General features: G+C 44.3%; 4 protein-coding genes and 1 pseudogene across 13 annotated transcripts in view; all 5 read right to left on the minus strand.

The window, feature by feature from the left end:
• LOC129826177 (ubinuclein-2-like) overlaps window positions 1-1,040 on the minus strand; it is an 11,275-nt gene extending 10,235 nt beyond the window's left edge. For 4 of the 7 annotated variants that reach the window (XM_055886631.1, XM_055886621.1, XM_055886611.1 and 1 more), the window contains exons 1-2: window positions 384-1,040; window positions 1-8 (exon numbers count right to left, since the gene is read on the minus strand). The exon at window positions 1-8 is cut by the window's left edge and continues 124 nt beyond it. In XM_055886631.1, coding sequence (XP_055742606.1) covers window positions 1-8; window positions 384-695 — 320 coding nt within the window. In that variant the 5' untranslated portion in view covers window positions 696-1,040. The other 3 variants (XM_055886649.1, XM_055886602.1, XM_055886640.1) reach the window with 2 other exon arrangements.
• A 335-nt stretch (window positions 1,041-1,375) lies between these two features.
• On the minus strand, window positions 1,376-7,614 carry LOC129867406 (intraflagellar transport protein 56-like; annotated as a pseudogene).
• A 2,063-nt stretch (window positions 7,615-9,677) lies between these two features.
• LOC129826211 (40S ribosomal protein SA-like) lies at window positions 9,678-15,372 on the minus strand. Its single transcript, XM_055886674.1, has 8 exons — window positions 15,283-15,372; window positions 14,758-14,908; window positions 14,080-14,198; window positions 11,351-11,596; window positions 10,951-11,079; window positions 10,645-10,804; window positions 10,402-10,440; window positions 9,678-10,253 (listed from the first exon to the last, which is right to left on the minus strand). The coding sequence occupies exons 2-8, from the start codon at window positions 14,888-14,890 to the stop codon at window positions 10,159-10,161; spliced, it is 921 nt and encodes a 306-aa protein (XP_055742649.1). The 5' UTR covers window positions 14,891-14,908; window positions 15,283-15,372; the 3' UTR covers window positions 9,678-10,158.
• A 2,097-nt stretch (window positions 15,373-17,469) lies between these two features.
• On the minus strand, window positions 17,470-25,421 carry LOC129826218 (mitochondrial glycine transporter B-like). Of its 3 annotated transcripts, none has more exons than XM_055886699.1 (8): window positions 25,314-25,421; window positions 23,598-23,754; window positions 21,597-21,721; window positions 21,130-21,214; window positions 20,837-21,016; window positions 20,530-20,698; window positions 20,132-20,298; window positions 17,470-19,903 (listed from the first exon to the last, which is right to left on the minus strand). In XM_055886699.1, exons 2-8 carry the CDS (start codon window positions 23,733-23,735, stop codon window positions 19,781-19,783), a joined length of 987 nt encoding a protein of 328 aa, XP_055742674.1. In that variant the 5' UTR covers window positions 23,736-23,754; window positions 25,314-25,421; the 3' UTR covers window positions 17,470-19,780. The 3 variants fall into 3 exon arrangements, with proteins under 3 accessions (XP_055742674.1, XP_055742663.1, XP_055742684.1); XM_055886688.1 differs by lacking the exon at window positions 25,314-25,421 and adding an exon at window positions 23,915-24,075; XM_055886709.1 differs by lacking the exons at window positions 23,598-23,754; window positions 25,314-25,421 and adding an exon at window positions 22,350-23,590.
• Window positions 25,422-25,844: 423 nt separating this feature from the next.
• LOC129826223 (myosin-9-like) lies at window positions 25,845-60,275 on the minus strand. 2 transcript variants are annotated; one of them, XM_055886723.1, is made up of 41 exons: window positions 60,022-60,275; window positions 48,445-48,779; window positions 46,911-47,067; window positions 46,090-46,117; window positions 45,839-45,932; window positions 45,032-45,052; window positions 43,093-43,185; window positions 42,923-42,986; window positions 42,377-42,475; window positions 42,154-42,297; window positions 41,975-42,070; window positions 38,286-38,557; window positions 37,845-38,018; window positions 37,407-37,580; window positions 37,177-37,291; window positions 35,813-36,000; window positions 35,520-35,641; window positions 35,293-35,362; window positions 35,023-35,183; window positions 34,790-34,898; window positions 34,537-34,668; window positions 34,197-34,403; window positions 33,964-34,101; window positions 33,759-33,882; window positions 33,516-33,687; window positions 33,186-33,398; window positions 32,709-32,853; window positions 32,340-32,546; window positions 32,128-32,232; window positions 31,853-32,005; window positions 31,468-31,716; window positions 30,315-30,527; window positions 29,970-30,182; window positions 29,691-29,852; window positions 29,427-29,555; window positions 29,045-29,133; window positions 28,801-28,924; window positions 28,481-28,689; window positions 28,177-28,285; window positions 27,760-27,932; window positions 25,845-27,483 (listed from the first exon to the last, which is right to left on the minus strand). In XM_055886723.1, the coding sequence occupies exons 2-41, from the start codon at window positions 48,772-48,774 to the stop codon at window positions 27,375-27,377; spliced, it is 5,886 nt and encodes a 1,961-aa protein (XP_055742698.1). In that variant the 5' UTR covers window positions 48,775-48,779; window positions 60,022-60,275; the 3' UTR covers window positions 25,845-27,374. The 2 variants fall into 2 exon arrangements, with proteins under 2 accessions (XP_055742698.1, XP_055742707.1); XM_055886732.1 differs by lacking the exon at window positions 45,032-45,052.
• Window positions 60,276-63,700: the final 3,425 nt, after the last annotated feature.

Raw genomic sequence — 63,700 nt, forward strand, 5'->3', positions numbered from 1 at the left:
TTCTTCACCTTCAAGAGACAATCAGGCATGTCAGGAAATAAGAGTTGGTAAAATGGGTTCAACAGTGGATTCTTAGTAGCTTAAAATGTCATCTTAAAAGTTGTACCTCCAGCAAGATGGGAACTAGATGTGTCATTACCATATTATATGATTTATATAACGGTAACATAAACATTCATATTCAAAATTAGATGAATATTATAGCCTACATTAAGTTGGCATGCTTACATCATATCTAAGAATACTGTAGCTACCGTTGGCCAACATCGCTCTTGTTGACAACAGCACTATAGCCTCGAGAGCTTACACTTCAAGCTGCCTACGCGTTCACCGGCCCAGCCTGCTGTTATCACTTGTAGCCTTGACTGATTTCACGTCTTTACCTGAGTAGATTGAACAAGTTCACTGTAGTTGAATTCAGCAGATCCCCGTTCGCTGGGTTCGGGCAAGGAGAGGTTCAAGCGCACTGTTACACGTTTTGTTTCCGCTGAATCCCCGTCACCGGCTTTCACGATACCGAATGGACTAGCACCAGTACCACCTCCTGGCCTGGTTGCTGCACTTCCACCCCCTCCATCTTCCCCCAAACTGATTTCGGCCTCATCTTCCCGGCGGCGTTTCTTTGAATCCGAAGGCGGTGCATTGTTGTTAAAGGAAGAGATTGTGACAAACGGTACTTTTCTCGGTTCGGCCATTTGATGCTGACCGTCACAGAGCCCCTCGGTACAAACACACAAGGGAGGACGAGACTTCACTGAACTAACGTTACTGTAGCTTGCTATCTAAAATTGGAAATGTTCGACAACTAACGTTAGCTAGCTAGATGGTAAACTATGTCAGGTAATAAAATGCCTTAAACCACACAGTTTTATCTTCTGAACTTCCCAGGTTAGCTCCGGGGTCTTTAAATCACGAGGAAGAGTAGTTTTAGTTGTTTACATTAAATTGTTCGGTAGCTACCGCAAATAGGCATCTGAAGTAGCCATCTTGACCATTATTATCATTATTCAGTGAGAGTAGTAACTGGGCGTGCGTACGAAGTGAAAGCGGAAACAGAACAGTCAGGGAGCAGTCTTTGACCAATCATAGGGCGAGAACGCCCTTCAAGAACCGCCCACTTTGCATACTAGCGCGAATATGGAGAATCGATTGTTCCCTGACTCTGGCACGCGGGATGTTTTGACGAGGTTCCTTTTGAACACTTTTCCCTGGACTGAACGCACTAACAAACACACGACTACCCTTCATTAGAAAATATGCATTGAAACCAACAAATTCTCATGTTTTATATTTCTGTATGCATGATAAGCACGGGTCTTTATGTGCTCTAAAACGTTATGTCAAGGCCAGAGATAGTAAAAGCACAGATGTGGTATAAGATTTAAATATTTATTCACATAGGCAAATATGTACAGAATAAATGTGCAAAAAAAAACGACACCAATACATTGTACTAACAAAATAACAAACAGGAAAGAGATGAATGTATAATGAACAAACTTGCACTTTTGGTGAATTTTTGCATTTGACTGTCAGTTTGCCCAAATGACCCTTTTCTTCATATAGGCTATGCATTCTTAAGTACGGAATGATAACATCACAGAGAAACCCTGTTGTCCTTGGCCCATTTCTTCAGAATGTATTCCACCTGAGGATTCCCAGTGTGCTTCAGCAAGGGCAGCACTTCCCTCAAAGCCTCCCTGTAAAATACACACAATTGAGCACATTATGGTAACATAAACATTCACATTGTTAGACTTCAGCAATGCAAAATACAGCCCATCATGTCAAAAAATGTGTAGGTCACTGAGCTGAGGACAGATTATTTTAACGCTATACAAAGTGGTGACATTCATGATCCTATATCAATCCAATAGATTGCTACGGTAGACATGGTACCTACCTGGGTTCTCTGCTGGCCAAAATTAGCTGAAAGATACCCACACAGGCTCCCCTTTGCCCTTCATATACTTATCAATAGAACATCCCTGGTCATGCCGACTGCCTCTGATCTGGCGGACTCAATTGGAGTGTTGGAGTGTCTGTAAATAAATAAAAAACTAGAAAAAGTGTCCATCTGCTTTGCTTAATATTAGGAATTTGAAATTCTTTATACTTCTACTTTTACTACGTAAGTATTTTTTACCAATTACATTTACTTTTGATACTTAAGTATATTTCAAACATTAATATTCTATGTGGACACAAATATGTGTCAGGGTATTATGCTGTGCTTACCTTGACAGAGTTGAGGTAGATGAGCATATCCTCAAACTGCCTGAGCAGAAAGAAACAAGAAGCCATGCACTGTCTGCCAGGGATGGTGTCTAAGACACAGGGAAAGGAATTGTTAAAGAAAGCACCAGTGTAAAAACACATTTACCATTCAATTAGTGCAGTACAAAAATGTAATTCTAGTCACTATTTTAAATATCTGGAGGAGCACTCACCACATTCGCTAGCTGAGCCACCAACCAGCTGGAGGAGGATAGGGAAAGAGGGGGAGATGGCGAGAGAGAGCTTACTGTACGCTGATGTACATTAAGACTAACACTGCCCTGAACCTGAGAAAGAGAGTGAGAGAGAAAGGGGGAGGTTAATACACAAACGCCTACCACAAATGACTACCCTGCAAACGTAGAACTACACCGCAAACTACACTATCCTTGTAGAAGGAGGAAGAGGAAAAGGGAGAGCAGGGAAGAGAGGGTAAGATTACTGGACCCTAAAATAGCTGAGAGGCAGGAGACGAATGATAGGCGGGTTGAAAAAATAAAAAGGGAGGGAGGGAAATCTGGAAATGGTGAATGGAAATAGAGGAATGAAACTGTGGTGTGGTGGGTTCTAAGTCTTTGATGAGCTGGTAGGACTCCTGGACATCACCTGAGAGAGATAGAAAAATACAATTACTATCCATATATTAACAGTAAAAAAAACACACTTTGTTATCAATCAGTTATCATTAGATTGGCTAGATAGTAATAAAAGTGGCGGCCCACCTTCTCTGAGGTAGTAGATGACCAGATTGAGACGAGCCTCAGTAATGACATCAATTAGTGCAGGCAGCACTTGCAAGGCCCCCTCCCCGCTACGAAACACCACCTGAACACCAGAGAACAGCCAGCACCTCCTGGTACACATCGTAGTAGTCCAGCTTGTAGTAGCACACAGAGCCACATACACATTCAGAGCCAGGAAGTCTCTGCAGCAGACACAGTATGAACAGAGCATGAGCTCCGCCGACTCACAGTAGGTACAATGAATCTCTCTTTCCCACCCTCTCACCTGCACAAGCAGTCACTATCCTCCTTTCCAGTCTCCGTTATCTTCTCTCTGCCTCAACACAGGGAAACTATCACTCTCCCTCCCTCCACTCACTCTCCAACCCCCCCTCTCCTCATCTCATAGTCTGTGCCGCTACTCCCATATGTGTCAGGATTACATTTGGAGTGTTGCCCGGTTTCTCTGTCACTCTGTGGTGCCTGTCACCTGTTCTGCAGCAGGATGCGTTTGTAGATGTCGATGGCCTCCTGGTAGTGGGAGCGCATGTAGTGGATGGAGGCCAGGCTGAGCTGGTCCTCTGTCACATCCTCCAACTCCTGGTGGAAACCCATCAGCTGCTTCTCATCATTTAACTGAAAAAAATAGACCAAAAATAAGGGTATAAAATAGCAAATTCTGATATAAGTTGTTTGGTACCATAGCACTGAATGAATGAGTTAGCGATAAGGGCGAAAGCTGACCTTGTGAGCCAAGTGGAACAGTAGTCAATTCTGCAGCTGGCATTTAGCGGCTGAAAGAGGTAGAGGAAGCACGTAAGGTCAGGGAGAAAAGGTCTTTAATTTTCCATATCACCTTTTGTAATAAAGCAACAAAATGTGAGAATGGGGAACACGGTGGATGAGGTACCCTTGCGTGAAGCCTCCTCTGCTTATTTGTAAAGCCCCAGGAAGAAGAGAGTACTGGCCAGGTAGACCCACACATCCGGGCCGCAGTCTGGTTTGTCTGTCAGGGCCTTGTATTCCTGAGGAAGGAATAGACACATAGGTATTAGTTCATGTCTCACACAATCAAAAACAGGAAAATACTTTCACACATCCAAACCAATGTTACTGAATTCAATAAAGGTTTTCAAACCTCCATAGCTCTCTTATAGTCACCAAGGTGGAAAGCACAGTAGGCCAACCACAGGTCTGCATCCTCTCCTCGCTCGCCAACATTGCACTGAAACTGAGCAAATTCAACCATATTGATAGGATGAGCATCTTATTTCGCAGACAGTAATGTAAGCACTGCATTGTTCAAAGATATAACAGCTCTATAAACCTATATGTCACACTTCAGGAGGCATGCAGCCAGAGTGGCATTTACCTCCAACAACGTAATGGCCCCCAGATAATCTCTTTGAATTAGGTCTTTTTAGGAGGACTTTTTTTCTTTTATCTTCTTACTTACTGGGATCTCCCCACCAACAGCTGCTGGCTTTACTCTGGACAGAATCTGAGAGAATGAATATGAAAATTATAATTATATATAACTCCACAGCCGGTGCTGTCCACAACAGAGCCAGCCATAATTACTAAGGGCCCATCCAACTAGTTACTTGTCTCAAACCTGTGGCTGGGCTGCAACCTGGTCTCAAAGCATTTTGTATTATTCTCTATGTAAATCAGATTTAAAATGATCTGTTTCGTATGAAATGTATTAATTTGTGGATGTCCATCGCCCATATCGTATGATATGTTACGAATTTGCTAAACATACACTATGTAACCATACAACCTAAGTAACCATCTGTCTTGTAACCATACCAAACATGACATACTCATTTCAGTATCCCGGATTTAAGTGTACTGTTAGATATGTTACGGTCTAGTCTATGAGACCAGGCTGGCGTGCTAGGTAAAGTTAGATTTCTGCAACAACAAAAAAATATATAATAATCATCCAGCACAGCAATGTTTACAGACTTCTTTGTGTGGTAGCTAACCTAACATTAATGCTAAATTGCATAGACTACTAAGCAAAGGTTCAATAGCTAGCTAGCGAACTGGGACATTCCTAACACCCTGGCCGTCCTACAGTCTAAGCTAGATGCCCTCACTCTCACACAAATTATCAATGAACCTACCAGGTACAACCCCAAATCCATAAACACGGGCACCCTCATAGATATCATCCTAACCAACCTGCCCTCCAAATATACCTCTGCTGTCTTCAACGAGGATCTCAGCGATCACTGCCTTATTGCCTGCGTCCGTAATGGGTCCGCGGTCAAACGACCACCCCTCATCACTGTCAAACGCTCCCTAAAACACTTCAGCGAGCAGGCCTTTCTAATCGACCTGGCCCGGGTATCCTGGAAGGATATTGACCTCATTCTGTCAATAGAGGATGCCTGGTTGTTCTTTAAAAGTGCTTTCCTCACCATCTTAAATAAGCATGCCCCATTCAAATAAAATGGAACCAGGAACAGATAAAGCCCTTGATTCAACTCAGACCTAACTGCCCTTGACCAGGACAAAAACATCCTGTGGCGTACTGCATTAGCATCCAATAGCCCCCACGATATGCACATTTTCAGGGAAGTTAGGAACCAATATACACAGGCAGTTAGGAAAGCAAAGGCTAGCTTTTTCAAACAGAAATGCGCATCCTGTAGCACAAACTCCAAAACGTTCTGGGACACTAAAGTCCATGGAGAATAAGAGCACCTCCTCCCAGCTGCCCACTGCACTGAGGCTAGGAAACGCTGTCACTACCGATATATCCACGATAATTGAGAATTTCAATAAGCATTTTTCTACGGCTGGCCATGCCTTCCACCTGGCTACCCCTACCCTGGTCAACAGCCCTGCACCCCCCACAGCAACTTGCCCAAGCCTCCCCCATTTCTCCTTCACCCAAATCCAGATAGCCGATGTTCTGAAAGAGCGGCAAAATCTGGACCGCTACAAATCAGCCGGGCTAGACAATCTGGACACTCTCTTTCTAAAATTATCCGCCACAATTGTTGCAACCCCTATTACTAGCCTGTTCAACCTCTCTTTCGTATCGTCTGAGATCCCCAAAGATTGGAAAGCTACCACAGTCATCCCCCTCTTCAAAGGGAGAGACACTCTAGACCCAAACTGTTACAGACCTATATCTATCCTACCCTGCCTTTCTAAGGTCTTCGAAAGTCAAGTTAACAAACAGATCACCGACCATTTCGAATCCCACCGTACTTTCTCTGCTATGCAATCTGGTTTCCGAGCTGGTCATGGGTGCACCTCAGCCACGCTCAAGGTCCTAAACGATATCATAACCGCCATCGATAAGAGACAATACTGTGCAGCTGTATTCATCGACCTGGCCAAGGCTTTCGACTCTGTCAATCACCACATTCTTATCGGCAGACTCAACAGCCTTGGTTTCTCAAATGACTGCCTCGCCTGGTTCACCAACTACTTCTCAGATAGAGTTCAGTGTGTCAAATCGGAGGGCCTGTTGTCCGGATCTGTGGCAGTCTCTATGGGGGTGCCACAGGGTTCAATTCTCGGGCCGACTCTTTTCTCTGTATACATCAATGCTGTTGCTCTTGCTGCTGGTGATTCTCTGATCCACCTCTACGCAGACGACACCATTTGTTATACTTCTGTCCCTTCTCTGGACAGTGTTAACTAACCTCCAGACGAGCTTCACTGCCATACAACACTCCTTCTGTGGCCTCCAACTGCTCTTAAATGCAAGTAAAACTAAATGCATGCTCTTCAACCAATCGCTGCCCGCACCTGCCCGCCCGTCCAGCATCACTACTCTGGACGGTTCTGACTTAGGTATTTCCACATATTCTAGGTGTCTGGTTAGACTGTAAACTCCCCTTCCAGACTCACATTAAGTATCTCCAATCCAAAATTAAATCTAGATTCAGCTTCCTATTTCACAACAAAGCATCCTTCACTCATGCTGCCAAACATACCCTCGTAAAACTGACTATCCTACCGATCCTTGACTTTGGCGATGTCATTTACAAAATAACCTCCAATACTCTACTCAGCAAATTGGATGCAGTCTATCACAGTGCCATCCGTTTTGTCACCAAAGACCCATATACTACCCACCACTGCGACCTGTATGCTCTCGTTGGCTGGCCCTCAATTCATCGCCAAACCCACTGGCTCCAGGTCATCTATAAGTCTTCGCTAGATAAAGCCACGCCTTATCTCAGCTCACTGGTCACCATAGCAGCACCCACTCATAACACGCGCTCCAGCAGGTATATTTCACTGGTCACCCCCAAAGCCAATTCATCCTTTAGCCGCCTATCCTTCTAGTTCTCTGCTGCCAATGACTGGAACGAATTGCAAAGAAAATTCACTGAAGCCTCATATCTCCCTCTAAATTTAAGCACCAGCTGTCAGAGAAGCTCACAGATCACTGCACCTGTACATAGCCCATCTGTAAATAACCCATCCAACTACCTCATCCCCATACTGTTATTTGTTTGAACTTTGCACCCCAGTATCTCTATTTGCACATTAATCTTCTGCACATATATCACTCCAGTGTTTAATTGTAATTATTTCGCCACTATGGCCTATTTACTACCTTGCCTCCATTATCTTACCTCATTTGCACACACTGTATATAGACTTTTGTGTTATTGACTGCATGTTTGTTTATTCCATGTGTAACTGTGTTGTGTCGTACTGCTTTGCTTTATCTTGGCCAGGTCGCAGTTGTAATTGAGAACTTGTTCTCAATTGCCTACCTGGTTAAATAAAGGTGAAATATAATAAAAACAGTACGTTAATGTTAGCGAACGTTACGTTAGCGTAGCTGCATTCAGTAACGCAAACACCATGGCCAGTGGAAATTGTCTTTACAAAAGCACAGTAACAGCGCTCAGATAATCAGACAATATAGTGTGGAAAAAAAGTATTTGACACTGCCGAGTTTGCAAGTTTTCCTACTTAAAAAAATTACAGACCTCTACATGCTTTGTATCATAGGTACACTTCAACTGTGTCAGACGGAATCTAAAACAAAAATCCAGAAAATCACATTGTATGATTTAAGTAATTAATTTGCATTTTATTGCATGACAATGTTTTGGAAATTAGTTTTACTTTAGGCTTATTTAAATCATATTTCAAATTCATTTAATCTAAAGGCTGCAAGATGTGCAAAAGTTGAAAACGTAAGTATTTTTGTTTTTAGAAGATGCCACAAACCAGCAGAGGTCAGACAAAAAATTCTATACAATACCAGAAAAATCAGCAAAAAGACAGATGCTGAAAGAAAAAAGGGAAATCTGAGCTTACAAAAGCGAGAACAAAGCAGCAAGAGAAGGCAATGGAAATGGAACCAACAGAATAGCAGATGTTAAAGACAAGTTGCAATGGAGACCTACCCATCAGGCAACACACCACCTTAGTCACCAGATGACTTGCAGCCAGAGGGCAGAATACATGCCCCTAACACCCCTACATTGTCTGAAACATTATTGCAGTTAAAGCAAAAGTATTAAAACATGCGCAGTGCCTAGGACAAAGCGGCTTCAAAAATGCTCACAGGCAACATCCTGAAAAATATGGCCTAGTAAAAGCTGCAAACAGAGAATTTGGATTTTCAGCAAAAGCAATGAGGGCAAATGAACAGTCCAACAAGTCTTCAATACTCCAGGAGAAAGCAATGTAACAGGATCAGAATACCACAGAAGAGAAAAATCACTAGAATCTATGAACGTGATAACAGTAGAACATGGAAAGAGGACACACAAGGAACAAGACAAACAGAAGCACTTCTTGAATGGCACAATTCAGAACCTTAATCAGAATTTTAAGAGGAAATATTCGGAGATTAAAATGTCCTATGAATTCTGCAAAATACTTCCTTTTGGGTTGTCAAGCCAACAGTCGATAGGGACACGTCTCTGCTAAACCCACACCAACCTCCAGTTCATGGTGGAAAACTACAATATCACAGTGATCAGCTGCAGCATGAGTCTTTGTGCTGTGAGAACCTGAAGAGTGCATGTACACAGTGCTCCCTTTTCCAACCAAAAAAGCTGAAAACATCTGCCTTTGATGCTGGTGAGTAGACATGGTGTTTGAGTGGAAAAGAAAGCAAAAATAATAAGAGAAACATGGATGTCCCTGTACATCTGTCAGTAAAAGAAAAGGTGTGGCTCACTGCAGACTACTGGAGAACTTGTCCAAAGGATTGAAAAGAGAAGTTGGGGAAACATGTACAACATTTGACACCAATACTCCAGAGAATTTAAAGACCAACTGCAGAAAGAGGAGATCGTGCATATTGACTTTGCAGAGAATTACCTGTGTAAATTCAATGAAATCCAGGCATTTCACTTTGCTCACTGAGCTCTTCTATGCAAATGACCCCTCTGCAATCTGGGCCCATCTCTCAAAAACACTGGCCTACTTCGTTGAGCATGGCCCATAAGCTCCTTTGAGTCCAACTTTGTCATGTTTAACAGTTGATTAAAAAATATATTTTACATGTCATCTCCACCTCACCCATATGATGTAATTGAGTAGGATTTGTTTTAGGTCGGGAAATAAGTTCAAATGTTGGGCGGAAAAATCTTATTTGTCATTGTTTTCAGCTTCACAAAGTCAAGTTTATACATTCAGGCATGTTGAGTTATGAAAACCTTAATAACCACAAGTTTATGTACAAATGTATAAGTATTTATTTTAAATTGTATTTAATTTGCAACTATTATTGATGTTTTACGACATTATGTAAATTACATTTGTCTGAGAAAAATAAATTCCTGAATAGTACAATTACAGCCATTGGGATATTATTTCTAGACAAATCATAGACAACTGGTAAATGGCGTTTCAGAAGGTTTTAATTTCTGAAAGCTTGCAGGGCCAAAGTACCCAAAGTTGCTGAATCACCCAACAGTGTAATTAAAGAGCTTTACCCCTTTTGTCAGCATTAAGAGGGCTCAACATATGGCAACAGTCTAATTAAATGTCATTAAGTTCTTTCAATGTGAAATGTAAGTATAACAGTTGTTAATATTAATGTAGTATTGCCGTTATGGTCACTTGCCTACTACACTGTAGTGTTTAAATTGTCAGGGGTCAGTTTGTACACCAAAAAAGCAATTTAGTGTACTGTCAAACATTAGACCACCATTGCTTAGGACCAAGCAGCAGTCTCCCCACCCCATTCAGAGGCCTGGGCAATAGGGGCAGCTGACCAATCCTCAGTGGCTGGCTGGGAACTCCAGTCCTCTGCAAGAGAGAAAACGTTAAAGATGTGCAAATACATGACCAACAACCACTAATTTCGGTATATTTGAGTAGGTTAAACAATCAATCCGACTGATGACAATTATGGCGCATCAATTAGAGGGAGGCTGATGTTAAGCTCACAACTCACCAGTGAACCCCTCAGCAGCTGGCTTGGCAAGAGCAGCAGCTGAAAGACAAGCAGAAACTCAATTAGGATTACACCTAAACATGAGACCTTTCAGACAAACACATTTGATAGGTTCTGACGTACCAAGAGTCATATACATCCAAATCAATTACATTTTGAAAATGCTGCCAAGTGCATCAGTCAAGAACCTAAAACCAAGTCTCAGCATAGTGGAACCAGAAACCACATCTTCACTTTCCTTACCTGCAGAGAATGGCTGGATGGGGACTGAGGGCACAGCCACTCCCTCAGACCAGTCAGCCACTTCAGGCTGGGTAAACTCAACTGCTGGAGCAGTCCACTCTCCCTGGAACTCCTCCTTTCCAACAGCTTTCTCAGCCTCAGCCTGTTCCTCCCTCTCAATCTGCCAGGGAAAACAATGAGCGTCAGGCTAACAACGCAAACAGAACATACAAGATCCATTACTGTTGAGAAATAAGTCAGACTTGCCCTACCAGTAAATTTGGTGTATAATGGTTTAAGTATGTGTCTAAAAGGCATGCTTCTTACCTCCTCAGGGTCCCTGTAGAAATAGAGATCAGGCATGACCTCCCAGGGGTGCTCCCTGGAGATGGTGCCCCGCATCCTCAGCACCTCCCTGGACAGCATCCACCACATCAGACCCACAGAGTGGTGACCCTGGAGCACAGTTCAGACCATGACCAACTACACCAATGAGACTAGAACACCGGTCTTTTACAGAAATATGTAGCATGGCCTATACCTAATTCCCCCTCCCTCTTACACACGGATGGAGCAAGGGGAGAAAAAAAAGGCACTGCGTTTCTGTAGCACACATCCTACACCCAGCACCGCACTGACAGGACTGCGCCGGGCTCTAACGGTGTGCAAGTCAAACAACCAGGAAACTCACGTAGGTGTTAAGTGTATGAGGGCAAAGCAGTCTAACCTTGTTGTTGCAGGGGATGGCGATGTCGACATATCTGAGTGGGGAGTCAGTGTTGCACAGGGCAATGGTGGGGATGTTGACGTAAGAGGCTTCAGTCAGGGGCTGGTGATCAGCACGAGGGTCTGTTACAATTAGGAGGCGTGGCTCCCTGAAGGCAGCCTGGATCTGATTGGTGAAGGTTCCGGGGGTGAAACGACCGTGGAAGGTGGTGGCACCAGTGGCCGAGGCAAACTTCAGCACAGCTCTCTACAAAAATGTATATGAAAGGTTATTAGCGACCAAGCTGCAGAAAGCATGGTTAACACCCATCACTGCCCTTGGAATCTAAAGGCAAGTGGCACGAGACAGCATGCAGAATTGATGTGGCTCAGGTAACTATCAAATGAAAATCATTGTGCGGAAGCCCTACCAATGTTACATCGAGAGCATCCTGACTGGTTGCATCACTGCCTGGTACGGTAACTGCTCAGCCTCCGACCAAAAGGCACTACAGAGAGTAGTGCGTACGGCCCAGTACATCACTGGGGCCAAGCTTCCTGCCTTCCAGGACAACAATACCAGGTGGTGTCAGAGGAAGGCCCTAAAAAATTGTCAAAGACCCCACCCACCCCAGTCAGACTGTTCCCTCTACTACCGCATGGCAAGCGGTACCGGAGCGCAAAGTCTAGGACCAAAAGGCTTCTCAACAGCTTTTTACCCCCAAGCCATAAGATTCCTGAACAGGTAATCAAATGGCTACCTGGACTATTTGCATTGTGTGCCACCCAGCCAAACCACTCTTTTACATTGCTGCTACTCTCTTTATCATATATGCATAGTCACTAACCATACCTACATGTACATACTACCTCAGTTAGCCCAACTAACCGGTGCCCCCACACATTGGCTAATAGGACTATCTGCATTGTGTCCCGCCACCCACCAACCCCCCCTTACACTACTCTGTTAATCATAAACTCATCAAAAAAGAAAAAGGGATTTCAGGACCCTGTCTTTCAAAGAATTCATAAAATCCAAATTACTTCACAGATCTTCATTGTAAAGGGTTTATAGACTGTTTCTCATACTTGTTCAATGACCCATAAACAATTAATGAACATGCACCTGTGGAACATTCATTAAGACACCAACAGTTTACAGAAGTTATGCAATTAAGGTCACAGTTATGAAAACTTAGGATACTATAAAGAGGCCATTCTACTGACACTGAAAAACAACAAAAGAAAGCTGCCCAGGGTCCTTGCGTGAACATGCATTAAGCATGCTGCAAGGAGGCATGAGGACTGCAGATGTGGCCAGGGCAATAAATTCCAATGTCCGTACTGTGAGACACCTAAGACAGCGCTACAGGGAGACAGGACGGACAGCTGATCGTCCTCGCAGTGGCAGACCACGTGTAACACCTGCACAGGATCGGTACATCACACCTGTGGGACAGGTACAGGATGGCAACAACTGCCGGAGTTCCACCAGGAACGCACAATCCCTCCATCAGTGCTCAGACTGTCCGCAATAGGCCGAGAGGCTGGACTGAGGGCTTGTAGGGCAGGGCCTCACCAGACATAACCGGCAACAAGGTCGCCTATGGGGACAAACCCACCGTCGCTGGACCAGACAGGACTGGCAAAGAGCGCGGGATCAATTGAGGCGGAGGGTCCATCATGGTCTGGGGCAGTGTGTCACAGCATCATCAGACTGAGCTTGTCATCATTGCAGGCAATCTCAATACTGTGCGTTACAGGGAAGACATCCTCCTCCCTCATGTGGTACCCTTCCTGCAGGCTCATCCTGACATGACCCTCCAGCATGACAATGCCACCAGCCATCCTGTCTTGCAGGAAATCATGCACAGAACGAGCAGTAATGTCAGTGTTCTGCCATGGCCAGCAAAGAGCCCGGATCTCAATCCCATTGAGCACGCCTGGGACCTGTTGGATCGGAGGTTGGGGGCTAAGGCCATTCCCCCCAGAAATGTCCGGGAACTTGCAAGTGCCTTGGTGGAAGACTGGGGTAACATCTCACAGCAAGAACTGGCAAATCTGGTACAGTCCATGAGGAGATGCACTGCAGTACTTAATGCTGCTGCTGGCCACACCAGATACTGACTTACTTTTGATTTTGACCCCCCCTTTGTTCAGGGACACATTATTCCATTTCTGTTTGTCACATGTCTGTGGAACTTGTTCAGTTTATGTCTCAGTTGTTGAATCTTATGTTCATACAAATATTTACGCATGTTAAGTTTGCTGAAAATAAACGCAGTTGACAGAGGACGTTTCTATTTTTGCTGAATTTATATGCATCGTCACTTTAACTATAGCTACATGTACATACTACCTTAATTAGCGCGACAAACCAGTGCCTTTATATAGCCTCGCTACTGTTATTATTCACTGTCTTTTATTTCCTTAAATAGGTGCACAGTAGATACATTTTTACTTAAATTGCACTGTTGGTTAGGGCCTCTAAGCAAGCATTTCACTCAAAGCCTAATGAACCAGTTGTATTCAGCACACATGACAACTAACCTTTCATTTGATTTGTTAACGTAAACCGGGCCCAATCTAGCAAACTTCCAACACCTGCACACCGACATCAGTGCAAGGCTTTGTGTGCACGCATGCAGCCACATCTATACAGAAACGTCTAATTGATGGGTAAACACAAGGCAAGCATTCAGTTCCATTAATTATTCACCGTGTCCACTACGCTGCCAGTTGGAGCTGTACCTGTCCAGTGTTCCTGGAGGAGATGACGCAGACGTCAGCTGGGTTCTCGATGGCAACAATGGCACGGGCTGCCAACAGTAGCTTCTCCCAGGTCTTCCTCAGGTTGATGATGTACACACCTGAGGACAAGGGGCAGTCAGTACACCCAGATCTGTGTCCAGTTTACCCTGCCCAAATGTGCTCCATCTAGTGAGAGAAACAATCAGTGGTCAACTCTAGTTCAGTGAGTTGAAGGGGACAGAAGCTTTTGTTGTTACAGCCCAGCATTGAAACAGACATCCATTTCAACTATTACATTTACATTTAAGTCATTTAGCAGACGCTCTTATCCAGAGCGACTTACAAATTGGAAAGTTCATACATATTCATCCTGGTCCCCCCGTGGGAATTGAACCCACAACCCTGGCGTTGCAAGCGCCATGCTCTACCAACTGAGCCACACGGGACCGTGTGGCTCAGTCATCAAGACTTTGAATATCAATCAAATGTATTTATAAAGCCCATTATACATCAGCCGACATCAAAGTGCAATACAGAAACACAGCCCAAAAATCCAAATCAGGCATGCTTGTGTCAGAACAGCAGCCTACATAGACAGTATCCCTCCACAACCAGGGTGGGTTGACCACTGGCTTATACCACTACAAGTAGTTTTGTTCAGGACCACCAACCACTCACCATCACTCTTCCTCTTGTAGGTGTAGTGCTCCATCTGAAAGTCCATGTTAGTTCCTCCCAGATGGGTTCCTGCAGCCAAGAACTTAAGCACATCGTCCTCCTTCATTTGAAGAACATCTAGATTTCCAGACATCTTGACCACTTTCCCTGACTTGAGTGCCGGAAAAAAGAGGAACCAGGAGTCAAAAGAGATATATATTATATATAATAAAAGTAAACAGTTATTCCAGTCCCAGACATTGTAGTTGATAAGGCCATCAACGCGTTACGCTTATGCGCGAGTGGCCCATTGCCTAGCATAACATGGCCTGGCTAGTGTACTTTGCAGGACACAGTGCGCTAAACAGCATGTCAGGCACGTGTCTACTCGACATATTAGTGTTAGCTTTCAAGTCATATAAAGCCTTCAAATTCAAACATCTACATAGACTAATGTGAGACATCCTGCACATGGTCACTGATTACTTCGTCTATTTAAGTGACGTTTGACATTAAAAAAAGCGTGAAATGTAACTTAAAACTCACCACGAAACTATGCAAAATATGTACCCCGTGCGTCAAAGAGGAAGGCTAAGGGAAATTACGCCAAATATATACTCAAGTTTCAAAGCACATGATTGGTTGTTTCGCTGACTGAAAATATAACTGTCTAATTGGATATTTCATTCACTAGATGGCGCAAACACTCCAGCGCACTAGCAGCACAGAGTAGCAGCGTATGGGTTTGGTGAAACCGGTAACTGGAGGTCGGACGAGGAGACCATATTAAGACAATGCGATGGAAAGACCATATTAAGACAATGGGGAGACGTTGACTTCCAGGTTAGAGTGGCCTGTGTTGCAACTTTATTTGCTAGAGATACGGAGTTCCAGGTGAAGGTATCACAATATGTACATAGTGATTTTGCAATATGTTATAAAATTCATTTTTTTAAATAAGAAGAGGTAAATTGCAAAAATGCCAACTTGCCTCAGATACAAAGATAGAATGGGTGCTAGACAAGATGGCTTGGACCTCTTGGGATGGGTGCTGGAAAAGATCATTGCAATGTTTTGACCAATGTCAAGGTCATCGGGTAATTACAGGTGGAGGGTATGACATGTTATTGCGGGAAGTGGGGTTATGTGACTGAGTGAATAAAAAATTAACTTTTATGACTTATTGAATAGGCCACTTAAAAAAAGGATAATTAAGTTAATGGGGTGTTCTCACAGTCCTTTCAGTGTCTCAATCTTAATGTATTTGCGGTGCATCTATTTTTTACATTTGATTTAATATTTATATAACCAGGAAAAGCCCACTGAGACCCAGAGTCTCTTTTTCAATGTTAACCTGGCCAAGAAGGCAGCAACAATCAATACATTACATAATTAAAACATACAGCAATACAATATGATCCAGCCTAAAAAAAACATTTACACTCCTCTGTAACAAGTCTCACATATTTTAAATTCATTCAGTGGCACTAACATATCTAGATGAAGCATGGATTTTAGATTATTCCATGTGTCTGGTGCACAAGAAAAGGCAGTCTTGTCTAATACTGTGAATGTCCTGGGGACTTTAAGTAGCAACCACCTATGTATTCTCCACAGCAAGTTTACTCACATATGTCATCTACGACCTCAATAAACTCCTAATCTGTGTCAAACTCACTTCATATGTCAGTGTACCCTATCTAATTCTGAAAGCAAAGGCCACTGTGACACAGGCTATCACTGCAGTCCTTGATATAAGGTTTCTGATGAGAATAGCTGATTGGGTTGGAAATGGGTGTCATGTCATTATGATTAAAAATAACCACAAAGTTGCACAAGTTTCCAATATGTTAACAGTTTGTTTTACATAATGAGTCAGACATGTAATGCACAAACAATGAAATATGACTCATACTTAGCTAATAACATACGAAATATGGCATACTTAGCTAATAATATGGTTTAATTGTACAACAAGATTTCTAGATGAAAAAAGAATCAAATATAGACATAGCCAAGAAGAAAACTGGTTTAGATCAGTATAGCCTAATGCCTTACTTTTGCTTGGCTCTTGCCTTTCACTCTCCTTATCATTAACTATCCCTTTGATGTCACAACCCTGCCCCCTTCTCCCAGTCTTATGTCTGACAGCTCTGTGATAAGCATATTATCATCATGCACTGCTATTACTGTTGGTAGGTATAATGGCTGTGTCTAAGGTGAAATGAAAATTAAAGAAACCTCCGGTATTGCCGTACTAATGTTGAAACTGAGAATGACCCATGTACTAGAAACATCCACTGCTCCCAAGTACTGTGTGGGCTGTTCATATTACCTCTTTGAATAACGAGGTCAATGTTGGGTTGTAGGTGTACTTATTAACGCTCAGAGACCAACTGTCATGTGATTTATGGGCCATATAAGTAGGGCATTGCTGGAACATGTGTCTGGACTAAGCTGAGCTGCCTTCGTGTCCGCCTGTCTCTCTCAGTGACCACCTATCCACCGCCTCAGCCAGGATTCAGTATGTCATGTGTCATTTAATTTCCTTCTGAGGACACATGGGTTGCAGTTGTGGAAAGGTTCCCCAAGGCACTAATGTCATGTCACTTTCTGTTGTTTCACAGAGTGTGGAGAGAGAAAGGGAAGAGAAAAGGGAGAAAAAGAGGTGTAAAGGGATGCATGACAGACACAAAGCAAATACCTTATATAATGAATATTAGCAGACTCATGTTGTATTCTTATATAATTTTACTTTATTTTTTATTTAAAATGTTCTCTTCAACACACCAGCATAATTATTCACCATTACAATAAACAGTAATAAATTATATCAAATATGAAAACATGAACAATTATAATACCGTTCTAAGGGAAATCAACTGTACAGCTCAAATGGACAGCAAGCAAAGCTTATTATATGTTACAACATCTCTACCAGAATAATATCTTAGAACAGTGGCAATAGTTTGGTACACAGGGAAGGTAGGCAGACTCACTGTGGCATGAGACAGTCCAGAGTTTTAGATTACGGAAGTGGTTAAAAGTGCATTTCCAGCTAAGGATCAGTATGTTAAGCAATTAGTGTTCTTTACCTTCAATTTAAAGACAAGCAGATACAAGTTGTGGTAAAGTCTAGGGAAAACAGGTACCTAACATTGTAGAATTCTACAGTGGGATATACAGTATATCACAAAAGTGAGTACACCCCTCACATTTTTGTAAATATTTGAGTATATCTTTTCATGTGACAACACTGAAGAAATGACACTTTGCTACAATGTAAAGTAGTGAGTGTACAGCTTGTATAACAATATCAATTTGCTGTTCCCTCAAAATAACTCAACACACAGCCATTAATGTCTAAACCACTGGCAACAAAAGTAAGTACACCCCTAAGTGAAATTGTCCCAATTGGGCCCATTTAGCCATTTTCGACCAAAGAAGTTGAGTGCACGTGCTCAGCGTCATATCCAGAGGTTGTCTTTGGGAAATAGACGTATGAGTGCTGCCAGCATTGCTGCAGAGGTTAAAGGGGTGGGGGGGTCAGCCTGTCAGTGCTCAGACCATACGCCGTACACTGCATCAAATTGGTCTGCATGGCTGTCGTCCCAGAAGGAAGCCTCTTCTAAAGATGATGCACAAAAAATCCCGCAAACGGTTTGCTGAAGACAAGCAGACTAAGGACATGGATTACTGGAACCATGTCCTGTGGTCTGATGAGACCAAGATAAACTTATTTGGTTCAGATGGTGTCAAACGTGTGTGGCGGCAACCAGGTGAGGAGTACAAAGACAAGTGTGTCTTGCCTACAGTCAAGCATGGTGGTGGGAGTGTCATGATCTGGGGCTGCATGAGTGCTGCCGGCACTGGGGATCTACAGTTCATTGAGGGAACCATGAATGCCAACATGTACTGTGACATGCTGAAGCAGAGCATGATCCCCTCCCTTCGGAGACTGGGCCGCAGGGCAGTATTCCAACATGAAAACGACCCCAAACACACCTCCAAGACGACCACTGCCTTGCTAAAGAAGCTGAGGGTAAAGGTGATGGACTGGCCAAGCATGTCTCCAGACCTAAACCCTATTGAGCATCTGTGGGGCATCCTCAAAACGGAAGGTGGAGGAGTGCAAGGTCTCTAACATCCACCATCTCCGTGATGTCGTCATGGAGGAGTGGAAGAGGACTCCAGTGGCAACCTGTGAATCTCTGGTGAACTCCATGCCCAAGAGGGTTAAGTTAGTGCTGGAAAATGATGGTGGCCACACAAAATATTGACACTTTGGGCCCAATTTGGACATTTTCACTTAGGGGTGTACTCACTTTGTTGCTAGCGGTTTAGACATTAATGAGGGAACAGCAAATTTACACTGTTATACAAGCTGTACACTCACTACTTTGTAGCAAAGTGTAATTTCTTCAGTGTTGTCACATGAAAAGATATACTCAAATAATTACAAAAATGTGAGGGGTGTACTCACTTTTGTGATATACTGTATATCTAAAGCCTGGAGTAGCTTAAACAGTCAGTGTGGCTGGGAGTCCAGTGGCTAGTTAGGGACCAACAATATTTTACGACTTAAAGTGCAATATGGAATTTTGAAAGTAGCCCAGTAGAGTAAATAAATTAAAGTCTTGTTTGGTGTAGCCTCACATACAATGACGACAGACAATATCGTGCAATGCAAAACTATTGCAATCCATTCAAATATACAGACATTTTAATAAAACTACTAGTCCCCATCTTTCTGTCAAAGTATGGATACCAGTCCTTGAGGTATCATATCTTTGCAATGTGTTAATAATGTTATGGCAGAATACTGTATGTCAGTGAAGAAGTCCATTGGCACACTCTCACAACTAGGCAGTTTAAAGACACAAACACAGCAGTGCCTTCCAGGGCACTCCTCACTGTCCTGGTTTGTCCTCGGTGACTTGACTTTCACTTTCTTCCTCGGTTCACACACGTTCCTCATTTCATTCTCTCTCTTCAGGACTTGTCATCCCTTCTTCTTGTCATCCCTCTTTTTTGTCATCCCTCCTCAGGACTTGAGCCCCATGCGGGCCATCATCTGTTCATACACCGTCCATGCCATGGCAGCAATCATGGTCCTCCTCAGAGAACGTGGCACCCCACCCCGGAAGAACCCTTGAAACCCATGCTCCTGAGAGACGGAGAGAAAGAATGGCACATGTCAACTACTATAAATCAACCCTGATGTTTTATTACATAGTGTGACACTGTGTGCAGGCTAGAGGTCAGCATATAAACACATACAGACAACAGTTTAGCCTGACCCATATAAGAACAACGTCAGTATATTATAACAGTGCTATTGCCCTAAGCATAGTAACAACGCTGTATTCAATAAAACACCCAGAGAGATAGTTACATTGTAAATGTATCGCACAGCGTCTGCAGTCCTCCTGTACAGATGTGGGCTGACTTGGACGTGGGTTTTGACCACGTCAGCTGGCTGGGTGACCAGGGAAGCCAGGACTCCAGCCAGAATCCCACAGCTGAAGTTAGCCAGGGGCGCGTAGGGAGACGTGCTTATCTCTGGGAGGAAGAAACAGAGAGACACTATAAATTCCACTCCACACCAAACAATTCACATTGAGACAGATACGTCAAAGTTATCAAATGTGGCTTCTAGTGTAACCAATACTACTGCTCTATGTTTATGTCATAGGCGTCCCCATACTGACATTTCAAAGTGATCGCTCACTAGTGAAACAAATACTAGTGTTGAGCATTAGTGTGGTGTGTGTCCGGTGTCCTGATACTGACCTTGTGGCAGAGTGTTCTTGCCCTGGCTGTAGAACATGACATAGAGGCCTGAGAAGGGAGCATCTCTGAGGAGGGTGGCGGTCAGCCCTGAGAACAGAGCTCCGGGTCCCTCTGTTTGACACACACTGCGCAAAGCACCTGCCACGCTCACGTAGTTATACCTGCCACTCTGAAACAACAACAGACACTACAGTAAACACCCACACATTAAACAGTACTCATGTAGTTACTGTAATCATACAGTATACAGAAAAGTATTTATCTTTTCCTTCCTGCCCCTCCCCTCCGTCTCTCTACCTGAACATACCTCAAAGCGAGTCTTAATGACAGTGACAGGTAGCATGCAGACCCCTGCTACAGTCCTGGCCCCAGCTCCCAGCAGCACAGACTCCATGGCCCCAGGGCCCTGCTCCAGGAAGTAGTACTGCTTCAGAGAGTAGTAGGTGCTGAAGTAGATCCCTACGCCGGGGATGGTCCGCACAAACGACTGGAGAAGGAAGCAGAGCAGACATAGTGTCAGAGTCATATACTCAACACACAGATTCAACATAATGATGTGTTTCTATTTATATTATTGATCATAAAGAGAGGCCAACTTACTGGTGAGACTCCCTTCCAAAGTCCTATGAGCTTCTCTGTCCGTACAACACTTAAGAACACAGTCACCATCCCCACTCTTGCTGAACTGAAAGAGCATAAGAGAGAGAGTAAGCAGTATTAACACACTGTACTATGAAACGACCTAAAAGTTATTTTTAAGTGTCTTGCAACTACGCTTAATTTCAAAATAGCTGACATGACATTGAGTTGGTACTAGCATGCAGGCCATGTGGAACCAGCATGAGTTTTATGACTCTTTGGACTCTCAATGTTCAGATCTACAATATTGCTTAGTCAATGAGGCAAGTCAATAGAGTAATGCAATGCTAGTTGGTCTCATGCTCTAGGACAAGACTGTAATATAGAGCCAGAAAACTTACTACAAACGTAACCTCACCTGATTACTATGTGGAAGTATGTGGACTATGCTGTAGAGGTATTGACTGAGCCAGCTGAAGGCTACTCACCCAGGCTGCATGTTGCTGTGAAGGGTCTGCAGGCGGGTCTTGACCAGGTCCAGAGGCTGGAAGAGCAGGGTGGAGCATGTTCCACTGAGAGAGCCACACATAAAGGCTTTGAGAGCCGGGTGAGCCTGAAGGGAGAGACAAGCAGAGAGGGGAGGAAGGAAGAGTGATAACACCGATCACACACCAGTCATGGTAGAGTGCTCTTCAGTGAGAGCCCAAAGCGTGATGGGACTTATGATTGTTTACGATGGAAAGCACCAGGCAGAGTGGGTCCTGGGAAATAGGACAAATGCACATACACTCGCTACAGTAATTCACATTACATAAATACCCACACAAGTAGTAAAAACAAACATTCAGACTCAAGAATATGAGTCATTACAACACAAAGCAATGATTGAAAAATTGTGTGTAAATTAACATGGGACCACGAAGAGAACAGGCAAAAGGGCAAAGGACTCTCCATTGAAAAACTAAAATGCACCAACACTATTCACTATTCTCCTCCCTGCAAGTGTCACCCTACATCAGGTATGTGTTATAATGCATTATCATAATTGGCATGCTTAGTTCTCTAAACAATCTGCCAACACAAACATCAACAAAGAACTGGATGGCTGCAGAAAAAGCATCATATACACCATACCCAGTCACTCCAATTTTCACATGCTGTCATTACAGACAAAAAATAAGACGCCACACACACAATATACAAAACAACACACACATCCCTCCTACAGCCCACATCCCTACCTTCCCCGGGCTACTTTTCAGTGGCTGATCCTGTTTTTCCTGCATTTGTCCCTGTTTTCTTCCCCTCTCCGGCTAAGCTGTTATGAACTGTGGTGGGTTGTCAGGGCAAAAGCCTCCATCTTTCTCTTCACTTCTCTATAAGCTTTCCTCAGTTTCCCTTCACAAAGCAGCTTAATCCACTGGTGTATGTTTCCACTCTCTCTCACACACAACCTCTCAATGCTGCTTCTCCTACTCTACCCCTCATCTTTCTGCTTCCAGCTAATGCACATCTCTGCAAAATGTCATGCGTCATACATTGTAAATGTCAGTGTGTGTGTATGAGCGCATGCGCATGTATTTGTATGTTCTGGCTTCCATAAAACAACTTATCACAGTTTACATTCTAGAGCGTATGTTCTTAGGGTATGTGCTGCTCTAGAACTAGTGTAAAAGTGCTTTTATTTCCTTATCACTGGGCATGAATTCTAGTACATTTCAATGTCCTCAGCTCTGGTAAATGACTTGGTAGTTCCTGTACTGTGATGTAACATTGACAACCTGTACTCCTTCACTGGGAAGGACAACCTGTACTCCTTCACTGAGAAACCCACACTTTCTCAACATGTCCCTGCCCCTCCCTTAATGAGGGTGCTATGGCAACAGCCCCCAACAGGGCTTGCTGACCAATGGCAGTGTTGGCACAGGGGAGGCTTGGCAAAGCCTTGCTCACTTGTTTGGCATGTCTATGAAGATTTAAGGTGGCATACCGGAGTTTGACCTACCTTCAGGGCAGAGGACAATAGAGAACTTGAAAACATAGAATATTCTAGAACAGCCTGAGAAAGTGCATAGTATGAAAGTGTCCTTAAACTTTCATCAGGTTAGAGGAGGAGTAAGGACAACTGGGTCAATCAACAATGGCCAGGTCGCAGTTGCAAATGAGAACTTGTTCTCAACTAGCCTACCTGGTTAAATAAAGGTGAAATAAAATAAAAAAAATATGTCACAGGATGGTAATGTGATTAACATAGGGGCTGGATTGAGAAAGTAGTCCTGGGTGACCCTGATCCAAAATCACAGCCTGACATAAAATACATGTGAAATCTTAACTGAGATATTAAATATTATAACCCAAGCCCTTAGACCACCGAAACCACATTAATAAAACACTGTACATGTATACCAGTCAATGAAGTTACTCTAGAATTATTGTCCTTCAGACTTTCACCATCAAATACTAAATGATCTATAAAAAATCCCACTCACCAGAGACAGTTCCATGGTTATTTTGAAAGTTGAGAATAAATTGCAATCCAATAATGTTGTCCTTCTATGATCAAAATCCTCTTTTGTCTTTTCCTCTTTTTGAATCACTTTCTCAGTCCTTACTCTGCCACTGTCCATTCAACTTTTCCAAACGCTCCTGCACAAGAGATTACAAGTGAAGATTTCAAGGATGGGCATTTCATCTGCACAATCCATTACATAACAGACAGAATAACCTTTCAAAACTGATATAGAATGTCACAGCCTGTAACTTAAAGCACGGGTGTTTTGCAATGTTGATACAGTGTGTCCCTTACAGCAGATACTGGAGAGCTGCACTGCCTCTGATTGATCCACCGAGGGGTTGGGGCACTCACCACAGCACAGACCCAATGTAGGAATCACCTGACACACACTACGGTTCCCATTTAAGACACACAGTTACTTATTAACTAATCAAAGATCACCACCCAGCACATTAGCATTACATACACCCTGATCACACTGCACATGTTTCTCATGAGTGTGTGTGTGTGCACATCTGTGTGAGTGTGTGTATATGTCTCTGTGTGTGGTGTGAACATGTGTGTATATGTGGAGGAGGGCCCTGAAGCCTTATGCTCTCAATACTTTTTGAGGAGGCACAGGTGGCCAAATTAAGTTTGAAAGTGCTTTTTAGTCCAGGACTGTTTTTATAATGTGTCCAGACTCCAGACCTTTAAATCTTGATATACACTTTTTATGGAATATGTTCTGCATTTCAAGACATTACTTTAAATGGGTAGAGACAGACATCTCAATCGGCATACATCTATGTGACTTATTTTGTGAGAGAGTCAAGTGACTCAGCACACATATACATTGAAACAGATTAATACAATTAATGACTATTGTTAATGTAACACAGACATCGCTAAATGACTAGGTGCACACTCATTCAGCCAAAACTTAGCACGGGACTGGAATAGGAGTGATTATGATCCGGGGTTATAGAACTGTTGCAGAATCAGGACAGTACAGGAAAGACGGACAGGAATGAATTTGCACTCCCATGTCAACCTCTAATGTACATGTCGACTAACATTCAAGGTAGTTAAAAAATATTTATATTAATTTTAACAAATATGATCAACATTTATCACAGGTCTCACACTAGATCATTTTCAATCATGTTAAACAGGGGCCTACAGTGATCTTCTTTGGAACTATAAGCATCTAAGGATTCCCACGCAGGAATTTAGTCGTTTATGCCTCGTTCTCGTGCTAGTCGGAACTAGGAAACTCTGACAATTCTGACTTGGAAACATGAGCTCTGGAGTTTCCAATTTGAAAGTACCAGAATCAACGAATAGTAAGCTCTAATACAAAACCACAATAATCATGAACAGGATAGTTGTCAGAAGCGTTTCCCAGTCCAACAAAACTTTTATACCGAGAATCGTACGTCTAATATTATTTCAATTAATTAGAATGAGAACACAACCCGAAGACAAGTTAGTTATAAAACGTGCACAATGAGAATAGAAACTCACATTTATAATTGCATAGGGCAAAGCATTGAACTGGAGAATGGACAAAAGATGTAATCAACAGAAGCAGGCATCTGTAATTATTTGATTAAATAATGATTAACAAGCAAGGGCCATTCGCTGAAATATTGTAGCTTACAATAGGCCGTTGTATTAACACAATATACAAACGACATTCAGTTCTCACCCAAATCTGTCCATCCTTGTGCAATATTCTGTTTGAACCGGTTTAGACTTGATTTATTATGCCGTTTGTCCTGGGGAACCATTGCAACTGGGATTTTTTTCAAAGTCAAGACTGTCCTCTTGTGGTCATGTCTGAGATCACGTTGCTAAAAAATAAAGACTACAGGACAATATTAGATCTGATAGTCTAGTGTATTGCCAGTTTAAAGAGGCAATCAGCAGTAGACACATTAACGCGAAATCCCAGCCCGTTTCAGTAAACAGCTGAGGGATGGGGCTGGAGGAATGTAACCACTCAAATTCATAGACAAAGCTACGGATGCAAGGACTGACCATCCATGATAACTTTTTTAGTTTTAACCATGTTTCGAGGCCATTTGTTTGTTTACATTTACTTTCAACTAAGCTCATAAGGAATTTGTAAATTGTATTCTTTAAGAAATCAAATAATGTAAAATGCAGCAGGTATTTTTAGGTAGTAACTGCTGATTGCCCCTATAATATGGACATAAAAATTCTCAGGAGTCAATGGTTGCAGTTTAGAAAGCCATCTTTATTGCAATAATACCAACAATTCACAACTCAAGATTTCATTTTTCAGAGCTGCAGAGAAAATGAACGGTACAAAGTTGAGATGTATTTTTTTCTCTTTTATTTTTTGCTTCCAAGTGCAAGAGAAAGAGAGAGTGATCCTTTGTCTGTTATCCATCATTAATAATAACAAATTCCTCTCACTTCCCAGCAGTGTGAGAAAAAGAGGCAACCCTGAGCACAGCCTGCAGGGGTCAGTTCACCCAGACCTAAAGCACCTTCACTCATCTACCTCACCCCATCCCTTAAATACATGGGATTAACACCTGGCCAGGCATTTCAACAGGGAGTCATTTTACCAATCTTTCTGTCAGAGAAAGTAAATATGCCATCAGGATATCATGTGATGTGTTAGACTACGGTGCTGCAAAATTGAACAACCTCCCCCTCATCCCAACATGCTTTATTCTGTTCAACCACCCCTATACCCCGCCAAGCAGTGCTCTGAGAATACAGCGTGTCGTGAGTAATAAAGTACCCCACCACCCCGTAACCGTCGCCCTGCGCATCAATAAAAACATTGATAGTAGTAAAGTAATGCATATAGAAAAATCGATACGTGGATCCAGGAAAAACAACCTTCAACAGTAGAATTTGACTGAGGCTTTAGTGTGTGTTGGCATGAATACATAGGAGCCTGCAGTTACTCTGAATTTGTCTTTTGTTTGAGCTGCATCTGCCGTCTATCAATGTCTTCATTTAATGCACAAATGCAGTGGACTATCATTTCTAATCCAGAGTCCTAAATCTCAGCGCGAAAATAAGACAACTCAGCACAAATCAAATTCTCCAATTCTTTGTGTGCTTCGTGTGCGTCTATAGATGTATCGTTTTAAGGCCGAAAGCATATTCATGTTTTAAGTACTATCTGCAGCTAAATTAATACGGTACAATTGAGCACATAAACCTCCATTATAAACTGAGGTGAGAGCGAGCAAGAGCCATAATAGACGTGTAGTACTTTCATACTTAACCATCATAAAAACTAAAGCATAGAATACAAATCTATAGATTGCGATATTACTTTGGTCCCCTCGAGTAATCCTTCTTCATTTATTTATATTTATTTCATTTGTTCTTGCTTCAGTTAGAAAAAGATCCCCAAAACAGGACTATTTCTAATGGAATGTTTCCTTACAAAAATATCATTCATTTTTATTTTTTTCCCAGAGAATGAAGCAAGAGAAAATAAATTTGGCCCACAAGTTTGTATGAGTTATGTCAGTATGGCGATTGTCTGAAGTACTGTTATATTGGCTTATATGGAATACAAGTGTACATAGATTGTCAAGTCTCCTATTAAAGAGAGACTGAGGTCTGGCTTTGAAGTATATTTACTGCCTCTAAATCATACAGTATCATGATGTTTGTGTCCCTCTAAGTGTACTTTATGTGGTATGTGTGGCTTTGTGTGTGTTGTGTATGACTGTTGCAGTTCCATCCTATGGACAGCAGGGAACTCTGATACTTTTCATTCAGTCTTGGGCTCGGGGGTCTCGCTCTTGGGCTCGCTCTCCTCGTCGCTCTCAATGCCTGCGCGGCTGACAATGCGTCGCATGGTGAAGGGGAGGTCCCCACGCCTGGAACAGAGATGGTAGAGATCAGTGATTAGGGCAGAGAGATCGTGACAGGAGCACAGCACATACCATGGAAGAGAGTCGTGAAGGGCCCCCCCCCAAAAATAAAATGGAGGCCCTCTTGAGGATATATGATCAGTAATGTAGCAGAGGGAATGTGTTTGAAAAATACATTATAAATGCAAGTATGCTGTGTAGGGTGCTAGTACAGACGGTGTCATTTACAACCGAGTCAGTGCATCAGCATTTAGTCCGGTTGGGTGATGGAGGTGTACGTACCTGAGCTTGCTCTTGAGGGTGCTGACCTCGCGGTTCATGGAGTCGGCTGACTCGGTGGCGTCCTCCAGCTCCCTTTGCAGTTTCCTGCGGTTGGCGTTGGCTCTCTGGGCCTCCTCCTCAGACTCCTCAAGCTGCCTCTTCAGCTGCTTCATACGAGAGTTCAGCTTGTCCGACTGTGTACACACACACAAGCATTAGCATCAAGTATCAAGGTGGATGCTACATATAGGTGGTGGATAGGGTGAGTTCCAAGACAACGTAAAGTACAATGAGATCTAGTGTGAAAGCTTTATGTAAATGTAGTCCATTAAATCATTCACATACATTTAAAATAGAATCACACAGGGGGAAATAGAGACTAAGTTTACTGGTGTAAAGCTGTTGGGCTTGTGTTGAAGCTTGTTTTCGAGCCCTGACCTGGTCTTTGTACTGCTCTGTGTTGCGTCTCTCGTCGTCCACCGCGAGGACGACCTCCTTTAGCTTCTTCTCTGTGCGGCGCACTAGCTTGGACGCCTGCTGCCTCTCCCTATGGAAACATACATTTGGGTCACATGACAGGCTGAAACTTCTACTTAACTTCTCCATGGCTTGTGGGATTTTCACCATCTGATCTCACCCATGCTGCAATTTCAGTAATTTTATGCATTATGGAGAGCACAGGAGATGTGGGTTATCTGAATGAGGATGCAGGTGGTCTAAGGTCAGGCTCAGACCCACTCACCTGGTCTCGATGTCCACCTGCTCCTCCAGCTGGGCGATCTTGGCCTCCAGGGCGGCAATAGTGGCCTTGTACTTGGACTTGACGGTTCCCTCCAGCTCCTGCAGCTTCAGCTTCAGCTCCTTGTTCTGGCGCTCCTGCTGGGAGCGGGCCCCCTCCAGGCGCTGGGAAGTACTGCGCTCTGCCGTCAGCTCCACAGTCATCTGGTCAGTCTGACAGAGACAGGGGGTTAAACTGCCTGACCCACCTTATCATTAGAAGTACACTATCCCAGTCTGTACACATGGGGCATGAAAGTCAATTGCCGTCCTTGGCTGTCCTACCTGCAGCAGAGCTCTCTTCAGCCTATCGTTGACCAGCTCAGTGTTACACTGCTCCTCCTCCAGCTCCTCCTCCAGCTGTGCGATACGAGCCTCCAGTCTCCTTTTCTCCTCGGCAATCAGAGCACTGAGGGGAAGAGGAAAGGGGGGAAAGAAAGATGAGGGGGAGAGAGGAGGGATAGACATTTAGGTCATTAGAAGCAGAGATAAACAGTAGGTTATGAAAGCTTTTGAAAATGGTTCCTACTTCTTGGCGGCCTGGTTGTTGATCTCATCCTGCAGCTCGTCTCTCTCTTGCTGGGCCTGTCTCTTTACACGCTCTGCAGAAGCCAGCTCCTGGGGGGGGGGCGGGGGGGTGGAGTGTGTCAGAACCAAAGCGTGTGCATGGGAGTGGGCCAAATCCTAACTTGAGATAAGCTCTCATAACTAACTTTCCACATTAATCATGATTTCAGTGGAGGATTTGTGCAAAAGTTTGAGAAGTGCAAATACAGTTTCTCACAGTAAAATTTATAAAGAGCTACAGAAGTAGGTTTTGTATTGTTTGGGAGGGCGAGGTGTCAGGTGAGAATAAACCGAGAAACTAGTGTGAGACGCTTAGGTGAGGGGCAGCAGCAGGGCAGACTGACCTCTGTCATCTGGATCATGTCGGCCTCCATGCTCTTGAGCTTCTTCTCGTTCTCCTTGGCCTGGGCCATGATCTCGTCTCTGGACATACGAGTGTCCTCCAGCTCCCTCAGCAGCTCCTTCATCTGGGCCTGGTGGAGAGGGAGAGGTTCAAAGCATATTTCTATCAAACTATTCACCATCTGCATGCATCTTGATTAGAATAGAATGTGGTCATGGTATAAGAACAATAGTCAGAAGCTGGTGATAATTTAATTGGTTGTTACCTGGAGCTTCTTAAGCTGTTTGAGGGCCTCATCACGGTTCTTGTTGGCCATGTCGATGGCTGCCTCCAGCTCCTTCAGGTCCAGCTCCAGCTTCTTACGGCCTGCCACGGCAACAGAGCGCTGCTTCCTCTCATCCTCCAACTCCAACTCCATCTCCCGCACCTGAGGACCAGAGCGATTCAAGTTTTCAATCACTGGACTACATGTCCCATCATGCATTAGACATAATACAGTAAGGAACCACTACCGACAAAGTTACAGCTGTAGCTACTAGTATACCTGTTTGACCAGCTGTCTCTTCTTCTCCTCGCCCATCTCATCTCGTCCTGCCAGGTCTCTCTCGTATTGGGCCTTCATGGCCTGCATGTTGACCTCCAGACGCAGCTTGGCGTCCTCCGTGGCCTGCAGCTCGTCCTCCAGCTCCTCCAGCTGAGTTCTCATCTCCTCCAGCTGCTGCTCCATGCCACGCTTGGACTTCTCTAGCTCGTGTACCTGAAGGACAATAGTGGAGATTGTGATGGGAAATAGGACTTTGGGACCAGTATGAAAACAGAGGATTTGAATTGATTTCTACCTAGAACAATTCACCCCCCCCCCCAAAAAAATGAAACTAGGCTGTCTTACACTCTTGCCGACGTCATCCTTGGAAGAGACCAGGTCCTCCATCTCAGCACGGAGCAGCTTGTTGGCGCGGTCCATCTCATCCTTCATGTCAATGAGGGATTCCAGCTCGCGGGTCAGAGCCAGGGCCCGGGTCTCCTTTTCCCTGGCCTCAGCCTCAGCCTTGTCCCTCTCCTCAGCATAGCGGCATGAGATGGTCTTCTCCTCAGCCAGCATCTAGAAGTAAAACGGAGGAATGTCATACTATACTTCAAGACCCAGATTTTTCTCTAATAGTTATGGATCTTCAGAATCAACTCTTCCAAGTAGTTTACCCCCCCAGTTTGAGTGAATTGTTGACAGTAACCAGGTTTCCTAGAACCTTCACGCGAGTAAAGTACATGTCTGGTAAATAAAAGATTTAAAAAAAAGTGACAACAGGCCTGATGGAAACAGCAAATCTGTCGACAACTCAAAATACACTAGACAAGATGGGATCTTTTTGTGTCTAAAATGAATTATGCAAGAAATGGCGAAACATCTTTATGCACAAATGTTGATATAGTAACCAGCATATCGAAGTAAACTTTGAGTAACGCAATGACGTGTGGTCCTCCCACTACGACTCGGGAAAGCATACAGTTTTACTAGGTTAGATTAAATAAGTTGGGATGAATTTCACAGGGTGGTGAAAGTGCATAGTAATGAGCTTGATGCTCCTTTCCAATAAATATTGAGGGTCTTATTCTGGTGACATGGTCGATGCTTGGCTGCCGTTTAACAAATAAAAATCTTAACTCTGTCCATAATAATCTTTTGTAGGCAGCTTACCCGCACTGTATCGGCGAGCTGTTGGCTAAAGCTCCCGTATCAAGGCCAGAGCGGGCAGATTCGTTGTAGAACGCACCCCCAAAAACCAGTAGTACAGTTGAAAATTTCATGAAAACCCATTTAACATAATTTTCTTTTTCCCCCCCTCGGTACATGGGAATTTACCCACAAAAGTTATTTTTATGTGCACCATGTCATCACGTACAGCCTTTGATTCACAACAAGTCAATTTGATGGAAACATCTCTGCTGGTAAAATGCATATATTGTTTTTATGCAGATTTTTGAATATTTGCATGAAAATCTATCACCAATTGGATGGAAACCTAGCTAGTGTTACTACTAACCTGGTCGAACTTCTTCTGCTTCTTCTCCAGGTTGGTTACGATCTGTCTGAGGTGGTCCTGGTCCACCACCATGTCGTCCAGCTCCTGCTGCAGACGAGTCTTGGTCTTGTCCAATTTCTCAAAGGCACTGCACTTCTCCTCCATCCGCTGGCCGAGCCCCTCCAGGTCCCTCTGCAGCCTCTTCTTCCCCTCCTCTGCGCTCTCCAGACAGCCCGCCTCCTGCTCAGACTTCTTCTTAATCTCTGCCAACTATAGGGGGACACCGCTTGTCACTCAAACATTGTGGTGCGGTTTATGGTTCTAGTGATGTGTTGAACAAAAACAGTCTAATAGCACATTTGCATCAATCCAATGTTAAGGTGTATGTTGCTGTAAGTGTGTGTACCTGAGCCTGCACGGTGAGCAGCTGCTTCTCCACGTTCCTCTTCCCCTCCTCCTCCTCTTCCAGCTGTTCTCTCAGAGTGTTCTGTTCATCCTCCAGCTGACGCAGACGAGTGCCCATGGACAGCTTCTGACGAGTCTCCTCCTGTAGCAGCTCCTGTATGTAGAAGAGAAAGACCGGCACAGTTATAGCAGCTTAATGACTGAGCTTTTACAACCATGACAAAACTAGTGCAATATTGAATACCTGGATCTGTTGTAGTCTATGGAGTACTGTACCTGCACATCCTGCAGCTGAGACCCCACAGTAGAGCAGTCCTTGGACGCTTTGATGGACTTACCCTCCACCTCACTGAGCAAGCCATTGACAGTCTCCAACTCAGCCTGGGGAGGAACACAAGAACCAAAATAGTCATCAACACGGGCCTTACAGCTAGTGTACAGGCCATATGCTCCAAATCGTACCTGAAAGGAAATGAATAGTACTGTACCTGCATCTTGGCCACTCTCTCTGCCAGCTCAATCCTCTGGCGCTCGCTCTCTCCGTGTTTGACCTGTAGCTCTTGGACCTGGCCCTCAGCCTTCTTCCTGCGGTGCTCAGAGTCTCCCTTCCCCTGCATCAGGGTCTGCAGCTCAATGGCCAGCTCGTTACGCTCACTCTCCAGGGCCTGCTTAGTCTTGTCCACCGACACCTTGTTCTGTTAGGGGAGGGGGGACAAAACACCAGGGGTCAGTGCATGTACAGATGCTGTAATACACAGGAATTATTGAGGGTGTGTGTGTATATAATATAATATATATATATATATATATATATATAAATAAATATAAATATATAAATATATATATAAATAACTCACTCTCTTGGCCTGCTCCAGTTGCTCGTTGAGCTCGTCAAAGGCCTGGCTATGTTTCAGTCTCATCTCCACCACCTGCTGCTCGTGGACCTTGGCTTCATCCTCTAGAACCTTCTTCAGCTGGTTCACCTCAGTCTCACGCTTTGTCCTGACAGACAGAAGTAAAGAAACAAAGGAAAGAGGGAATTGGAAATTGTCCGATTGTGCGCTAAGCTAAATACTGGGAAACAAGGAAAATAAACAAATTTGAGAGTCTATGAGAATTGTCAACAACTCATTAAATAATTTTTCTAGAAGGTCAACATGAAGGCATCTAAACAGCATCCACTATGTGTCATCTTATTTCACAATAACCAGTTTCATTGAAACACAGTAGCCTATATCACTATATCATTGTGTTTACTTGATAGCTACCTACACAAATAGCTAGCTAGAACAAAGTGTTAAGATTTAAAAAAAATAATTTAAAAGATTTAAAACCTGAGCTCTTGCTGGGCAGCGGTGGAGTCCAGTGTGTCCTCCAGCTCAGTCTTGAGGGCCTCCAGCTCCTCTCCCAGGTCCCTGCGGTTCTTCTCAGCCTTGGTGCGTGCGGCCCTCTCTAGCTCCAGGTCCTCCTGCAGCTCAGACAGCTGGGCTTCCATCTCCCGGATCTTCTTTTGGGCCAAGTTCTTCTGGGCTGCCTCCTCCTCAATCCTGAGGGGAGGAGAGGGAAAATGGAGGGTGTTATAACACGAAAATACAATTTACAGAGTGATCACACTAAAGCCATTATGTATGTATGTGACTGCAGAGATCTTGTAGAGATCCCACCTGGCCAGGGCTGCCTGCAGCTCCTCCTCCTTCTTGGCCAGCTGGGCGCGGAGCTCAGCGATCTGGGCCTGCAGCTCAGCTATCTGGTCAAGGAGATCAGTAGAGTCTCCCTCCAGCTTACGCCGGTTCTTCTCCAGCTCCTGACGGCCCTTCTCCTCCCTGCGCAGGCGGTCTAATAGAGATGGAGAAAGTGTTAAGGAGAAATATAAGCAACTTGGTCAACATGGTGTGTGCTCCACCTACCCTCTAGGTCAGTGATCATGGCCTCGTGTTTGTTCTTGAGTTTCTGAAGGCTCTTGGACTTCTCCTCCTCCTCAGTCAGGTTAGAGGTGAACTCAGAGATACGCTCCTCCATTAGCTTTTTCTCCTGTGGGAGACACACAACCAGGAGTTCACAACATAATTGTATCCATCCACACACCTGTCTGCCCATTGGTTGTATACGGACCTTCATGAGTTTGTTGTTCTGGTCTTCAATAACCATGACGTCCTCCTCCATCTTCTTCAGCTTGGAGTCTGTGGTCACCTTCTCCAGCTGCAGCCTCTGCCTGGCAGCCTCCTCCTCATCTAACTGCTGCTCCAGGTCCTACACACACACACACAGGAGAGGAAAGAGTTAGTACAGTGTGTACCTGCCATGCTGCACACAAAGTTTGTGTTGGTTTGTGTGTGTGTCCTCACCGTGATGTTCTGCTGCATCTTCTTCTTCTCTGTCTGCAGATGTGTGGCTCTCTCCTCCTCCTCCTCCACTCTGGCCTCCAGGTCATGAAGGATCTCCTCCAGCTCCTGCTTCTTAGCGGCCAGACGGGCTCTCATCTCCTCAGCCTCGGCACACAACTCAGTCTCAGCCTGCAGCTGCTCCTGCAGGGCCTGCTTCTCGGCACTCAACTGGGAGAGACAGACAATATGGTGTTACGGGTTCATGAATGCATTTTCAAGTTAGCTTGAGCAATTATTGTTTCATTATAAAATCAACATGTCACTTCAGGGCTGGTTCAGTGATGGAGGGCCTCCATGTTACCTGGTGCTGTTTGACCTCCATCTCCTGCAGCTGTATCTCAGCATACTCCTGCCTCTCCTTCACCTTGCTCAACTCATCATCCTTGGCCTGCATCTCCTCCTCCTGCCTGCTCACCTGCAGCAGGGGCTTCACCTGGGGGAGAGGGACAGTTCAGAGGAGAAGAGAACGGCAGTTATACGCCAGTATTCCCCGGGGTTTGGCTGAGTCGAGTAGCATTGTATTGGAACAACATTAGCATAAGTATAATGTGTACCTTGGTGAAGAGTCTCCACCACTGCCAGTTCCTGAGTTTGAGGTAGGCTGAACAGTTCCTCTGGATCACCTTCATGGCGGTCAGCTGCTGCTGTCTCCTGGCAAAGGACCTGCAGAGCAAGCGGAGAGAGCGAGAAACACTTTGGTATCTTCTAAATACAGTTATAAGACATGAATCAGAACGTTTCCACTGCAGCCATATGATAGACAGTTGGAGTCAGGGGGTCTCCTTACTTGCGGGCCACGTAGCCTCTGCACCAGGCCTGGAAGCTGATGATGACGTCAGTGATCTTCATGTCTCTCTCCTCCTCCAGGTGAGCCAGCACTCCAGCCCTGAAGAACACCTTACTCTGACCAATCCTGAACAGGTTGGGATCAAGCTCCAGGCTTTTGATCTGACAGAAGGAGGGTGAGGTATACAATCAGCTAAACTGACAACATTCATCTTCTTATTCTAAATGAGTGACAATGTTGTAGAACAAGATAATAATACCCCTCTCTTACCATGAGCACACAGGCCTGCTTGCCATCCATGAAGCCCTTGGGGATGGAGTTGGGAGTGAGGATCTCATACCTTAGAGAGACAAAAAAGTAAATGCATGGATCATCAGTTGGACTCAACTCACTAAAAGCAACATACACAGCATGATGCAACAATAATAGGAGGTTAAGTTGGGGAACTGGTGAAAATAGACATTTGTATACAGCGACAATGGGAGTGTTTACGGTACCTCTGTCTGAACTCCTGGAAGACGATACGGTTGGGGAAGCCCTGTCTGCAAATACGAATCCCCTCCAGAACACCATTACACCTCAGCTGGTCCAGAACCAGGTGGGGGTCTAGCTTACCAGCCTGTAAGGGAGGGAAGAAAAGGAACATGTTTAGATATGTAAATAAAAAAAGCTGCCAAGAGAACACCACTAGCATAAGCTGTGGGTGCCTATGTTGCGTACTGTGTTTGAGGGCATCTTGAGAGAAACTATTGTTTGGATGTTTTCACTGGTGGAGTTGATCTACTGGTACCTTCTTCTCGTGGTTGGGGATGATGCAGCGGACGAAGTTGGGGTTGGTGTTCCTCAGAGTGGCCATGAGCTTGGACAGCTGCTCCTTGTAAAGCTGGCCCACCGTGCGGAACATGCCCTTACGGGTCTTAAAGGCACCAGGCATCTCAGACATCCCTGCAACCTTATCCAGGCCCACGATACGATCCACTGAGAGGGGGAAGACGGAGAGAAGAAAAAGAGGAGAGGAGAAAGGGTGACGTGAGATAGGAGGCTTTCACATTTGAGGATATCCAACCAGGCAAACTTCACAGTGAAAACAAACCACAACATTAAACACATGAAGCAGAGTATAATGGCAATAGGGGGATCCCATCTCTCCATGTGGGATGGCGAGAGAGATGACTGACGGGTTCAAAACCAGTGATACCACAACACTGGGTGAAAGCAGAGAAGATAAATACAGTAGGAAGGGGGATTTGCGGAATGAGAGGGGTCACAAAATGCCAGTGAAGCGTGGGGGGAGGAGGGAATCACACTAGAACAAGACGCAACTCGATGCAGTGAGTGAAGGGTGTGTGTGTGTAGGTAACTGCTTACAATATGCGACCATCTTAATATGTAAATATGTGGTGCGAACCGACATACTATGTGGAAATCAACGTTTGTGACAAACTGTGCATTTGTGGGCATGTTTTTATTGGTGACGACGGAACCAAACCCATGCAGTATATACCCATTGCTGCAGTACCCATGAGCAACACCAGGGGTCCCAAACCACACTATTACAGAGGGAGAGAAGGAGAGGAGAGTCCAATGAAAGAGCAACAAGTGGTAGATCTCACTGCACACAGAGCTGGGGGGGGGGGGGGCAGTCATTACACCCCTTGTTAAAAAATAGATCTGATAAATCAACATTGAGCCACAGGGAAAACAGGGTATGAGTACAGGATAAAAACATAGGCAGTTGATGCTGAGATGAGGGAAAGGTTCATATTCATGTGAACAGAAGGATGAGCAGAATTGGAGTAAATAAAGGAGACTGAAATGATGAAAAAGAAAGTCACCTGAATCTGAGTGGAGAAAAGGAAACCGCTGATAAAAATAGGCTCTCTGAGACCTCTGTACCTCTGAGACCCAGTAAGAGGGAGAATAACAGACGAAAATGGGCCGTACAGAGGAGCAGATGGATAGAAACCAAAACAGAGTGAACGGGTAAGAACAAAGGTCCAGACACCAGACATTGGATACGAGACAAGAGAGAAAAGTGGATATGAGACAGGAAGAGACCCTTCACTGAAAACATAGCAGCAATTCCCAGCATGAAGGTTAATCCACTTAAGTCTGTTCTTCTTTCTGGTTGCTAACTCCATATCATGCACTCACCGTCCTTCCACAGTTCAGACACAAACTTGTCAGTGGACTGGTTGAGCAGCGTGGCCACGTTGTCGTTCAGAGGGTCCATGTTCTTCATCAGCCACTCGTCAGCCTTGTAGTCCACCTGAGGAGACGGCACACCATACAGACAATAGTATTACACAAGGTTTGCCTGGTACATGTCCAAGGGCACACAGTTTAAGCAGTCTAAACTTAGTCTTCATTACTGGTCCGTTTACCTTCCCGGCGTAGTGAATGATGCAAAAGTCAGCCTCATCTTTCAGTTTCTTGGGCTTGTGGAACTTGGAGTGGGTGCCTTGCTCCTGCAGGACCTTCTCCACAAAGCTCTTGTCAGTGGCTTTGGGGAACCAGCACTCCTCATCCAAAAGGGCCAGGATACCAGGGGGGCTAGCCTGAGGGAGAGCAGAGAACAAGGCTTACAGGGAGACCAGGGAGCCTGGAGGGGCAGCATAGCATGGGACTGAACTGAAGGAGATGGAGGGAGGAGGAGAGAGAACGGGAGGTGGCAGGTGGAGAGATATGGGAGAAAGTGATGAGACTGTAGGAAGTGAGAGGTTAACCAGGAGTTACATACAGGGAAGGGTGGAGTGAGAAAGGGAGTATACAGTACATGATTAAAGGTAGGGAGATACAAAGGGTCAGAGGGGTAGACTCACAGGCTTCTCAATGAGGTCGATGCAGGGCTGCAGGTCCAGGCCGAAGTCGATGAAGCTCCACTCGATGCCCTCCCTCTGGTACTCCTCCTGCTCCAGGATGAACATGGTGTGGTTGAACAGCTGCTGCAGCTTCTCGTTGGTGTAGTTGATGCACAGCTGCTCAAATGAGTTCAGCTAGAGGAGAAAGAGAAAATGTCAGAAAGTGCATTCACCATCATGAACAAATACTAAGAGGCTCAAGTGTCTATTTGTCCCCTTTTCCTAATCTGCAGTGATGTGAAAGAACTAGACAGGTGAAAACAGATTCCCTGTAGGCATCCACCCCCATCTGTCTTTCTAGATAAGAGGAAGTGGCGAGAGAAGAGGAAATCACGTTAAACAAATATACCCTCTGGGTCTTACTCAAGACATTGTAATCGCTTTGGTCTCTCTCCAGTTTACCTCAAAGATCTCAAAGCCAGCGATGTCCAGGATGCCGATGAAGGAGGCTCCCTGTCTCTTGGTCTTATCCAGGGCTTTGTTGATCCTCATCACCAGCCAGCGGAACATCCTCTCGTAGGTGGCCTTGGCCAGGGCCTCCACTGCAAACTCAGCCTGTTCCTGGGTCTGGGCCTTCTGCACGTAGTCCCTGCCCACCTTGATACGGGGGGACAGGATGGCACGGGTGAAGTCTGTCACGCTCATGCCCATCAGGTGGCACACCTTCTGAGCAGCTGTGACAGGTAGGGACGGGGGACAGAGAGACAAGACATAGGTGTGAGAGGGAGGGATCCCCCCAGGGAATAACAGTTTGATGCCTACAGGAGTGCATGGAACTAGACTTTGAAACCAAAAATAAATCACTTCTAAGCTCGCTTTGAGGCAAGCAACACTGATGCATGCATGAGAGCATCAGCTGTTCCGGACGACCGTGTGATTACGCAGCCGACGTGAGTAAGACCTTTAAACAGCATTCACAAGGGTGCGGGGCCAGACGGATTACCAGGACGTGTGCTCCGGGCATGTGCTGACCAACTGGCAGGTTTCTTCACCGACACTTTCAACATGTCCCTGATTGAGTCTGTAATACCAACATGTTTCAAACAGACCACCATAGTCCCTGTGCCCAAGAACACGAAGGCAACCTGCCTAAATGACTACAGACCCGTAGCACTCACGTCCGTAGCCATGAAGTGCTTTGAAAGGCTGGTAATGGCTAACATCAACACCATTATCCCAGAAACCCTAGACCCACTCCAATTTGCATACCACCCAAACAGATCCACAGATGATGCACTCTATTGCACTACACACTGCCCTTTCCCACCTGGACAAAAGGAACACATATGTGAGAAAGCTATTAATTGACTACAGCTCAACTTTCAACACCATAGTACCCTCAAAGCTCATCACTACGCTAAGGATCCTGGGAACTAAACACCTCCCTCTGCAACTGGATCCTGGACTTCCTGACGGGCCGCCCCCAGGTGATGAAGGTAGGTAACACATCTGCCACACTGATCCTCAACACTGGAGCCCCCCAGGGGTGCGTGCTCAGTCCCCTCCTGTACTCCCTGTTCACCCACAACTGCATGGCTAGGCATGACTCCAACACCATCATTAAGTTTGCAGACGACACAACAGTGGTAGGCCTGATCGACGACGAGACAGCCTATAGGGAGGAAGTCAGAGACCTGGCCGGGTGGTGCCAGAATGACAACCTATCCCTCAACTTAACCAAGACTAAGGAGATGATTGTGGACTATAGGAAAAGGAGGGCCGAGCACGCCCCCATTCTCATCGACAGGGCTGTAGTGGAGCAGGTTGAGAGCTTCAAGTTCCTTGGTGTCCAAACTAGAATAGTCCAAACTAGAGGTCGACCGATTAATCGGAATGGCCGATTTAAAGTTTTCATAACAAATCGGTATTTTTGGACACCGATTTGACGATTGAATATATATATATTTTTTTATTTAACTAGGGAAATTGTCCCGTCTCTTGCGTTCCGTGCAAGCAGTCAGGGTATATGCAGCAGTTTGGGCCACCTGGCTCAATGCGAACTGTGTGAAGTCCATTTATTCCTAACAAAGGCCATAATTAATTTGCCAGAATTGTACATAATTATGACATAACATTGAAGGTTGTGCAATGTAACAGCAATATTTAGACTTAGGGTTGCCACCCGTTAGATAAAATACGTAACGGTTCCGTATTTCACTGAAAGAATAAACGTTTTGTTTTCGAAATTATACTTTCCGGATTCGACCATATTATTTCTGTGTGTTATAATTAAGTCTATGATTTGATAGAGCAGTCTGACTGAGCGGTGGTAGGCAGCAGCAGGCTTGTAAGCATTCATTCAAACAGCACTTTCGTGCGTTTGCCAGCAGCTCTTCACAATTCTTCAAGCATTGCGCTGTTTATGACTTCTAGCCTATCAACTCCCGAGATTACGCTGGTGTAACCGCTATGAAATGGCTAGCTAGTTAGCGGGGTGCGCGCTAATAGCGTTTCAAACGCTCTGAGACTTGGAGTGGTTGTTCCCCTTGCTCTGCATGGGTAACGCCGCTTCGAGGGTGGCTGTTGTCGATGTGTTCCTGTTTCGAGCCCAGGTAGGGGCGAGGAGAGGGACGGAAGCTTTACTGTTACACTGGCAATACTAAAGTGCCTATAAGAACATCCAATAGTCAAAGGTATATGAAATATAAATCGTATAGAGAGAAATAGTCCTATAATTCCTATAATAACTACAACCTAAAACTTCTTACCTGGGAATATTGAAGACTCATGTTAAAAGGAACCACCAGCTTTCATATGTTCTCATGTTCTGAGCAAGGAACTTAAACATTAGCTTTCTTACATGGCACATATTGCACTTTTACTTTCTCCAACACTTTGTTTTTGCATTATTTAAAACAAATTGAACAGGTTTCATTATCTATTTGAGGCTAAATTGATATTATTTATGTATTATATTAAGTTAAAATAAGTGTTCATTCAGTATTGTTGTAACTGTCATTTTCACAAATATATATATAAATATTTTTAAAAATTAAATCTGCATCGGCTTTTTTTGGTCCTGCAATAATCGGTATCGGCGTTGAAAAATCATAATCGGTTGACCTCTAGTCCAAACACACAAAGACAGTCGTGAAGAGGGCACGACAAAGCCTATTCCCCCTCGGGAAACTAAAAATATTTGGCATGGGTCCTGAGATCCTCAAAAGGTTCTACAGCTGCAACATCGAGAGCATCCTGACTGGTTGCATCACTGCCTGGTACGGCAATTGCTCGGCCTCCGACCGCAAGGCACTACAGAGTGTAGTGAGTACGGCCCAGTACATCACTGGGGCTAAGCTGCCTGCCATCCAGGACCTCTATACCAGGCGGTGCCAGTGGAAAGCCCTAAAAATTGTCAAAGATCCCAGCCACCCGTCAGACTTCTCTACTACCACATGGCAAGCGGTACCGGAGTACCAAGTCTAGGACAAAAAGGCTTCTCAACAGTTTTTACCCCCAAGCCATAAGACTCGAACAGGTAATCAAATGGCTACCCGGACTATTTGCACTGTGTGCCCCCCCCAACCCCTCTTTTACGCTGCTGCACTCTGTTATTCATATATGCATAGTCACTTTAACTATACATTCATGTACATACTACCTCAATTAGCCCAACCAACCACTGCTCCCTGCACATTGGTTAACCAGGCTATCTGCATTGTGTCCCACCACCCACCAACCCCTCTTTTATGTTACTGCTACTCTCTGTTCATCATATATGCATAGTCACTTTAACCATATCTCCATGTACATACTACCTCAAATCAGATCGACTAACCGGTGTCTGTATGTAGCCTCCCTACTTTTATAGCCTCGCTACTGTTATTTTTCACTGTTGCTTTTATTTCTTTACTTACCCATTGTTCACCTAATACCTTTTTTGCACTATTGGTTAGAGCCTGTAAGTAAGCATTTCACTGTAAGGTCTACCTACACCTGTTGTATTTGGCTCACGTGACAAATAAACTGGTTTGATTTAAAAATTCTGGTGGACTGATAGGTGTATAATCTGCTGGTCAGTAGAGTGTAATTGACAGATACTAGGATCTCCTTTTTAGGATCAAACCAGCCCAAATAAAGGTTTTCTGTACCTGTGTCGTCAGGCATGGAGGCCTGGTCTGAATGGCGCTCCTTCTTAAAGCTCATGTTGCCCAGCTGGAGCACGGAAGACACCACCTTCAGCAGACCTGCATGAGGAGACAAGAGGTTAGAGTCACACCCCCCCAAAATAAACCAGTGAGAGGGTAGTGTGTCCCGTCCTCCCCCTCACCAATCTGCTCGTCCTCTGGAATGCCCATGATCCTAAAGGCCTCCAGGGTCTCGGTGAACAGGTCCTTATCCTGCTGGCCAGGGATGGTCACGTTTCCATTGACCAGGAAGCGGTAGTTGTTGTAGCCCTCCAGACACAGCTCGGCTGAGGGGGGCACAGAGTCATTACATCTGATACGCACAGTTAGCTGTACTTGATAAAGGTGATAACGAAGGAGGCTTACAGCGCAGTTTGTCTCCAGCACCAGTGAGCATGTAATAGAAGACATGGAAGGTCCTCTCGTCTTTGGCCTGGCGGATGGCACGGGACTTCTCCAGCAGGTCTGGTGGTCAGACCGTCAAGGAGCCACTCATTCAGACTGGATTGTGAGCTTCTGCTGGCCGGGGCAAGTGTGTGTGACTTATTTGTCTAGTTTACTGTAAAGACTAACCGAGAGGTGTCTGGAGTTAAACTACACTTCAATCTATAGCCCACAGAATATTTATTTAACTAGGCAAGTCAGTTAAGAACAAACTCTTATTTCCATCGACAGCCTACCCCGGCCAGACCCCAACCTGGATGACTCTGGGCCAATTGTGCGCCGCCCTATGGGACTTCCAAACACGGCCGGTTATGATACAGCCTGGATTCGAACCAGGGTGTCTGTAGTGACGCCTCTAGGGACTGAGATGCAGTGCCTTAGACCGCTGCGCCACTCAGGACCCCAAACGTTTGTATATTTCAAATGAGGGAGTGAATTTCATTGTGGTTAACATAGTATGAAGGATACAGGTTTCAATGTTGGCCCCCACGATGTATCCGTTGACATCGAAGTTAATCCTGATGAATTTTCCCTGGGAGAGAGAGAGAACATAGTGAATGACTAAGGAAGCAGGAAATACTTGTGCAACAGAAAAATAACAAGCATCACTAAGAGATAAAAAATAAAAAAGGTCTTACGAATCGGGAAGAGTTGTCGTTCTTGACAGTCTTGCCGTTTCCAAAGGCCTCCAGGATGGGGTTAGCTTGCAGCAGCTGCTTCTCCAGCTCACCCTAGAGGACAAACACAGAACCTCGCCATCAACCAATGACTTTATCCCATTGGATTCTTTAAACCACCACCTCCTTATAAGGACGCATCTAGATCAGTACAAATTCTATATTGACACTAACAGGACATGCCATTTGTCATTTCTCAGCAGTGGGATCAAACTGAATACCTTTGGTGATTCCAATGGATGATTCATAGTCACGCATTGTGAGAACTACAGTCATCTGCTTTTCATTTACTCCAGTTTCACTTCATTGTGAGGATTTCAGTTGTTTAAACATTTGATTTGTGTTTGGATGTTCCCTTTTTACGCCCAAGTCCATCATTTAATCATAAGTCGTAAGATAATTCACACAACTGCATTACCTTACTTATGGAGAAAATAAAACAAACTGCATGCAGACCATTGAATATCACAACACCAAGGAACACATACACAAGTACACAATACCCCCACACATAGCGCAGTGTTAGTGCCCACACCTTGACACCCAATGGACGACCCTGTGGCCCTCATCAGTAACCCTTCACCCAGAGTAACCCCCAGACCCCATGCAGAGAACTGACTGTCAACATTCACTACACTGACATGACGTATACACAACCCCTACAGCCAGAAATCTGTACATAGTTCACACTGAGCTCTACTTCAGACTGTTGTTGTACAGGTAAATCCATGCACATGACTCCATCTAAAACGCCACTACAGTGAATTTCAATTTTAAAATACCTATACATGGACAGGAAAGCCTTGAAGAGTCTGCTACAGCTGAGGCTGTGTCAACATGTGAGGAGCTTGGTGCATATTGGGTTGAAATCACTTCAATCCACACAATAAAAATACACACTCACACTAATATTCTTACATAGCCTAGCAGTTAAGAGGTTGGCCAGTAACCGAAAGGTTGCTGGTTCGAATCCCCAAGCGACTAAGTGTAACATCTGTCAATGTGCCCTTGAGCAAGGCACTAACACCAATTGCTCCTGTAACTCTTCCTGGATAAGAATGTCTGCTAAAATGACTCAAATGTTAAAAATGTAGCTGCTATAGTAGTGGCTTTGTCAATGTTATCAATCTGAGGAGCTCGCTGAACCTTTTTCCTGAATCGTCAAGGACAATATTAGTTTAAAACCAATCCCTAACTAATCCTATACATTACACCACTATGAGGCTTTAAACGGTAGTAAGGAGCAGGGAATAATGGATGTGACCGGTATGAAGCATCCCCAGTGAACGAACACACAATTAGTCCACTGGCATCACAATGCACACGGCAACTCAGTGAGTTTGTCCAGAGATCTTTAAAATGGTGTGGACAAAGTGAGAAATGGAGGGGGAACTGAGAGAACGTTGACCAGATCTCTGAACAGACACACTGGAACACACACACACAGCAAGCAGACATGGAGTCGTAAACACATCAAGCACACTTCTGGAACCACCAGGGGGAAAACAAAGGATCAACAGCGTTATGCAAAATTCAGCCAGACTTGTCAAACTGCAGAGCTGTTCACTCATTAAATATCTTTAAACTTAGTATTTAAAGAAGATCAAATCAACAATACAAAAAGGATGCGTTCTCAGTTTTGTCTGGCTGAATTCAAATGGCAATTTCCCCTTTAATAAAGAACATTCCTTCCTCTGGACTGACACTGGTCATGTGTACACTTCCAAGAGACCCACTAGCCCACCACAGAGCACGCTCCAGCAGCACGGGGGAGGAGGGAGAGACAGCGCAAGAGCCAGGGAGAGGGAGGAAGGGTGTGGAGGAGGAGATCCAGAGATGTGTGATGGGAGAGGAAGGAAGGGGGTGGTGGGGGGGGGGGTGAAGGGACAGGGTAACTCACATGTGACAGGAACGAGCTGGTCTGTTGATGGGAAAAGAGAAACACACAACCTCAAAGGAATGATAGATACAGATACTGGTCTGCTTTCAGAAAAGACTGGGCCTCTCTTGAACCCTGTAGTCACAGCTGCATCTATCATAAGGGGTGGCCAACTACAGCATTGCAGGGTTACATTGTCTCATGGCTTTATAGAGTTGACCGGAGGTCACTGATTCAGCTCAGCCGCTGGAGGAGAAATGTCAACAAAAGGAATTATATAGTCAGTCCACTGTGGTTTAGATATCACACTATGAACCAGCTACCAACGGAGTTTAATCTACATCCTGCAGTGCTACGGTCAGTCTTAAAGAACCAAGACTGGCCAAACCTTATTTAGAGGTACTCTATGGCACCATAGAGCAGTGTGACTGATGTACAAGCAGCACCTATCCAAGACCTGGAACAATATGGCGATGGCTTGACAATGAAGTAATGTTAAGTACCACTGGCCCCACTATTTCTCAAACGCACATACAATCACAGTACAAGTAGTTGAGCATTGAGGACTCGGAAAAGCCTGGTTCCGCGCTGATAAAGGACCATAGGAAACAAGGCCCACGTCAGAGAGTGAGGGAGAGTTCGAGAGCATGGTGAAAAAAAAAATAAGGAATAGGGTTAGGGTTAGAGAGAGAAAGAGAGAAAGAGAGAAAGAGAGAGAGAGAGAGAGCAAGAGAAAGAGAGAGAGAGAAAGAGAGAGAGAGGAGAGGATAAAGATCAGAGGGAATTATGAGAGAGAATAGTAGAGTAAACGAGGACTGACTGACTGACCTGGTCTTTCTTGGTCTTGTGGGAAGAGGCCACATGGGCCAGATACTGAATGACCTTCTTGGTGTTCTCCGTCTTCCCAGCACCAGACTCTCCTCTGTGGAAGAGAAAAGGAGGAAGAGGGGAGGAGGACAGAAGCAAAAAGTAAGGAAGTCAATCAGTTGTCAGCAATATCACAACTAACTTTAATATTTCAAGGTCATGTTGAGAGACCCAAGATTTGCTGTTCATAGGGTTTTGTGCTCAAGACTCACGTGCAAAGAATGGACTGGTCTTCACGGTCTGTGAAAAGAGGTGGGGCCAAGATTTTTTTTTAAAGGTACATATTTCATGGTTTAAGTTTGGATTGAATAACATGAGGGGACAATTGAATTCAATAGTGACGATAGTTTCTGCTACTATTTGTAGCCCATCATGGGTGCTTGTTGTGCAGAGGAACTTCAGTTCCATTGTCAGAATCACTGAATTATGTTGTTGCCAGCTGGCTTTATATAAAATGTCAATTCTTCAGTGTGGATTTGTTATCTCAGGAACACATGGACCACATTTTTGTCTCTGAAACAGGAAGTGCATTGGTCACACAGGAAATCAATATCCAGCTTCCTGTGAACGGAAAGGGCGATGCCTTTTAACCAACAAGCCAATTAACCATCCCCATGCAAATACTGCATTGTAACTCCCTCCCTCTCTTCTAGTTAAATGATTCCCTTTACTTCAATGGGGGCCAACAATGGACTAACAAGACAAGAGTGACATCAAGATAATGGGTCTGGGAAAGAGTACTGAGAATATACTGTATGTAGCCTACATCCCCTTACAGACTGACTAATGGCCTTTCCTTGGTTATGGAAGGCAGGAACCCTCAGAAATCAAGGCTAATGCTTCACTATTTAAATGCAGACTTTCAGAGACAAGTCTGCCTGGAGGAGTCTAAACCGATTCGTATCTTAAAGACAAATGATCTTACTAAACATGGATGTTAAAATACTACCAATAACCCTTGTATTCAGATGAATGAGTAAATTTGCTAGGTTACTTACTACGATGTTGTGGTAAAACAAGGACCTTCGCTTACCCTGCATCATGCTCCTGTAGGCCGTGTCAGTGATGGCGTATATATGGGGGGGCATTTCATGCCTCTTCTTGCCCTTGTACATATCCACAATCTCTTCTGAGTAGATGGGCAGATTCTTATAGGGGTTTATAACCACACAGAAGAGCCCGGAGTATGTCTGTGATACAAAGAGAAACACTTAATATTAGCTACTGAACATACATGATCTCCTCTATCCATGTCCTGAACCAAGAACACTAGGGATTATACAGTCAGACTTGACTGGTCTTCTTACATTGGATTTTGGCTAGTCTAGAGATGTGATTTCAATTAAAATTCCACTGTAGATGTTAGTGAGAGATTGCAGTAGAATCACTCTGACCTGCCAATGGTCTACAGCCGAAAACAAGACTGGACAGATGTGAATGGGGAAATCATAGTGAACATTATCTTCTGAATCTAACCCTCTCGTCAACACCAGCTCCATACTTTATTTCCCAATCACCTTCCCTGACTACAGCCAGAGGCTGGGCTAGATCAGTCATGTTTCACAATCGCAAAGAGCTTCTACCAAACAGTGACATCATCCGAGGTGATTTCACCCCACCCCCTCTGTCCCTTTCCATATAACCCTCTAAACCCTCATCTTGGTATGGGCATCTGGAGCATCTCTCCTCCCCACTTCATTTATGTTCATCCTCCCTCCAAACTTCAGTTTCCTTCCCTCTCAGCTACATTCCTGTCTTCCTCATTGCTCCGTGCCCTTGCTTCTGGTCTGGTAGTTGTCTCTGCCTCTCCCAAGAGGGGGGTTTTCAGAAGGGTAGCCGGTCCAGTGGCGCGCAACACGGCAAGACCCAAACCCCAAGAGGACCAGGGTGTGTTGACTTGACCGGGTCAAAGCCCAATGTAGCAGGCACCAAATCACTCCGTCGTGGACAGAGGGATAAATGGCATTATGGGGGAACAATAATTAGAGCACGATTTACATTCCATATCCATTTAATTTCCAGCTCCGCCTGAAACTCAACAGCTTTAGTCTCCGCTCCCCCATTGTGTCCCTCTCTTCTACCCCCCCCCCCCCCCCAGCAGTACTCCAAACCCAGAAGGAGAGTGTAAGACAGGGGAGCCAGAAAGGGAGGACTGAACATACTCGTATGTTTGGTAAACAGATTACAGCCTTTCGTTTGGGGTGGCAACCTACACACAATGGGTCATCTGACACAATGGGCTTAATGGTGGTAATGAGGCTAGGATGGAGGGCTACCTGGTTTGGAACAAGGCCAAGTCGTGATATGACCAAACAGTGCTTTCGTAACCAGCATTAAGCAAGACCTCGGATAACATCTAAAAAAAAAAGTTTTCATTAAATATTATCAGCTCTCGTATGAGGGGGCAAGAGTGAGTCAGAATTGTTCACATGAACACAGAGTAATGATCACCTCATACAATGAGGTGAGGTCCTTCAATGTGCTGTAGTATCAGAATTTATCCTACAGGTTCTACAGGCTGGGAATGTGTTCGTCAGTTCAGTGTGTGCCTGGTGTATAATACTCACGTAGATCAGGCCAGAGTAATATCTCTCCTTGAGGTTGTGCAGCACAGAGGCCTCGTTCAGGCAGGTGAGCTCAGCCATGTCTTCCACCTTGCTGAACTTGGGCGGGTTCATCTTCTGGATGTCGTCCTTGTTGACTTTCACCTTCTTGCCAGAGTCTGCCAGCTCCACCAGGCACTCTTCACCTCGCTCCTCCTTCACAGATCCCGCCTCGAAGCCCAGCCGCTCCGACGGCACCCACACCAGCTTCTTGGTGGCCCAGTCTGCCTGGGCCAGAGGGTTGTTGACCATGTTGCGGTCCACGTATAGGAACTTGTCTGCGTCCGTCGCCATGGTTGCTGTGGAAAGAGAGACCCGGAAGTTGGTTAGGGCTAGAAAATAGAGCATTTAGTTGTAGTACCAATTCAATTTAGTTGGACCTCAACCAACAAACAAACCTGATGTAAATGAGAAACAGTCCTGACATATACTGAGCCAAGTAAACAAAGACTTCCCTTAAACTACAAAGGATTATCTTGCATCATCTATCCCCAAAACAATAATGTAGGCACGAAGTGTCATTTCACCATCGCGTCAATCTCTATCCGCAATACCCATGGGATTGTTCTGAGCTAAAGACAGCCACTGCCCAGAAAGTTTGTTGGGTTGTGAGTTGATGTGTGTCAGAGAGGTCTGGTCCCTGGCCGTTTGTCTTGATGTAATGTCTGAGGAATGCCGAGGTCACCAATGTTTCCTCTACAACATGGAGTGCTCAGGTTAGGTCTGGTCAACATCAAACAAACTCATCTCAACGAGGCCCCACGTTTCTGGCAACCACTACGGACGCTAATCAAATTACAGGGCGCACTCCCTCTCCAGCCAAGCAGGCCTCTATCAAAATGTAACTTAGTGCTGTAAAACGCATTTGTGGTAATCTGCAACATGTGCTGACATCTCATCTAAATACGTGGTTTTGGGAAAGACTTCGTTGATTACATGCTTGGAGGAAAATCTTCAAAACTGTTTGCGATTCGCAACGTTCGGTTTCTAGGGATGAGGAGCACGTCAGAGTGGGAGGTTAATTGACTGGTGTACATAATGAGGCCCGAGGAACCTCCCATATTCAAAAACAAAAGTTAGAGAACATTCAAGGGACTTCAAGTCTAAATATTCCCCCCCCAAAAATGGGGTTAAAGGCCTAAACACAATGTTCAGTCTTGAATCTTGTTTACAACGCTCGTGTAAAACACAACCACAATGCCAGAGGTGAGCGACATGAATTGCAGGCCCAAACAGGACCGGCTCACAGCTCATTAACAACATCTCGAAGTCATTGAAGTCAGTTCTATGGTGTAACCCACATGGAGAGACAAGTATTACCAGAATCCAGTGGGGTGAGGGAAGGGTGTTTCGTAACGTTTAGCTATACACAGAGGTAGAGAAAAGGGAAGGCCATTATCTGAGCATTCCAACAGCGGGAGCGTTGCGCTTTCCCACCAACGCCAGGGTCGTTAGCCTAACACTTTCCTTTACTCCCTAGGGTAGAAATAAAAGTAGACATTTTACAACAACTGGCTCCATTATGTTTACATATTCAATGTTGCAAAACAGCTAACACTCAAAAGGGTTACAAGTTCAGGAGATTTTTCCACTTTACCATACTTATGAGCTTTGTTTGTTGGCAGAGTTTGTTTGGATAATTTGGAAATGCAATTTGTGAGATTTCTTTTGGGGGGGGGGGTTACAGGTGGCAAGTTCTCCTACAGTGCCTGCAATCATAAAGCTATTCTTACGAAATAGCACATCATTGAATTTGAGGTTTACTCGCTGTAGAATGGGAAAAATGTATTTTATAGGCATGTTAACCTACACCGGGGGCAATGCAGTCTACTGCACACAAAGGCTAGGGCAAGTAGATGTTTGAGAATGTATCGAGAAAGGCTGTACTGCATTGGATATGGGCATTGCTGACAAAGGGTTATGAGAAATACTAAATGGCACATTAACCCTGACCTACATCAGGCAACCAGGACTGTAGCGCCATTCCTCTCCCTCAGAGCTCTACAGCTGACTTCCATCACTACAACCTCCCCTTCCTCAACTCTGTTCCTCGTCCCTTACTTCCCAGTTTTCTGCTTCAGAGTGAGGGACCCCACAAATGAGTCCCCCCGGACCCCTCTCGGTCAGCGCCAGACTCCCTCCCCACCACCCCTCTGTTTATCCAGTCCTCCAGGGTCACATTCCTCCCATACTGACCCTTTATCAGAGACAGAGAGAAAAGGAATGCTGCACATTTCTTTCCTCTTACCACCATCAGTCTCTCTTGGTCTTTCCTTCCAGTCCTTCTGCCTCTATTCCCCATCAGTCGAGCCCGGGGGGTTTAAGGGTCGCAACGAATGTGGAGCTCCCGTTCGTCTACTGATCGTTCAGCACGCGGTTGACGTCTGACTGATCACATTTTTGCGTGATTCTACATGTAAAGTATTTTTGGGCAAAGTACTCTCAGCAGGCAAGCGCTATTGGTGTGTTCGAGCCCTTAAACACTCAAAATACATCACCTATCCCTGGTAATGCACCCACAGGCTGTACAGTAGAGCAGTTAGACTGTGTGCAGTGGTGAAGCCAGTGGCCTTTAGACAGTCCCTTGACTGTGGCAGGGCCTAACTATCTGCAACGTTGGGCAAACAACCAGCAACCACACCAAGGGGCAGTCTAGTCATTTCCATGCAGGCCTAATACAGTTAATGCCTGACTGCAATAGTTAACTATTGTTTCCCTGCTTGGCAAAAACAAGCAGTGGGGAGTACAGCCTCAACACACCAACACTCTGGGAGTGATTCTTAGTGTCAGCTAGGCTAACGTGGGCCTGAAGAAAAAGAAAAACGTGTAGCCTACATGAAAACAAACTCAAACAAGCAGCTCAAACATACACAGGCCATCTGTTGAGTGGATGCAGGATAGGGCCAGAGAGTTTAGCTTGCATGGTCTACAAGCAAGACATGGATAAGCCAGCAGGATAGGAATATGACCCACTGATAGTGAACAGAGATAACAATGATAAAATGAGACATCAAAAAGGAGAGCATGCAGCCGTTTTTGACGGCCCTGGGGAGGGAGGCCTGTGCCCTGTCCTATACACGTCGTCTTGACACAGATTAGTCAGTGACGCATCTCCTCCATCCATCTCCTGAGAGCAGCACAGGGCTACATTTATAACCACATCCATTCTTTTCATAGTCATTCTATGGAAGGTGCTCTACATTGAAAAGTGAAGGCGAACCTGAAGTGTGATGGTCAGCCGTTGCCATTGATAGACACTGTACATGGCATTAAGAGAACACTGCCCGGCCTGTACATGGCATTAAGAGAACACTGCCCAGCGTGTACATGGCATTAAGAGAACACTGCCCAGCGTGTACATGGCATTAAGAGAACACTGCCCAGCGTGTACATGGCATTAAGAGAACACTGCCCAGCGTGTACATGGCATTAAGAGAACACTGCCCAGCGTGTACATGGCATTAAGAGAACACTGCCCAGCGTGTACATGGCATTAAGAGAACACTGCCCAGCGTGTACATGGCATTAAGAGAACACTGCCCGGCCTGTACATGGCATTAAGAGAACACTGCCGGGCCTGTACATGGCATTAAGAGAACACTGCCGGGCCTGTACATGGCATTAAGAGAACACTGCCGGGCCTGTGCATGGCATTAAGAGAACACTGCCGGGCCTGTACATGGCATTAAGAGAACACTGCCCGGCCTGTACATGGCATTAAGAGAACACTGCCGGGCCTGTACATGGCATTAAGAGAACACTGGGTAGACCCACGTCTTTTATTATGACTCAGAGTCCCCACCAAAGTCCACAGCTTTCTGTCTGGCCACCAAAGTCCACAGCTTTCTGTCTGGCCACCAAAGTCCACAGCTTTCTGTCTGGCCACCAAAGTCCACAGCTTTCTGTCTGGCCACCAAAGTCCACAGCTTTCTGTCTGGCCACCAAAGTCCACAGCTTTCTGTCTGGCCACCAAAGTCCACAGCTTTCTGTCTGGCCACCAAAGTCCACAGCTTTCTGTCTGGCCACCAAAGTCCACAGCTTTCTGTCTGGCCATGTCTTCACTCAACCTGGGATGCCACTAAGCCTGAAGCCCAGTACTGCGCAGCTGCAAGGCCTCCCCATGTCTTGTCATGCTAAATGCTGTTCAGCTGTACAAACAGACTCATCTATTGAAGGTTGGCTACATTGAAAATAGCCATTCTGGTAGTTACTCATGCAAAGTTACACATTAATGAAAGCGACACGTGTAATACAAGGAAACCAATCCCTCCAACAGTCCCTAAATATTATCGGACCTATGACAATCAATGACTAGACATGTCATTGAAGGCTACGAAAACGACCGCCGACATCTAGGAAGAGTGGTGCTTAGTCAGTGAAGTGGTCTACTATAGAAGCGGAAGCCTGGGCCGAAAAACAAGAGGGAGGGTGGTTTTAGAACCGACGTCACAGAGACAAGAATGTAGGCACAAAGGGAGGAAGTAAGGAGTGTCCTTGTCAACGCCTGGCCGTCTCGTTAAAAGGGACACCAAGGGCTGCTTGCTCTTGAAGAGCCATCCCTCCCTCCTTCCCTGCTCCACTCATTCCATTCCAGCTCAGTGCCTTCTCACCCAGAGTTATGCTGAGTAGCTGGAAAAGCCAAAGGTCTTGACCCTCCATCTCGTCAGTCGGCGACCAAAGGCAACATTTAAAGCCTGACCATATACAATAAGCCTTGTATCCCACCAGCCACATTATAAAGCGGTTAAACAGCCGTGGCCAACTGGCCCTGGTGTATGGCTCCATTGGCTGGAATATTAATACAACTGTTAATACATCCTCCTCTCATATCACATCCTGTCTGTCCCTACTCTAATTCATCAGATGGTCTCTTGTTGGATCCAGTCTAGCATGGTCAGTCTTGTATGCATGTTAAGCTTCAACGGCCTATCCCTCCATCCCTTGCCCTCTGACCTTACCTCTGGCTTTCCTATTCCTCTCCGCTGTCTGACGCCCTGAGGGAGAGAGTGTGACCGCCAGACGAGGCCAGAGGGCAGGAGAGGTGGAGTGTGTCTAAGTTCATTATGGACTCAGACACCGTCTCTCTGCCTAAAACAGGGGAGGGAGGGTGAGCCGAGGAGAGAGAGGGAAGAGGAAATGACAAAGAGGGAAAACTATTTTGCCATTTGTGGAACTTTGTTGTGTGAATTCTTGCAGAGTACGCCAGGGGATACCATTGAAACGAGAAGTTCTCAGCCCTCTGCAGACTGTGCAGTAAATTAAGTCCTGGAAACTAACCACACTCCATGACAAACCCTTATCCACTATTTTTCCACATTCCTCACTAGAGATGCACATAAAAACTGGAACTCTAAGCAACCTGTTAGTCTAGCAGCACCATAAAGTGAATAACTGATTTGAACTGTCTAGTTTAGATCAAATAACAGACATTTCCTTTAGAATTATTCTATTAACTGTACTGGTTGACAGCCAGTAGGTGTCAGTCTGACAAACGCCTAAAAACGTATAATGATTTGGGGTCAAAGGGCTGATGAAATGGCTCATATTTCTGTTGTCATTTTGACAGCCATATTGGACATGGTTGGCTTTTTAAATTTGCACCCGCTTGCTGAACAAGCGAAAGCACTTTGGATATTAGATAATGGTTACATAAGCCTTTAAACTGTTGTGAAAGAATGCTGGAGGGAGTCATACATACCTGCTTCCTCGGTCACTTAAATAAACATCTTTCTAAACCCTACTCAGGACATAAAACATATTTTACCTGACCGTGAACACTGAACAGGTCTTCATCTCATTTTTTTCACTTAGGAGTTAGCAGACAAAAGGGAGGGAATGGTTTAGTCTCTCTCTCTCCTTATCTCTGACTAGAAGTCTAATCTACAGTATAAGAGCACTCCCTTTGAATCACTATAGTCTAGGCTACATGAAGACAACAAATGGTGTCTAGCGTTTATGGAGGCTATTCACCAGTCAAACAAAAGCACTCACGGACAGTTGAACAGGTGCTGTATTCAAACTAGTGGGGTATATGGAACCTGGCCTGCATTTGGGTTGACGGAGAAATAAAATATGGAGTGGCAGTCAGAGGGATGTCCCTGTGCAGAGCGTGTTTCAAAATTCAGTGTGAAACTGTGTTCGAGTGCTCAAGTTGACTGCGTTGGGCAATAGCCAGTCTGACACATACATGTGTACACGCCTACAAAACCAAACACATCAGGTGCACAGATCACACCCAACACAGAACAAGTTCTATTTTCTGACATGCAAGGTAGCTTTTCACCACCCACATTGTGTAAAAGACCTCTACCTATCTAGTAATCTGCTTCTCTCCATTAGTTACATAGAATAAAAATATAACCACAATATATATAGTTTCGGTCTGCTGTTTCATGAGCTGAAATAAAGTTTGCGAAAATGTTCCATATGCACAAAAAGCTTCTCAAATGTGGCTACATCACTCTTCATGAGCCTTTCTCCTTTGGCAAGATAATCAACCTGACAGGTGTGGCATATCAAGAAGCTAGTTAAACAGCATGATCATTACACAGGTGCAACTTGTTTTGGGGACAACAAAAAGACGCTAATGTTCGAATGTCAAACAACACAATGTCACAGATGTCTCAAGTTGGAGTGTGCAATTAGCATGTCGACTGCAGGAATGTCCACCAGAAATGTTGCCAGAAAATTGAACGTTAATTTCTCTACCATAAGCTGCCTTCAACGTCGTTTTAGAGAATTTTTGCAGTACGTCCAACTGGCATCCCAACTGCAGACCATGTATGAAATAGTGTGGATGAGCGGTTTTCTGATGTCAACATTGTGAACAGAGCACCCCATGGTGGTGGTGGTGGGGTTAGGCATAAGCTATAGACAACGAACACAATTGCATTTTATTGATGGCAATTTGAATGCACAGACACCGTGACGAGATCCTGAGGCCCATTGTTGTGACATTCATCTGCCTCCGTCATCTAATGTTTTAGCATGATAATGCACGGCCCCATGTCGCAAGTATCTGTACAAAATTCCTGGAAGCTGAAGGCCCAGTTCTTCCATGGCCTGCATACTCACCAGACATGGCACCCATTGAGCATGTTTGGGATGCTCTGGAGCGATGTGTACGACAGCGTGTTCCAGTTCCACCAATATCCAACAACTTCACACAGCCATTGAAGAGGAGCGGGACGACATTCCACAATCAACAGCCTGATCAATCCTATGCGAAGGAGATGTGTCACGCTGCATGAGGCAAATTGTGGTCACACCAGATACTGACTTGTTCTCTGATCCACCACCCCTACCTTTTTTTTAAGGCCGATGCAACCGATGCATATCAGTCTTCCCAGTCATATGAAATCCAAAAATTAGGGCCTAATTTATTTATTTCAGTTGACTGATTTCCTTATATGAACTCTAACTCAATAAAATCTTGGAAATTGTTCCATGTTGCTTTATTTTTGTTCACTATAAATTAAAGGACAACTATCCCCCCCCACCCAGCATAGGCCTAGCATGTATCATAAACCAAGCAGCAATCAGTGTTGCCACGGTTAATTCCAGAGAAGTGAGAACAAGCCTTGTTTGTTTGAAACCCCAGCCATAGATTAGTCATTTCCTGCTATTGTTGCATTCAGTGGAACCCTACAGGTGTGCGCTGTGAGGGGGAGGATGGGAAGGAGGCCAACAATAGGAGGTATGGAGAGTAGGGAGAAATTGACAGAATGGAGTAGGAGGAAGGAAACAAACAAGCAAGCAAACAGAATACACCTAGTAGTGGGATTTTCACTAGACCTTTTTAGCTGATACATTGGCTGTCCCTGCCAAGTCGACCAATCCGATTGACCCAATTCAAATCATATTGTTCAAGCCAGACTGAACTAAGGAATGAGTTTATTACATATAGACAGAAGTTGATAGCGAGAGTAATGGCAGTAAAATAAGTTTGAAAGAGGTTGCATGGCAAGCCAGCCGCAGTAAAATATGACTCAAGCCTGAATCAGAGAACACAGATGTATGCACGCACACCCTGTGTTTGATGTCTGCATTACTAAGAATCCATGATTTCAAACTTGTTTTATTAAAAGTAGTGATGGGGAAAATGTACTTGAACTTGATTTGAAAACCCCAGTGTTTTTCCTTCTTAGCTTGTTCTCCATCTTATTAAATAGGGAGCCAATTTGTTTATAGGACTTTAATTTCCATGATGTATTTCTCATGCGCTCGCTTGTATCTCGGCAGCATGCATATGGTGAGCAATATGTTTGGAACGTCAAAAGCCAATAAAAAAAATATATACTTTAAAAAAAATCAAAGACCAAATCGTAATACATATACAATTGTGAGAAACGCAATACATTTCATATCGGCACCCAAATATCATGAAAATATTGTGAGGTCCCTGGCAATTCCCAGCCCTAGTTTAAAGATGGAATCCGTATTAGGGGAAACACCTCCACTGTCCGTCCCAGCACCGTCGTTATCGTTTTGAGAATGTAACGGAGGTGAGGTGCGTCGAGCAGTGTAGTAAAAAAAAGTTGCAGTACATATTCTGCTGTTGTATCACACGTTCAATGACGCCTGTTGAAGAAACACTTGTTTACAGTAACTTTGTTGTAATATCCCAAACTGACATGAGTTTCGCCATTAAGGATTCCAGCTTTAAGAGAATGTGACCCATGTTTATATGGGGATCTGTGGCTATGAGCAGGTCTGTATACATTACTCAAATGATATTGACTCTCATGTGGATGATTGATCTTTGCCTTCTACTTGCCTCTTTGACTGGAGATGTACTGTACATTATATGACTAGGCTCATAAATATCAGAGAAGCATAAACTGCAGTCCTGTCCAGATGACCTTTCATCTGCTCAAATACATCTGATCTGCTGTAGCTAGCTGGATTATCAGGCCTAAAAGGAATATAAAATGAGGATTGTTTACTTGGGGAAATGACCTAACTGGGATGGTTTCGGTCAAAAATGTAGGGCTCATTTTTTTCTGGATTATCAGCAAGTATTTGCCCATGTTACTGCCCCTCATCACTGAAAGGGCAACTATAGTCCTGTAAATCTACAGTTAGTTTAGAGACTGTCACCTGACAGAAACATCTTGGGACTGACTGATAGTGTCAACTCAAGAATCACAGCTACCACTGAACCTTGGATAACTGTGGGACACTATTGTGCCACGGTGCCCTTGACCCAAATGTTTCAAATTGAAACAAAAGCAAGTTGGTTGCTAATGGTAATCTACCTTAGCCAGGATGTCTGCATCCTAGCTGGCCTTCAATGCATTAACATTCACAGGCATTTTCATTTCTCCTGTATGATTTTAAGCAGACTTTTATGCTAGACTACATATTGATCAAATGTGGTCAACCCACTGGTCATGAACTGGATACATTCTAGTAGGGACATCATTGAAACAGTCAGTAAATGTAAGAGGATCACAACAAGTTAGACTAATCAGTTTATATCTACCAGGTCATTATAACTCTAATAATGGTGAATGCCTTTCCAATGAACAATGTTGACATCAAGAGGATTCGTTTCAGATGTTGCCAGGGGTTTGATTCACAGTTCAGTGCAGTGAAAGCACAAACAGGAAATTATGTTATTCTGACAGGAACCAACACTCTGCGCTATTGAAAATAGAAAGACACCAGAGAGAGACCAAGGATGTATGCAAGAAAGTCATGAACTTGACTTTGCATACTGTTGCCTTCAAAAGACAGAAACCCTGTTCTAAGACATAGGCCTGTGTTTCATTTGAAATAACATATTTGAATTAATGGGCATGATATTCAAATATGGCCATATCTGTAGGGCAGACATTCCCTCAGTGGAGTGGGAACAGACTTTTGCACAGACCTAGACTGAGCCATGTTGCTATATCAGGAGAATTGCCCAAGCTGACTGGAGAACCATGTGTAATGTGTGTGTCCCGGATTGCCTGGCGACTCAAACTGAATTCTTCCTGTGCTCTATATATTTGCTACACTTCAGCTTGAGACTGCCAACATTGAAGTCGTTTGTGGTGGAAAAACAAACTTGTTTTTTTCCAGTGATTGGATCATCTCAAACCAAACAAATCAGAGTATCAAAGCCAGTGACACTTTCAAAATGCTGCTTTAGCAACATGTGTTCTGGTTCTGGTCCAAACCATTGGTTTCTGGGATCAATCAGAATGGTTAGAGTGGGTTTGTGTTCTAGTAACCTAAGTAGCAGGTGTAAAAGAAACTCCTGAAACTAGATTCCCTACATACTGGTCTTGATGAGAAGAAGAAAAAAAACCTAGGGGAGGTTCTCTTCTGTAATGTTCAACCAATCCGATAAATGTGCAGGAGGAGTTATTAAGATGGAGGCACATTGTTAACGTCCAAAAGTGAAAGTGGCATCACAGATGCTTTCCATTTACCCTGAAAACCCCCTTGTTGGGGACTCTGATTTCTAGAATGCTAGCCTCTGCGTTGGGGAGGTACTCCGATCCAGACTCACTGTGGAGAAGAAACTAACGTCAATGGGAGTGGCGTAGCGTTTGGCCGGAGCAACGAGTTTGGGTAGCCAGGCAAAGTCCCTGAGGTCGAAATAATCGTAATCAAATTACTGCAGCAATCTATAATTTCACAACACAAAACACTGACTCTAACCAAACCCAAATTACTTAAAAAGCACTTAAATAGACTGGGGTCATTGCATATATAATGTCTGGTCGTGTAACAAGGTTCACTAGGCCTACCGAGTAAAGGGAATCTAGTCCAATTTAGTTGAATTACTTAAGCCAAGAAAGATAAATTATCCTAAACTCAGAAAATTAATACATTAACTGCACACGACTGGCTACATTGCTATTTCACGCATAATGAGTTCATTGGAGTGTAGGATGAAATCCATGAGAAACGCAAACAAATTCAATGACGTAGACCTAAAACATCAATCGAACAGGAAGCGTGGACGTACACAGCGAATCAATTAAAGAGTGACGTAATGGTGTGCAACAACTCTCCCGGGGTACATTAGCCTACAAACTTGTTTGCTTGCCCCGCGGCTGATCACCTAGCGAGACCTAAACTATACAACATGTTAATCTACGATGAAATAGACACTTCAAACGGGTTCTAACAGGATCGTGCTTATAGTTGATGCGTTCCATTATTTGGCGTTACTTTTCATTCCCTCCCTTTCTACATCTCATTCATGCGAATCACTTCCTGTAGTTAGCAAGTTAGCTTACGTTACTTGCAACATACTTCGCCATTGCTTCTTTAGTCGCTGATATAATCTTGCTTTGACACCGTGCCTGGTAATATGAAACTACTTTCCATCTTAAATTGTATTGAATATGTAGACAAAAAAAAGTTTACAATAATTCATACATCTGGGTTATGAGGTCCCACCCAGTGAGGTGATGAAGTTGCAGTTCTCGTCCTTCCTGGTTAGGTACACTTACTCACCGCTAGACACAAGCATGTGAAGAGCCAAGGCTGAAGGAAATGAGAATGTAGCTAGAAGAGAAATCTAGCTAGCTGGACTATTACCTGCTGTTGAGATGCAGAGGCTTTTGGGGTTGGCTACCTACAACCGGTGGCTGAGTCTGTCTCCGTGTCGCCGCGAAACAAACTCCTTTTCAGTCGAAAGCAGCCTCGCAAAGAACTCGGATCAAACTATAGCGTTCTCTTCTTCCCTCTCTTGCTCTCCCTCACTCTCTTTTTTTCCTTCTCTCTTCCACTAGCTAGTTAAATTCGCTCTTTGCGTAGTCAGTCGGGGTGCGGTCCAGAGGAGGAGGGGCCTATATGTTATGTCTCCGCTATCCCAGCTTCTCCCAGCCAATGTTATAATAATCCTTACCGTCTGGGCCAATAATGTTATTGAAGGGGCGTTTCCCAGTGGAGAAACTAGTGCCACTGGGCAAAAAAATCATGAACATGAAATAGTTGAGGGGAGGAGAAGGGGGGCACAGATAAGGTGGTTTTTAATGAAGGAGGTATGTGCACTGTAAGGATTTTTATGACCATATAAGTACCAGTCCATTCAGGATGGGCTACATCATCCAGGTTATCCCCTTGTGTCATTCGACCTAGACTGTCTGCTTTGAAGCTCACAGACACTGTTTTAGAGAGAACCTACCAAGGTTCTCTCTAAAACCTACCACTACACAAAGTGGGCTACAACTGTAGCCTACTGTTTTACTCTTTATCCATTTACCTTTATTTTGACAGGTAAGTTAACTGAGAACACATTTTCAGTTAGTGATAGTATTACCATCACCACACTAATAATAGTGATATTTAGGGACACAGAAACACTATTGTCTGGAGAAACATACTGAAACTAAAACCACACTGAGGCATAATAAATGTAGGTGTATGTGCATTTGAAAATACACACCAAATAGACAAACAACAATTCAGATTATTTTTCCACCCTAAGAAAAAATTAGATTGGTCAATAGCATTCCACGTGACAGAACCTTGACCTGTGCAAAGCACTTATTGTGTGATTGTGTGAATTGATATGTTTCAGTTTATTGATAGGTAGACCTGGTCCACAGGGAAGTGTCTATTGTCAAACAAAAACAATGTACAATGCTGATATCATAGAAAGCTGTCAATAGTGTGTTGCTGAATGATCAAGAATCTTCCAGGAAATATAAAAACTGACAAAAACAATAACAACTGAAAGATAGGTAGATTCAACAAACACAGGTGCTTTCCTGTTGAGGTGCAAAAGCCCACTAAGCATTTACCGCCAGGGGCCGTCTTCTGTACGTCTTTTTCGGTCCTGTCCGGACAAACGGTCTTTTTTCGGTCTTTTTTTGGTGTGGTCCAGAATGGCCTTGATTTCAACGTCTGCCGACGTTGATTTTTGACAATAGACAAAAATGTGTATCAAGTCTATCTGAACCAATCATAGACATCTACACTGAGTGTATAAAACATTAGGAACACCTTCCTAATATTTAGTTGCACCCCCTTTTGCCCTCAGAACAGCCTCAATTCGTTGGGCTATTATTTTTAAATATTAAAAATCTGTTTCTTAAAACATCAGCAGACAAGGAGGAGGATAATTAGCATACAAGGTGTCAAAATGGTTCCACAGGGATGCTGGCCCATGTTGACTCCAATGCTTCCCATAGTTGTATCAAGTTGGCTGGACACCCTTTGGGTGGTGGACCATTCTTGATAAATACAGGAAACTGTTGAGTGTAAAAAAAACCAGCAACATTGCAGTACTTGACACAAACCGGTGCACCTGGCACCTACTACCATACACCGTTCAAAGGCACTTAAATATTTTGTCTTACCCATTCACCCTCTGAATGGCACACATACACAATCCATGTCTCAATTGTCTCAAGGCTTAAAAAGTATTCTTTAACTTGTCTCCTCCCCTTCATCTACACTGATTGAAGTGGATTTAACAAGTGACATCAATAAGGGATCATAGCTTTTCACCTGGATTCACCTGATCAGTCTGTGTCATATACACTCAGTGTATATTTGGTTCATGGTCCTTGATTTCAACGTCCACAGACGTCCGGACCGGCCTATACTTGGGCCAAACATAGAAGTGTCTAATTGGTTAAGATTTGGTCTGGTCCGAACAGGCCATGATTTGGGCCAAACAAAGAGGTTCAGATTTTGTCCGGTCCAGCCTTGATTTAGCCCAAACATAGACGTCTATTATTGGTTCAGATTTGGTCCGTCCCATACCAAACCGAATCTGAACCAATCATTGGCATCTATGTTTCACAAGTTTGATCAACACATTACATCACAGTAGATCACAGCAGTGTAAGGTATATTACAGTACACAATACAGTAAAGACAAGTAAAGTATAGTGTACTGTATTTTACCCTTCTTTACTCTAATGTACTCTACCGAACAAAACTGTACTGTACTCTACTGAATTAAACTATACTGTACTCTACTGCACTGTACTCTACTGAATTAAACTCTACTGTATAGTACTGTACTCTACTGAATTAAACTATACTGTACTGTAGTTTATGCTACTGTACTATACTCTCTGTACTAAATTAAACTCTACTGTACTGTACTGTACTCTATTGAATTAAACTATACTGTGCTGTACCATACAGTACTGTATTCTTCTGTGTTCTACTGTACTAAACTGCCATACAGTACTGTGATGTTCAAACCTGTGAAACATCACATAGACGTCTGTGATTGGTTCAGATTTAAATCTGGTCCACATGACCACATTTGTACTTGTTTGTGGGCGGAGTTCATTAAAATAATACCCAGCATGCTTTGCATGTGTGTTGTTACATTTACATTTTAGTCATTCAGCAGATGCTCTTATCCAGAGTGACTTAAAGTCAGTGCATTCAACTAAGATAGATAAACAACAACATATCACAGTCATAGCAAGAAAAAAAAAACTGTAACCATTATACAGAATATTATTGTAGTTGAATTGGTTTGTTGGTTTACTCTGTACGTGTGCATGTTGATTTTGTTCACTCACACCTGAAGCGATCAGGATTTACAGGTTGAAATTTCAAAACTAACTCTGAACCAATTATATTAATTTGGGGACAGGTCGAAAAGCATTAGGTTTTGTTGTGGAATTGTTAGATATTACCTGTTAGATACTGCTGCACTGTCGGATATATCAGCATTTTGCTACACATTTATGGCAATTTAGCTAGCTAGCTTGCTGTTGTTAGCTAATTTGTCCTAGGATATAAACATTGGGTTGTTATTTTACCTGAAATGCACAAGATCCACTACTCTGACAATTAATCCACAGATAAAACGGTAAACCAAATTAGTTTCTCATCATCTCTCCTCCTTCCTTCAGGCTTATTTTTTCTTATTTGGACTTTATAAGACAGTTGGCAAACACATTTCCAGTGCATTACTACAACTGACTGGACTGCGGACCTCAGTTAATCTTTCAATCACCCACGTAGGTATATGCTCCTAAAAACTAATGAGGAGATGGCACATGGGTATATGCTCCTAAAAACCAATGTGGAGATGGGAGAGGCCGGACTTGCAGCGCATTGAGCGTCACAAATAGAACCAATTTCTATTTTAGCACCTGGCTACACAGACGCTCCGTGAGCAGTGTGGGTGTAATGATTGAATAACATGGATGTGTACATTTATTTTGCAATGCACGTGACGTGAGCAGTGTAGTCAGCATGTCATGGTGTCAGTTTTAAAGCTTTTGAAAATGCTAACATA

Source organism: Salvelinus fontinalis, chromosome 2, assembly GCF_029448725.1.
Source record: "Salvelinus fontinalis isolate EN_2023a chromosome 2, ASM2944872v1, whole genome shotgun sequence".
In the NCBI taxonomy this organism is placed as follows: Eukaryota; Metazoa; Chordata; class Actinopteri; order Salmoniformes; family Salmonidae; genus Salvelinus; species Salvelinus fontinalis.

Coding starts and splice junctions, on each gene's coding strand:
- LOC129826218 (XM_055886699.1), bottom strand. CDS start 23,735: ATGGACAGTGGCAGAGTAAGGACTGAGAAAGTGATTCAAAAAGAGGAA. Junction 21,215..21,596: donor CACAGCAACATGCAGCCTGG/GTGAGTAGCCTT, acceptor ATGCTCTTTCAG/TTCAGCAAGAGTGGGGATGG. Junction 21,017..21,129: donor TTTGGAAGGGAGTCTCACCA/GTAAGTTGGCCT, acceptor TTCCTTCTCCAG/TCGTTTGTGCGGACCATCCC.
- LOC129826223 (XM_055886723.1), bottom strand. CDS start 48,774: ATGGCGACGGACGCAGACAAGTTCCTATACGTGGACCGCAACATGGTC. Junction 35,642..35,812: donor TCCCCAACCACGAGAAGAAG/GTACCAGTAGAT, acceptor CCTCCCTTACAG/GCTGGTAAGCTAGACCCCCA. Junction 32,006..32,127: donor CTCAGCTGCAGGATGTGCAG/GTACAGTACTCC, acceptor TTCTACATACAG/GAGCTGCTACAGGAGGAGAC.
- LOC129826211 (XM_055886674.1), bottom strand. CDS start 14,890: ATGTCTGGAAATCTAGATGTTCTTCAAATGAAGGAGGACGATGTGCTT. Junction 10,805..10,950: donor TCTACAGGGACCCTGAGGAG/GTAAGAAGCATG, acceptor TTTCCCTGGCAG/ATTGAGAGGGAGGAACAGGC. Junction 10,441..10,644: donor CATCCAGCCATTCTCTGCAG/GTAAGGAAAGTG, acceptor CTTGTCTTTCAG/CTGCTGCTCTTGCCAAGCCA.